Here is a 72089-nt window from a genome sequence, read left to right on the forward strand (position 1 = left end):
GCTAATGTGTCTTAAATTTGTGTTTATAATTAAGGCAGCAACCATTTGATTTTCGGCTAACATTAAAAGAAAACAAATTGTTTTCAACTTGTCGCAAAAAATATATACTGTTCTTCGCCCCGCAAGTGGAAATGGATTTCCTCAAAATCATATTATGCACTATTATTATAGTATAGTGCAGTTGGTACCGTTTAAAAGTACATATAGATAAGTATATTAATTGTCAATCTGCTCTTTGTTCCTATATAACTTCACAGGAAAATAAATGCCGCTGTGCTGGCATGAATAATCATTGATATAGTCACATGTATATATTAAATGTTTACCAAACTTTTAAATTTTCGAAATACTAAGGCTTCCTCAGAAATAGCTTTATTTGGCAAAACTCACTGATTTGTCTTTTATAGACGCGTGGTCGGGCGTAAGTACAAACTTTAATACTGCTTTCTATGCTGATGAAGTCATATGGGATAAACCTGTCTTCTATCTGATGAGTTAAGCCTTTCTCAACTGATTTGTATAGTTTGTTCTTATGTTTTACTGTTATACCACTGTCCCAGGTTAGGGGGAGGGTTGGGATCCCGCTAACATGTTTAACCCCGCCACTTTATTTATGTATGTGCCTGTCCCAAGTCAGGAGTCTGTAATACAGTGGTTGTCGTTTGTTTATGTGTTACATATTTGTTTTTCGTTCATTGTTTTTTTCATAAATAAGGCCGTTAGTTTTCTGGTTTGAATTGTTTTACATTGTCTGATCGGGGCCTTTTATGGCTGACTATATGCGGTATGGGCTTTGTTCATTGTTGAAGGCCGTACGGTGACCCATAATTGTTATTGTTTGTGTCATTTTGGTCTTTTGTGGATATATAGTGGTCTCATTGGCAATCATACCACATCTTCTTATTTATATATTCTATTTGTCTGTCCCAAGTCAAGAACCTGTAACTCCGTGTCGTTTGTCGTCGTATCATTGCTCAGCTCTTCATTAGGATTTGTTGTTACCAATCATTTTATATTAATAAATGTATCTCCATCATGCATAGCTCTATTTCGTTGTCCAGCTTTGACTTAAATTCGTTCTTTCCTTTGTAGTTTGATCAGCACTTTTATAAAGAGAGAGAGAGACAAACGATACCAAAGGGTCATTCAAACTCACAAGGAAAAAATCCTCAACAGTAACTGACAACGTCATGTCAAAAAACGAATAAAGACTAAAAAGAGAAACAAGATAAAATTGAGAAAGGAAATGGTGAATGTGTCAAAGCGGCAACAACCCGACCATAGAGCAGACAACAGCCGAAGGCCACCAATGGGTCTTCAATGTAGCGAAAATTCCCGCACCCGTAGGTGTCCTTCAGCTGGCCCCTAAAAAATATGTATACTAGTACATTGATAATGGACGTCATTATAACTAAACTCCGAACTATACACAAGAAACTAAAATTAAAATTAAAAAGAGTATACACAACACATCATAAAAAAATAAAGACGGAGCCAAGCGAACCCAATAACAACATTGAATGTGATCGCAGGTGCTCCGGAAGGGTCAGATAATTCTGCAACACCAGTATTACCTATCGTGTTGCTCATGTTGGCTCATTTTTATTAGGTTAACTTATGGAAGCATCATTGAATATGAATCAATTATATAAGTGCACATTCATCTGATGCAGTTAAATAAATACTGTAAATGGAATTACACATTACGATATCGTGTTCTGTATCAGACTGATATTTAAATCAGATCTTTCCATTGATTGATTCACACAAAACACATCATGTCGAAATGCGTTGATCTTTCCAGTTAAGCACATATATATGCAATGAAGGGGTCACGAGCTTTCATCCTGTTTCGTAGTTTAATTGTTTTATTCAAGAGTTGTCTCTGATTTATAAAAGAAGTTGACATATATACAGTTCAAACGCACACCACGAAGAGAACTCGGAAATGTCCAAAATGTACAATCTGCTCAACACAGAAGTAGAGTAACGAGAAACTAACTTATACCAGGCTGCGAAAGTAAAATCAATCAATCAAGAAAAAACAAATATGTCACATGTAAAAAATAACACGACGGACACCACAACAGAAATATATTCTACTTAGTTTTTATGTCAATGGCCGAACAGTATGACACTGCTTAGTAACTGTTCGACGAAACCTATTAACTCTTTGAGTTGTTCGTTATAAGTTATTTCTGCAGATTTTAGTCTTTGCTGTATGTCTGGGTTTTTTTTGCTTTGTTTTTTTTTAAGTTGAGAGTGTATGCTTGTTTTACCTCCGACATCGTTTTTATATATAACTCTCCCTTTTCCATTTTAAAGATATTTTTAGTTTAAAGGGATACTACATGTGAAGTTTTACTTTAAATTATATATATTTTGTTGAAGGAAAAAAACGAAAATCTGATTAAAGGAGAAGCAGATAATGTGGCGCATTATATATAACAATTAGAATGTAAACAAAATTAATATTGATAACAATCTACATCATTCTGAAGGTCAGCAATTATAGTCTTCAATACATGTAACAGATTGATGTGCATAAAAAATGAATTGACAAGATTTAAACTTTGTGAATCAATCCAATAGATTATCAAAAGAAATGCCATCAAAACCAATGTTCGTTAAGGGCTTAAGATACAGTTTTGATTTCACGGAGATTTGTTAAGAAAATGAGCATATATTCAAGTTTTTTTCATCTTCAAATTGTCATTGTTAATACAAACATAAACAAGTTCGACTCTTGATTCGAGAGAACGGTATAATTTATAATTCCTGTATTTTGAACGTATATTTCATACGGGATATCACATTATAATTCTTACTGGTGTTGTAAACAAAGCACGGTAATTTAGATACGATCCGTGTAAACTTTACCGATCCTTCAAATAAACATATTCTGAAAGGTTACCACTTCAACACGTTAATTTGATATAAAAATAGTGTTTTATTGGTATTGGTATTGATTGGTATAGATTTTGTATCAGTTAATTAAAATCAAACTACATTTCTATTTTTTTTATATATGTGAAGTATTATGCACATTCATAACTCTACAATCTGTTGACACCTGTATCTTGGCAGTGCACAAGGTAACTTTCATCTGTTTTTTTCTCTTTGAATATATACATGTACAAACAACGTCTTAACACTAAATCGATTGGATGTTGGATGTGATGTGATTGATAGTTTGTCTTAGATGCACGATTTTTTATTAGTTGTTATTGGATATACACTTGCTATTAGAAGCTGCGAGTACGCTCAGATCTGTTCTGAGTGTCTTTTTGTTATTGGATATGAACTTGCTATTAGAAACTGCGAGTACGCTCAGATCTGTACTGTAGAAACTGCGAGTACGTTCAGATCTGTACTGTAGAAACTGCGAGTAGGCTCAGATCTGTACTGAGTGTCTTTTTGTTATTGGAATGTATTCGTACCCTGCAATGTCCAAGTTTTTGTTCAATTGATTTGTATCTGTATCAATCTGATGAGTTAAGTCTTTATCAACTATTTGTTTATAGTCTTATGTTGTAATGTTACACCACAAAATTCCACGATAGGGGATGGTAAGTACCTTTAAAACGATTGAATATCGCCACATTACAACTGTGCTTGTCTCAAGCCTGGGGCCTGTGCTTGTCTCAAGTCCGGGGCCTGTGCTTGAGTGCATGGTGCATGGTTGTTATTTGTTGCTGTTCATCATACATATGTATTTATTTTCCGTTTATTGTTTTTCTATAGTATGGTCCGTAGGTTACTAGGTCGGGTTGCGCTATCAAATTATTTTAACCCCGTGACATTCTGTATATGTCCATGTCCATGTATTTTAGAGGTTGTCGTTTATTACTGTGTATCATATTTGTTTTTTATTTATTATTTTGTACATAAATTATGCCGTTTGATAGTTTCTCGTTTCAATTTTTTTTTGTCATTTCGGGACTTTTATAGCTGATTATGGTATAGATTTTGCTCATTGTTGAAGGCTGTACAGTGATATGTAATTGTGAATGTCAATGTCATATGGTTTTTCGTAGAGAGTTGTCTCGTTTCCTCATCTTCTTATTTTTATATTTACTGCACAGTGCAATTTCGGGTCCACATGACAGTGCTTGGTGGCTTTTATCGAAAATTAAGAATAAAAAAACCAATACAAACTTGTCTGGGATAATACTTGTAATAGTTTATTTAGGTTTGAGTTTTAATTACATGTTTTTCCTTTGGTTTGCAAAAAGGGGAAAAGTGGGGTTTAATGCAGTTTAACCAATTTGTTGGATTAGGACACTTTTCAAGTTAAAATGTATTAACCTTAAAACAAGCGAATATTCGACACATGCAAACGATCATTTCCCGATATAGTAATCTATCATGCATGTCTAACGAAATTTCCCCATGATACGATTCCTATAAATATATTTTTTAACACATGACATGGGTAACATCTCTTTGTTCTTACTGTGGTATAATCTGAATAATGCACGGCTAAGGTGTGCATTAACTACCTCATGCAGATATACTGCACAGTTCAAATCTATTTTTACCTTTACGGGCGTTTTCTGGATTCTGAAAGGGGTGTGACATGTATTCTATAAAATTAAAAAATTTCAACGATTGTAGCGAGACTAAAAACGTTTCGTTCTCCAATTCAAGAATAAACAGCCTATTCGACCCCCCCCCCCCCCCCCGCCAAGAAAAAAAACCCAAACAAACAAACCAACGAATCCTCCATCTGACTTGAAGTTACAAAAAAAATGATAAATAAAACACTTTGTACAAGCATCGTAGTTTCAAAAAAAAAAAAAAAATGATGGATTGATTGTTGATGTTTTAACATAACTTTTTAGCGCCACATTTCGGCTATTTCGTGCCGCCCAGTTTTTATTGGTAGAGGGAGAAAACCACACACATTTGATAGAAACACTGATAGTCCTAATCAATTAATATTGGAGTAAAAAAGGAGATTGCCCTCAAACCCTAAGTATAAAAAAGAAGATGTGGTATGATTGCCAATGAGACAACTATTCACAAAAGACCAAAATGACACAAACATTAACAATTATAGGTCACCGTACGGCCTTCAACAATGAGCAAAGCCCATACCGCATATGGTCAGCTATAAAAGGCCCCGATAAGACAATGTAAAACAATTCAAGCGAGAAAACTAACGGCCTTATTTATGTAAAAAAATGAACGAAAAACAAATAAGTAACACATAAACAAACGACAACCACTGAATTACAGGCTTCTGACTTGGGACAGACACATACATAATGGGAAAAAATCTTTTGGCTTTGTAAACGTTTCCATCTAACAGGAGGGAAATCACCCCTGCGTACAATTTTTTTTTTTCTTTAAATTTGCGAAATGTTATTACATGCTATAGTTATATAAAAAGACAAATGAGGTGCAAGTTTATTATTATACTGAACGACTTTAGAAACGCAACACTCATTTTGTTGATTTTTTTAACGAAGTTTGTGATATTTGGTCTTTTTTTTCTAACACTATATGCAATATGTAATCTTTGTTTGGTGTATGGAAATATTTACTGATGTGCATGTCAGTCTGGCCGGTTTTATTTGGCCTTGACCTCATTTCACTGTTCATTACTCAGTTTTCAGTTTTTTAGTTTTGGTCTGATTTTCCTAAACTATAATCAATAATTGCTGTATTAATTTTTTTTTAAATAGACAATACATCAAAGTAACAGTAGTATACCGCTGTTCAAAACTCATAAATTCATGGACAAAAAACAAAATCGGGGTAACAACCAAAAAAAGAGGGAAACGCATTAGATATAAGAGGAGAACAACGACACAACACTGAAATGTAACACACACAGAAACGGACCAAGCATCAAACAAAATCCCACGAGAAAAACAAATATAACATAAAAAACAAATACATGAATTTGGGATAGACAAGTACCGTAACACGTCTTATCGCAATGTGAATTTACACTAAAAAATAAGAGAAAACAAATGACGCAACGTTAGAATGTAACACACACAGAAACGAACAATAATATAACAATGGCAATTTTTTTGACTTGGTACAGGACATTTTTAAAATTGAGAATGGAAATGGGGAATGTATCAAAGACACAATAACCCGACCATATATGTAGAACAGACAACAGCAGAAGGTCACCCATATGTCTTTAATGCAGCGAGAAACTGCCGCACCCAGAGGCGTCCCTCAGCATGCCCCTAAACATATATATATATATATATATATACATGTACTAGTTCTGTGATAATGGACGTCATACAAAACAAATAAAAACTAAAAACTTAAATTCAAAAAATAATACAAAACTAACAAAGGCCAGAGACTCCTAACTTGGAACAGGCGCAAACAGAGTGGGAGTAAAACATGTTTATGAGATCTCAACCCTCCCCTTATACCTCTGACCAATGTAGAAAAGTAAACGCATAACCATACACACAGTAAAATTCAGTTCAAAAGAAGTCCGAGTCCGATATCAGAAGAGGTATTAAAATATAATAAACAAAATGACAATAATACATAAATAACAACAGACTACTAGAAGTTACTGACATGTCAGCTCCAGACCTCAATTAAACTGATTTTAAGATTACGTCTTCATCATAGAAATATCAGACAACTCCCGTTAGGGATTCAGTATTATACAACCAAAAAATATTTAAGATAAGACTATAACCCGTGTCATGCCAGCAACTGGTTTTTAAATAAATGTATTTAATTCCGATGTAAAGATGTGAAAACAATATTGAAGCCAAAATATGCAAACTTTAATGACCCGGCAACAGAATCGTACTATATCCCTACTTCATAAGTTTGTTAAAAGGTGTTTTTTTTATCTTCTAATGTTCCTTGTTGTCGTTTGTTGATGTGATTCATATGTGTTTCTCGTTCTTTATATATATTACAACGTTGTTTTTCTTGTTTAAATAGTTGAACACTAGTCATTTTGGGAACACTTTATAGCTTATTGTTTGATGTGAACCATAACTCTGTTGAAAACCGTTCTTTGACCTATAACGGTTTTTATTCTAAAAAATGCGACTTAGAAGGCAAATTTTCTCATTGGCACTCATACCATATCTTCTAATACCCAGAGAAACGTAAAATAGCTTCACATTTGAAGTTCATTTTAAGCTAAAATGCTAACATTCATTCTAAATAAAAGAAAATCTGTCTCAAAATGAACAAACTTTAAGTAATCAGCAATATCAGTCTTGACAACATCAAACATATTTTGACATTTACACAAAATGTACCATATAAACCATACCATAGAAATAAAAGACCACGGGAACAATTTTACACCTACATTTTCAAAATTTGTCTCCTAAAGACGGTCGTATCTAAGTCCACCAAGCACTGACTCAAATGTCTGCTTCATTCCTGATTTGTTTTCCTAAAATAATGTATTTCAGTTAAAAACAGAAAAATCGCTGTAAAATTCAACATCAACCTCGCGGGACCAACATTTACCATCAGTAATTCTGATTGAGATTCGGAGATGTAAACCACAGCTTGTTTTAGTTGTAAACAGAGACGATAAATGCCAAATGTTAAAGCACTATTGGTATTTAAATAGCTAAGTTATACAAACAAACAAACAGACCCAGTGAACAAATTGTTTAATTCATTTTATCTAGTTAAGAAATGGAGTATTCAATGACTTTCAAAATGAGCTGTATTTAGAAGGAAAATGGCATATTCATCAACCTTATACAAAGAGACTGGGAAAAGAACATCTTTCCTAGGTGTTGTTTTCATCTTTACATCTTTTGTCAACGAGGGTATAACCAAATCCGTACCCAGTGCATGAAAGTACGAAATCTTATTTGTGTTTGCATTTTCTATGTATTCAGGATTAGCTCTCAGCTTTGGTGATATAATTCTGTCGTTGAGGGCTTTAAAGGGTATATTGTAATTGCTTTCAGCTGTGCATAAACCTTTAAAGGCAACAACCGAACCGTGTTTTTTTTATCTTTATTCTGCCGAACCGTGTTGTTAAGAGCAGTGTTTCTTGTTGTTAAGAGCAGGGTTTCTTGTGCAATGCATAATCGTATTGCTCAGATGTTATATTAAATGTACATTAACCTTTTAAAGATGTTTACACATGTTTTGCAACGTTGAAAATACTAAACTTTGGAGTAAAAAAAATATCTCTATCAATGAATTAAACAAACCAATATTCATTTCATTTAACAGATATATAGAGAGAACATGTACTTAACGTGAATTTAAATAACACAATAGGGAAATATAAAGTTAAGAGTTTTAAGCGAGGGAAATAATATTAATTTTTTCATAACAAATTTTGCTGGTGCGTTGTTGTTTTCATATCTTTTTGGGGTAAGGTAATAAATGTGTATACATGTGTTCACACATACACTCATGTGTATTATATTTTAAGCATAAAAACAAAACGTTAATTAAAAAAATTGAAAAATCCTCAACACAGAAACTTTTTCATTTTTGAGAAAAAAAATTAAAGAAGAAAATTCAACATCTTTCATTTTTCAAAATTTAAATGCAAATTAAAAAATGCTCCACATTGGAACATTTTTCATTTTTCAATTTTTAAAGGCGAATTGAAAAATGCTGCACGTTGGAGCATTTTTCATTTTTCAAACTTTAAATCAAATTGAAAAATGCTCCACGTTTTAGCATTTTTCATTTTTCAATATTGTATGGCAAATTAAAAATGCTTAAGAATAGCAATTTCAATATTTTGTCCTAAAGACGGAGATTGTAATTTATTTCTTTTCTAAAACAATCAAATTCAAATGTTTTAATTTATTCAAACTGTTGATAAGATGAAATCTTTTCTTTTAATATTATCCTCGTGAAATCAAATAATGTATAAATGTCATGAAAATTACAAATTTCAATTCTGTTTACGAAAATGATTTTTCAGAAGTGACTTCAACAGATGTTTGTTGCATTTATCAAACCAACTGATTTTAAAATTTGAAGAGTATTTTGAAAAATCTCTTTGTTCAGCTTAAAATGAAAAATGTTTAGCGTAAATATGCACGGTCTTTAGTGGATGGGTCTTTTCTTTATTTTGATAATGGACGTCATACTAAACTCCAAATTGTACACAAGAAACTAAAATTAAATATTATACAAGACGAACAAAGTCCAGAAGCTCCAGACTTGGGACAGCCGCAAAAAATGCGGCGGGGTAAAACATGTTTTTGAGATCTCAAACCTCCCCATATACCTCTAGCTAATACAGAAAAGTAACGCATAACTATACGCACATTCAAATTCAGTTCAAGAAAGTCCGAGTCTGGTGTCAGAAGATGTAACCAAAGAAAATAAACAAAGTACCGATTTACGCCATTTTAAAATTAGTTGATCGATAATACAGCTAATGTTTATTGGAATGTCAATTGTTTGTTAAAGAACATGCCCTCACAACAAATATATTATGCAGTCAATAACAAAATCAAACATATTGATGAAGTTAGTATGTACGAATTCAATGATTAAATGAGTTTGACGCATCACTTCCTATTTCGACGTTGAATGTACGCTTCAATATGTCAAACCCTTGAAATTGTTTCATCGTGTAGATAACGTCTTTCAGTTCGAAATTGATTTTCCATTTGAACACTCTTCATTTTCAGCCAATGAGTTTGAATTCCCTTTGATATATTTCGCTTCTCTTTAAATTTGAGTGTCACTGATAATCATTTTGTAGTCGAATGTCTTACGTACACAATGATAAGACTAGTATCTTTGGAACTATTTTAATACCCCCATATATTACATGATACATAACTAAAACGTTACATGAACTAGAAACTAGTAGATATTAATTGACCAAACAAGCCAAAAAAAAATTAAATTAAAAAAATACCACAATGTATTATATATAATGGTTGCATTACTTTGCATACAATAGGGGCAGAAAACAAGAAATAAAAACATAACAAATCAGCAGAACTAAATTAAAAGCAACAGTACTAGTATAACATACATTTCTATATCCCTTTTATTTTAAACCAATCGAATACATATCAATAAATCTATCAAACTTTATATCGTTGACATACAAAATTAGAACTTAACATACAGATGTTATAGATTCAATTTGATTTAATTTCTTGCATAATATTGTGCTACTTTTATTGATAGATATACATATTAATATAAAGTAAACCTCCATGACAACATATAATAAAAGTATTAACTTACATTACAAAATTAAGCACTCATTCAAGATGATAATTACGTATGAAATCCACACAAAAACAAAGAGAATGCGTTCACAACATGACTATCTAAAATAGTTAAATTTAGTTTAAATCTATGATTACCATTATGGTTTGGCCGAACAATAATCTCAATGCTGATCTTTAATTTCGGAAGGCTACAAATGACTATGAAAAACTTCGAAAAAGTGGAATAGACTTAAATATCACTTTTTTTTAGGAATCCACAAGATGGATTTTTTTCAAAAATTCAATATTAGGTAAAGGTCAGTTTGTTGGAACAGGATGTATTTGTCGTGAAGTTCGAATACATGACGATAAACAGAAACAAAATCTGGAGTTTTTTTTAATTTTTATCCCTCAGGGCAAAGATTAATCACTGAAAACTTTGATTGGAAATCTTGGGTAAAATACATACCTTTATTTTCAATCTACCCTTTTAAATAAAGCTTCGAAGTAGGAATCTACTCTACGATTATACAAGAGCATGTGATATATATTAGGTTGAATGAGAAAATGGAGAGTTCCACTTTGTACTTAGATGCAAAAAAAATGATATTCAAATGTTTATAAATAACACAAAACTATAATCAAAAGATATAACCAACGATCAAATGTAAAATTCGTAATTATGATATATGTTTTCAATAAATTACAAGTTATAAATTAACGATCAATTTGAGCAAAGGTTAGCATAGTTTACCAAGAAATATCAATAAATACAGATAATATGCAACGCCAAAACATTTTACGGAGATAATGGTAATGACATTGATGCCTTATGGACGGAATACTTATTCCAACTGATGTCCCCCATATCGTAGTGGCATAGCTGGAAAATTTTCTCCTATCAAATCAGTCAGATGGTTGTATCCTTGATTTTTTCTTCCTATTCAATCTGCAATTAAATAGATAAAAACTATAAAACGAAGTGAATATCAAGACAGCGGGTTGGCTTTTCAACATTTTGGTATTTGTGAATATGTTTAATTTTTAATACCAATTGATAATTTTTAAAAACTTGAAAATAAACAAAATTTCATATAAAGACCTAATTATAATTTCATTTATAAATACGAAAACAAGGATTCAATGAAAGTATTCTCTTTCAATTAGACCTAAGTGGCCGCAAGAGAATAAGTTTGTTGTATCCATAATAATCTATGGATAAACATAGTGTTTACCCGTATCAACATTAAAGGTACTATTTTGTTAGTGAACAATCTTATCTAATGGCAAAATAAAAAACGAAAGAAAACAACTGTCGTAAACCAGACTTGGTACACTCATTACCTTATGTAAAACATATTTAAATAAACCTGGTTTAGTAACTAGCCAAACCTCACTCTTGTATGACAATCGCATTCAATTAATTCCAATAAAGAGGACATAAATACTATTTACGAAGGAATTAAGATTGGGACGTCGTTAATAAAAATGTTTAGGCACCAATAAATACCAATCCTACATCAATCTTCAAAGATGCTAATGTTGCAAAATATCTCTCCTTCCTCCATGACAAACATGTTGTTGTTCCCGACCAAAAGCATCCTTAACAATAATATTATATTGTGGGGTCTCATCGAAATCTCTTTCCAAACACTTCCATCAATTGAATCAGTAATCAAAGCGGCCAATATTGTTAAACTGCCTTTTCTAGAGGTGACGTGAATCAGATTTTGATAATAAAAAAAATCGAAGATTGGTAAGAGTTCATACAATATAAGTTCCTTTCATCTGACAAAGTTTTCTTAAGGATATAAGAAAATGTAGCATAAGTGCCAATGAAACAACGCTCCATTAACGTCACTTTAAAAAAAAAAACATTATTGGTCAAAGTATGGTCTTCAACACGGAGCCTTTGCTCACATCAAACAGCACCCTATAAGGCCCGTTTAACTAGATTAAGTGTAAAACCATTCAAACATAAGAACAAATGGTAAAAATATATATAAAAAACGAGACAAAGTTCTAATACAAACATATGATGAAGTTGTTTATATGTACCTGTTCAAGATCACACAAGTAATTATAACTGCTCCAACGAGAATCATAACTGCAATAAAAGCTCCAACAGTTCCAACTATGATAACTGTAAAATAAAATATGATCACTATTGAAAATTGCCTCTTAAATATCAATAATATCACGGGGTAATTCAGTTATAGATAATGCATATTTTAAGGTTTTTCTTGTCGTAGAACACACCTCGGGGTGCCAGGATTGCTAAAAGAAAGACCTCCCTCCGGTCAGTCTTTCATTTGATCAATCCTGACACCCCTCGGTGTGTTCTACGACAAGAAAAACCTTAAAATATGCATTATCTGACTTATATACCGTCAAAAAAAGTATTAATTTTATAAAGAGTTGTAAAACTTTGTATTCTATTTTACCGACAACACTAAAGTGGGTTATTCTTTTCTAATGTGTTCAGGTTTTAATACGCCCTGCGGCTCACTTAGAATGTGAAATAAAACTCAATAAATACTTTAGATATAAACCTTTTAAAAATTATTATCCATACACAATAAAAAATATTACTGTAACTGCATGCAGTAAGACACAAATGTAATGTTATTATCCGATAACGATGTATGACAAATACAAGACACATTGTAAGTTATTTATTGTACCACTTAGCTTATGGAAAAGGGGGAGGGGTATGTTTTTTTTCCTATTTGCTATGTTATTTCTATCGCGGAAAAGTGGTTGTTTTTTTAACAATTTTACTTGAATCGAATGAAAAATTTAGAAAGATTGTCTTTTGCATAGCAATACATTTATTAAAAGATAATCAGGATATGATTATATACCCTCCGCACCCGACCTTTTTTTTAGTTACATTAATGTTATTTAATAGAATATAATATTATCTTATTAGTTAATCATTTGATAAAGTAAAAGGTATAGATGAATTTTACACAAAGACGAATATAAATACATGTAGGTCACGGTATGATTTCCTATTCAGTGTGTGTATTGTTCAGAACATGCATGAAATATTTGTCACTGGACGTTAAGCAAGCAACCAAAAATCAATCAACCTATTCAGTTTGACTCAGTAATATTTTCTAAATCTTACACAGGAATATGTCAAATCTGGATTTATTTTATGAAAGTCTTCATTAAAATTCATCTGACATATACAATATGCATGATAATGTTTCTTTATTGTAACGATAAATTAACAAAACTTCACGTTATTTGTTTCTAAAATATAAATGTGGGACTACAATGACGGTTTATTTTACACCTATCATCGATTGAACTTTAGAAAATAAATTTCCAAATCGGCAACAAAAAACTATTAGACGAATAAAGTTTTGAAGTAGGTTATAGATTGCATGTTTATCAAGGAAAATAAAGACCTCACACAGGTCATTATTTTATGCCTCGGAGCATATATCATTGAAACACAGTATCGTCCGGGGTGATTCTGAAAAAGAATGACCTGTCGTTCTGAAAGAAAATAACTCCATATAGGTATATAATAGTAAATAGTGATGTATTTTTACTTAATGTCTTATGATCGAAATTAGAATTGAAACAAACTAAGTTTTGAAATTGAGAATGCAAATAGAGAATGTGTAAAAGCGACAACCACCCGACCATAGAGTAGACAACGTTTTGCTAAATAATTAGTTTAAATAAAATTTGAAATCTCCTGTCTACTGGACCTAGTTTTTCTAACACTTGGCATGTTACTGCAGGATAGCTATAAGTATCTGAATACATTACCAAATCTATGTCTCATGCAAATTGTTGCAAAAAATACTTGTTCAAAACATATCATGATGTTAAAGCACCGACAAAAATATTCATGAAACAAAACAGATAATTAAATAATAATGATAATATTTATATGCTCACGAGTAGATTTTGTTGATGCCACTGTTTTGAATTTTGCTGTGTTGATCTCAGTTGTTTCATCTGTTGTTAAGTCTCCTATAAGCATAAAACTATTGATAAGATTTATTTGCATCAAGTGTGAAAATTGTTTTGTGAATCAACTTTCTTTACATTAAAATGTATTTTCAATATTGGCCCCTTAAAACAGTATCTCATCTTGAACAATAGACAAAAAGTTAGTACAGCTGAAGTACAGCAACATGTTTTGCTTTATGAAGAGATTTAAAAAAAATAGTATGCAGATCATGATGTTAATGTCCGCAAGGGCTACTCCCAATATTTTGAGTGTTTCAAAATGGCCAAAAACGATGAAAGAGTTATCGGTCATGGTGATTGTGCTGTTTTAGCTTTGGATTAAAATCAAATGTGTTTTCAGATATTTTCGATTTCAATATGGATCACAAAGAGGATACATATGCACATACGTTGAACTATGTCAAGTGCACTGCCGTTGATTTTATTTGAAATATATAATACATATTAACAAATGAACAAATGAAGAGATATCAACGTGTCTTTATTTTAAATTATGTTGTTCTTCATAATTTTCAAGAGACTGTTGTCTTTCTCAACGGCACCACATAAATACCCGACACATTATTTTTCTCTAGATTTCGTTTTGCAAAATAAGTCCTATTTTCGTTTATAACATACGAACGAAGTGAAAATCAAGATGAATTTTTTTAACAGATAATTTGCGGTAGCTGCGGGTGGCAAATATTTCATAAATGTTCAGTATGAAAAACTATTTTACAACACTATTGTAGTCCCGTAGTTCATTTAGTAAATTTTAGATCTGCACCTTGTAACATGATGCAGATTATGCTGCGTATATAGATATAGGAAGATGAGACAACACTCCATCCAAATAACAATCTATAAAAGAAAACCATTATAGGTCAATGTACGGCCTTCAACATTGAGCCTCGGCTCACACCGAACAACAAGCTATAAAAGGCTTTAAAATTACTAGTGTAAAACCATTCAAACGGGAAAACCAACGGTCTAATTTATATAAAAAAAAACGAGAAACGAGAAACAAGTATAAATTACATAAACAAACGACAACTAATATACATCAGATTTCAGACTTAGAACAGGTGCAAACATTTGCAGCGGGATTAAACGTTTAAAGGGTACAAAACCTTCCCACTGTTTCTGAAACAATAGCCTAACATCACAACATAGAAAAACACACACAAAATATCAACTGGCAGGTATATGCCTGTATTACTTTATTATTATTTTTTCATTTCAATTGTAGCTGATAAATATGTTAGGAATAAGAGCAACACCAGTGTCATTTCGTTCACCAAAGACGGATGCGGATAAATACAAATAAGCAAAAAAAAAAACAGACTTTGAACGTGCTCGATCAACTTATTATATTAGTGCTTAAGGTAGATGGGGTGTCTAAATCATAATCAATAGAATTTCTGAATAATTTGGCAAACTGTAGTTTTTATCCTGCTTGTCTAAGAACTTTAATAAAAATAATGGGTCACCGGACTAATTTTCACACTACAGGCTGTGCAAAATTGTAAAATGTTGTATAAATTATGCATGGAAAACCCAAGTTTCGGTCCTAAAACGAAAACCGCACCATAGAATTTTGAGATAAAATATGAGAAGATAGCTTCAATATTATTCTCTCAGATAAGAAGAAGAAAAAAGGGGGTCACCGAACTCGTTTTCCTGCTACATAATAAAATGGGTAAGTTCCTAACACATTCTATTGTAAAAGTTACATTATCTGCCCTTGCATTTGAGTTGTCTCCCCTTCTTTGGCAAAGTTGGAAAAAAAATAATCAAACAAAAGTATTTGTTTTTTTGGTAAAATACAACCATAAATATGATAAAACATGGCATATTATATATCAGAATGAAAAATATTACTCATGAATCACCTACTTATTTCAAAATTTGCACATTTTATCAAATATCTAGACCTTGTTTTCTGGTATTTCAAAATCCAAAATGCAGGAAGACACCCTATCTACCTGAAGGAAATAACACAAAACATGAGAAAAATGGCTGTGCTAAAGGTATTGGGAATGTTAAAATAATTTTTTTCTTCAAGAAACCGTTTTGATAAGTAATGAATAACGTCATTACAATGTTTAAACATAAATAGCCTGTGCCAATTTTGGTATGTTATTGGATCATTGACGCATCGAAAAGTTTCGTCTGTATGTGTTCAATCCATCAGAATATTTTTGAAACTTTAGGGTGTACAAACTTTTTTTTAGGACTCTATTGTTGCACAATTAGATACAAAAACTCTTCAAAAAGATAAGAGATCCGTCCCAGTTTAAGGTTGAGTTCAATTCATTATTTATTACTGTATGCTCATGTTTATAATTAAGTACACAGTCGATTTTTTTGGCCCATGGATTTACGAGTTAGCGGTATACTACTGTTTACTTTATTTATAATGCAAATATGGAATGTGTCAAAGAGACAACATAGAGCAGAAAAAAAAGAAAGGTGCAGGCATTAGAAATAAAATCATTGTGAGGGGACTTTTTTGTTGTTTTCTCATTGTTTATAATATTAGGATAATATTACCTGAACAGTCGGTGAAGTTAAAATCTAATACCAGGGTTGATGTGCCATTACATGTCGCAGATGCATCCGATAAGTGTGTATTGTTTAGTAAATACAACTTGAGGTTCCCCAACTCGCAGGCATCGCAATCCAAGGGGTTGTTCCCTAATTTCCTGTTGAGGCAAACATTTAAAATAATTTTACTTTATTCTTCGAAGCATGCAAATCTGATACATGTTGCAAATACACTTCATTCTTTTTTTTTAAATTTAATTATAAGAATATTTTCAATTTACTTACAAATGTTTAATTATCTTTTGGATGGAAGCAAACAAGTCAATGAAAAATCCTTTTCCAAATTATTATTATTTATTTTATCTTCAATTAATACTGAACTTTAATTAAGCCGTAATTTTGTTTTATTGAGGGGTTTTCTGATTTTTTTTTAGTCAAGTTGTGAATCTTTTTTCTTAAGAGGCATTTATAATCAGGTTTGATAATTAAAGATTATGACACCGTTGTCAATTGCATGTCAATTTCATTAGAAACGCCAAGTCCCCCTCTTATGTCTAAGATAATTTTTCATACATGTATTACTCGACTACGCTAAGAAAAGAAATTATCAATCAATAAGATATCTGAGATATTTTCTAAAATGTAAAATCAACAAAATATTGAACTCCGAGGAAAATTCAAAATGGAAAGTCTCTAATCAAACAGCATAAATAAAAGTTCAAACAATGTTGCAACTTTTTATTAACATGATCAAAACTATATAAACATCGGAATATCTTTTCTCATCTGTAAAAGAGAGAAAAGTTTATATAAATACAAAACAGACATAAGGACTCATGTGAATCAATTATCAAATATAAATATTTTGTTAACATAATACGCATGAGATGTGATGCCAATAAAAACTGACGTGTTCCTTCATTCAATATTGCAATAATTATACATACAGAGTGTTAAGTGCTGGTAGGTCTTGAAATGTTCCTTTCTGTATTGTAGTTATTTGATTGTTGTTCAATTCTCTGAAACAAAAACATAAATAGTCCTGTTAATTGTATTCTTCAGTGTAGAAATGATGCATTTTAATGCATTCATTTTGTATAAAAAGAGGGACGAAAGATACAAAAGGGACAGTCAAACTCATAAATCTAAAACAAACTGACAACGCCAAGGCTAAAAATGAAAAAGAAAAACAGAAAAACAATAGTACACACGACACAACATAGACAACTAAAGAATAAACAACACGAATGGTATAAATGGTTCTGATCGGATGACAACAAGCATACCCTTCTCTGTATACCTTTATTTATTCTGCAATGTGTTGACATGTTATTCATTTCATATTAATTACAAATACACATTGTGTATCATTAGATATCCTTTCAATCTCATTTTATTACATTTAAAGGAGAACAAGAAGTATTAGAACACTGGTGTTAATAGCCGATGCTCGAAGCTTTCATGTGACGTCATTTTGTGAAGTTCACAAACACGATACATGTTTGTTTTTATAATGATTTCTGCAGTGTGAACATTCGGTTTATCAATTACTTAAAGAAGTTTGATTGTTTTAGATCTTTTAACCGACTTTCGGAATCCTCTGGTTTTATCCATTAGAATGCCTTGAACAAAAATTGCCCAGTGACCTCTATTTGTCTTTTTATGGAACCGTTAATCTTGTTATTACATTTGAAGAAGAACAAGAAGTATTAGAACACTGTGTGTCATTATGTAAAGTTCACAAAATCATTTACATATATAATGATAAACAATCTGATAAAGTCTTATACAATTTTAATTACTTTTTAACAGTTTTTGAGAACTTCAACTTGTCAATGATAAAGCTATGAAAAGTCAAGAGAGAATACTTTCACCGCTAAAATTTCAATGACTTATATCTCGAAATCAAGCAGTGTGACCTATATTTTTCGTTTTGCTCTTTGAATTCCTTTATTAATCCCCTATCTATATAAACTAGTGTTTTGAAAAATTAGTAACTTTGAAACTGAGAAACAAACTCCCTTACAAAAAATTGTTTCTTAGAGTCATTGTTAAATAAAAGTATATCCAATCCATTCGAACTGAACAGGTATGTGAATGGACAAACTATTCGACGACGGAAAATTATATAACATTTTGTTCTCGGCAGCATTTATTTTACAAAATATTGTCACTATGTATACATACAGGCGATCTAGTGCGAGTAGGTCTTTAAATGCTCCTTTCTGTATTGTAGTTATTTGATTGTTGTATAGATATCTGAAACAAAACAATGAAATATTTTTAGATAATATACAAGATAAGATTATCCTTCCAGATCACCTGAAATTTCACAGAGTTTGGGAGGTTTATTCTCTTTTATGTAACGTTTTATGTGCTGTATTTATCTGGTTTTTTTCTAAACCATAGGGTTGTGAAATTATTTTTGTCTAAGTCGACTAACATCTTTCCGGATAGGCAACAGTTATTTTTTTCAGATTTGTTTACCAATTGACATTGACAGATTGTTTTCTTATAATTCACAGGATTGTTTTAATTTTTGCAATCAAAATTTGTATATAACAGCAAGAAATATAATAAACAATACTAGTATATAGACAACACTAGTGTATTGACTTGAAATATCAACGGTACAAAGAAGAGGCTTAGAAACGGGGATATACAAGGCTATGTCGAGCTTTTTCTCCGTTCGGGCCTAATTCCTATATCGTCAGTATCATGAGTATGTCAAGTCAAAAACACTAAAGTGGTCCTTAAACTTGAATCATTTAGAAAATCATTTTAACTGGTTTTTTTATTGTGTTATTGTTATTCTTTTATTTGAATATTAGGACCAATCCCCCTTTAAAACGGCCGTATATCTTGAACGGCAAAATATACTGCAAAATGAAATGTACATCACCTGTCAGTGCTGAAATACTTCGTTTGAATATGGACAATAAGCATACAACTTAATGATTTACAGGTTTTAAACAAAAATATTAACAAGTTAATTATTTTTTCCAACAGTTGTAAAAGAAATAGGTTTGAGTTGTTCCACGCTTCGGTGTATACATTGTAAACCAGGACAGGTTATGGCAATAGTAATGAATCCGTTAATATAGTTCTGGCTCTACTAATTAAATATTCATGAGAAAAGTGATATCGATTCGGTGACTGTTTATGATATAGAAATATACACTCAACACATTTGTGACTGCTCTAATAATACGAGTGCAGTATGCATGTATATATAAGACTTTCTAGTTGTTATCATTGACAAGTACACATACAGTTCGTATAGAGCTGGTAGGTCTTGAAATGCTCCTTGTTGTATTGTTGTTATTTGATTGCTGTATAAATATCTGAAACAGAACAATGATAATGTGTAAGATAATTATCAGAATATTCTTATACTTCCGAAAGCACCGCATATTACCCCGAGTTTAGGTCGGTTACGTGTTGCTTATTCTTTATTTTTATGTTATGTTTTGACTTTGTCTTCTTTTTTTTTTTTTTATTATATCTTAAATTTTAAAACAAAAATATCAAAAGTAAGTAAATAGCTGTAAAAAGACAAAGAAAATCAGTGAATACCAGTAATCACTGAAATAACTAGTAAATACATGTAATTACTAAATTGGCTAATAATTACATGTATTTACTGAAATGTTTAGTAATTACGTGTAATTACTAATTTCACCTATTTACTGTAACATATATATAAGACTTTTTAATTGTTATCATTGAGAACACATACAGTTTGTATAAAGCTGGTAGGTCTTGAAATGCTCCTTGTTGTATTGTTGTTATTTGATTCTGGGATAAAGTTCTGAAACAAACCAATAATAATTGCGTAAGCTTATTAACAGAATATTCTTATACTTCCGAAAGATCCTTTTATAACCCCGAGTTCAGGTTGTTAACGTGTTGTTTATTCTTTATTTTTTATGTCATGTTATGATATGACTTTGTCTTTTTTTAACCTTTGTGTTGTCAATTTATATATTTTTTTTAAAAACTCTCCAATAGAACGAGTGCTGATTAAATCTATATGGAAGCTGTTTTAGTTGTTACCATTGCAAAGTACACATAGAAATCGTATACAGATGGTAGGTCTTGGAAAGCTTGATGTACTTAACAGGATATGTTTCTACTCTCAGATCACCTGGTATTACCCCAAGTTTAAATGAGGGTACTGTTGCTTAGTCTTTGTTTTAATGTCATGTGCTGTGCATTGTATTTTTCAGTTTGACCTTTCATTTTAAAACTTTGCGATGTCAATTTATTTTCAACTTAAACGCTTGAAATACCCTTTGGTATCCTCACCTCTCTTAGAAAATTTACTGTTTGCAAAAGATAAGAGTATTGTAAATACTAAGGATAATCTTGTCCAAGGCGGATAACCCTGGTCGTACTGGTCACAACTTTTTGGAACATTTGGTCCTCAGTATCCTTAATTTTTGTGCTTTTGTTTGCTTTTAAACTTTTTTCATCTGAGCGTCACTGGTTAGTCTTGTGTGTACGTAAAACACGCCTGGCTTACATTTTTTTTTATAAACCTAGTACCTTTTGTTGGCTATTTTTGTATGTTTCTCTGTCCTACATTCTTTTTCCCATTTATTTGTATTGAAGTCCTGTCATGTAATATTGTCTTTTTAATGTAAAAATTAACATTGCCATTAAAGCGACAGGTTTGGCATGTCAGGAAAATAGCCATTGGTATATTATAGTCCGCTTCTGTGTGTGTTACATTGTGATGTTGTGATTCTGTTGCTCGTAGATCTCCTATATTTGATGTGTTACTCAGTTTAATTTTGTAAACCGGATTTGTTTTTATTCTATCGATTTCTGAATTTGAACAGCGGTTTACTACTGTTGCCTTTATTTACATAAAACAGTTGGATTCATCTAAATATATAGAGAGGTATATTCATCTAATTATGAATGATATCAAAAAATGGATTTAGACGCACGTAAACTAGCATCTCTTCGTGAAGGCAACAGTTGTTTACCCCAATAGGCAACTGCAAAACTTTGCCACATTTTAACTATAGAATTTTTAATCATTTGCCTCTTGATCACATATTATAACAATATACACATACAGATCGTGTAGATCTCCTATATTTACTGTAACATATATATAAGACTTTTTAATTGTTATCTTTGAGAACACATACAGTAGGTATAGAGCTGGTAGGTTTTGAAATGTTCCTTGCTGTATTGTAGTTATGTGATTGCTATATACACCCCTAAAACACAAAAAAAATGTAATGTTCAATACATATTACATTAAAGATATTGTTTCCTATCATTGCTAGATGGGTATTTATGTATAAATGGTGAAGCCTTGGCCCCAGTCAACAAACAAGAATATATAGATATATAACAATACTAGTGAATTGACTTGATAGGATTTGTCTTTATACTGCAATCTACAAAAAAAGTCAATGTTGTTTATCGCGTTATTGTTATCTAATATATATAAATATTTGAATACAAACAAAAATCCCATGAAACTGACATGAACAAAATGCATCATTTCTTTTATTTATATGCTTAATTTCTTGATTGACAACATATTTGTTACGATTGGAGGACGTGTTTTTCAACAAATTGTAGACATTCCAATGGGAACCAATTGTGCCCTCTCCATGTCGACCTTTTTTTTATCATTTTTATGAAGCTGACTTCATAAGGGAACTTAAGAAGGATAAGAAGTGGGCAATATCCTGTAACTTTAATTGACGCTATAAAGATGATGTTATCTCGCTAACTTCTTATTTAGTGACTATATTGAATACATCTATTCCATCGAACAAGAGAAAAAGGCTACAACAGATACAGTTAATGCTGCCTTATAACTTGACTTACATCTAAAAATTGGCAATGTGGGTCGATTGAAAACGAAACTTAAAGAGAAAGAGATGATTTCAGCTTCCCAATTGTGACTTTTCCATTCCTATGTAACAACAGCGTCTGCATACGACGTAAATATCTTCCAATTGATACGATATTCTAGGGCTTGTGTTATTTTCTATCACGATTTTTAGAGGGTTGCTGCTCTCAAGGGAGCTATTAAACCAAAACTTTCAAAAGGTAAAGCTGAAAGCATACCTTCGTAAATTATACGGTCGCCCTCAGGAGTTGGTTGAAAATTATGGATTAACCGTTTCACAAATTATATAGGATATGTTTTACGTCAAAACAACAATCCCCGTCCCTTTTCATGAATGTGACCTACAGATATAAACTTATAAAAGAAGGACGTATACCAAAGGGACAGTCAAACTCAAAAATATAAAACTAACTTATAACGTAGACGAAACGCGCGTCCGTCGTACTAAATTATAATCCTGGTACCTTTGTTAACTCATTACTTGGTTTCTTATATCATGAGCAACACGAAGGATGACACATGTGAATCAGGATCTGCTTACTCTTCCAGAGCACATGAGATCACCCTAATTATTTTGAGGGTTTGTATTGCTTAGTCTTTAGTTTGTTTCTGGTGTGTCTAGCGTGATTGTCTATTTATTTTTTTACTCATGGCGTTGTAAGGTAATTTTCGATTTATAAGTTTGACTGTACCTCGGGTATGTTTTCTCTTCTGTTAAAAAGCCACACATCCCAGGCGGAGAAATGCAGAACACAATGAAAGGCACATTACCGCTAAGAACTGAAATAATTCGTTTGAGTATGGACTGGACTAAAACAACAAGCATACATCATAATGATTTACAGGTTTTATACATAATAAATTAACAAATTAATTACTTTTTTCCACTTATTGTCAACTAAATCGGTTTTAGTCGTTCAACGCTTCTTTGTATTCATTATAATACGGACATGATGTAGCAGACGTCATGAGGAATAAAATATAATTCCTGTTCTAGTATTAAAATATTTATAAGAAAAGTAATGTCTTTTGGAAAAATTGTTGTTTGTGCTGTTTTTAGTCCCTTCTACAACGAAATTTGTTTTACATGCACACGTATAAAAATTGCGGTTTTTATCCAACGCAATCATAGGTTTTAACGTAGTTTTCAATTTAGACTCGTTTTTATATATATAGAAAGTGCCTAGAAAATCAACCTAACGATGTTAGAGTAGATTTGATTCGTAACTTCCTCCCCGGCGCCGGGGCTGGAACCTGTACTTTATTTTCTAACTTCTACGACAACACCGCCTAGCATTGTGCAGAGACCTTATCCCCTCCTCTAACTCTAGCTTATAAAAAATAAGCTTACGTTTCGGGAGGTGTTACCTGCTTATAGGAATTAAACAAGGATCTCTGATACAATACACGAAGTATCTATTTTTAGTGTACAGAAATTCCCATACGTTTTGACCATAACGGCCTTCTTCGACACCAATAGGCAACTGCAGAACTTTGACACAGATTAACTATAGGTTTTGTAATCATTTGCGTCTTGATTAGATATTATAACAATGTATACATACAATGTATAGAGAGCTGGTAGGTCTTTAAATGTTCCTTGTGGTATTGAGGCAATTTGATTGCTTCCCAAAATCCTGAAACAAAACAATAGTAATGATAGATATATGTTCTGATAAAGACATTGTGTACAATACTTACAAGGTAGAGATTTATATGTATTACTATAACTCTCTATGGGTAAAAAAACAAGAATATATCATTATAAGACGTGTCACGGTACTTTTCTATCCCATATTCGTCTACTTGTTTTATATATTATATTTGTTATTCTCATCGGATTTTGTCTAATGTTTAGTCTGTTTCTGTGTGTGTTACATTTTCATGTTGTGTCGTTGTTCATTGATGTCGTTTGTTTATGTGTTACATATTTGTTTTTCGTTCATTTTGTTTACATAAATAAGGCCGTTAGTTTTCTCGTTTGAATTGTTTTACATTGTCTTATCGGGGCCTTTATAACTGACTATGTAGTATGGGCTTTCCTCATTGTTGAAGGCCGTACGGTGACCTATAGTTGTTAATGTTTGTGTCATTTTAGTCTTTTTGTGATAGTTGTTGCATTGGCAATCATACCACATCTTCATTTTTATATCATCTTAAATTTAATGCGCTTCCCTCAGTTTTAGTTAAATACCCCGATTTGGTTTTATTCCATGGTTTTACGAGTTTTGATCAGCGATATACTACTGTTGCCCTTATAGACAAACAAATTGTATTGACTTGACATGTCAACGGTTGAAAGACACACGGGTTAATGGGATGTCACGCATTTTTATTAGTTTCAGACCGAATCATCATATCATTAGACTTTATTTGGCTCTTTTTCTTTTTTTTTTAACATGGCGTTGTCAATTTATTTTTACCTATGAGTTTGAAAGATCCTTCGGTATACTTCGCCTCTCTATTAAATTTAACAATTTGTTTAATCACCATATATACATGTCGATTCATTAAATTTTGAAAATATTTTAAAAGTCTTTTAAAACAAATAGACTAACATCTTTATGTATAGGCAACAGTAGTTTATATTTTTTTAACCAATTGACATCGATCTATTGTATTTTTATAATTTACTTACTCATTGTAATGTGTGAAAACAAGTTTTGCATATGACTATAAACTATGATAAAACATACAAAGAATTAACATAGCTGAGTAAAAATTGTTCGAGTGGAGATTAAAAAAGTCTAGGTTAATCAATAACTGTCACTAATGAGCACTATCAGACTTAAAATGTCGTACACTATTATAACGGATAACATGCTCTGCTAGAAATTAACCGCAACCTCTCATTTGTATAATAATCTCATAAAATGTCATTATATTGACAACGATGTGTGAACAAAAAAAAAGTCACAATAGTTAAAATGTCACAAAAAGGCGTCAACAGCGTAACGAACCCCACCAAAACTGGGGTGATCTCAGATGTACGAGAGGCTAGAACAGATGTGACGTCTGGCGTACTAAATCATAATCCTGGTACTTTTTACGCCACTGGGTCATGCCTCTATTGGTGGACGTTTCGTCCCCGAGGGTATCACCAGCACAGTCACCAGCACAGTAGTCAGCTCCTCGGTGTTGACATGAATACCAATTATGTGGTCATTTGTTTTATAAATTTCCTGTTTACAAAACTTTGATTTTTTGGAAAAACTAAGAATTTTCTTCTCCATAGCATAAATTACCTGCCGTATTTGACACAACTTTTTGGAATTTTGGATCCTCAATGCTCTCCAACTTTGTATTTGGTTGGTTTATAACTATTTTGATATGAGCGTCACTGATGAGTCTTATATTGAAGAAACACGCGTCTGGCGTACTTAATTATAATCCTGGTGTTGACATGAATATCAATAATGTGGTCATTTTTTATAAATTTCCTGTTTACAAAACTTTGAATTTTTCGAAAACTAAGGATTTTCTTATTCCAGGCATAGATTACCTTAGCCGTATTTGGCACAACTTTTTGGAATTTTGGATCCTCAATGCTCTTCAACTTTGTACTTATTTGGCTTTATAAATATTTTGATATGAGCGTAACTGATGAGTCTTATGTAGACGAAACGCGCGTCTGGCGTACTAAATTATAATCCTGGTACCTTTGATAACTACTGGTACCTTTGATAACTGTTTACATGTGGAACCTGTCGTGCCGCTCATTTGATAACAACGGCGGTAAATAGTTTTTGTTAAAATTAGCTACATAATAAAAATATTTTAACAGTTCATCTGACAAGATGTGTTATGACGGTCAATGACACAATTCTCAAAAATACCAGTCACAGTTTGTAAAAGAAAAAAACCCATTATTGATCAAAGTACAAGTCTTCAATACGGAGCCTTAATTGATACCAAACAGAAAGCATTGTAGGGCCCAAAAATTAACTAGATAAGTGTAAAACCATTCGATCGTAAAAATCTACGGTCTTCTAATGTATACATACAGAGTAGTCAGCGTTTGTAGGTCTCGAAATACTCCTGGCTGTAATGTAGTTATTTGATTAACATTCAAATACCTAAAAGAAAAGTATGGTAATGCATAATATAGTTAACACTTAAAAATATTGTTTATTATCATTGATATATAACTGTTAACATTTGGATACAGATAAAATATATCAGAATATTGAGGCCAGTCAATAAATTAGATTAAATGCAGGAACTAGTAGTGTATATAACACATATACGATAGCTAAGCGTTGACCTGTTAACAAGACATCACAAACCCAGAAATTTCTGTCTTATTGAATGTTCGGTAAATATTTCTTTCATGATTGCTTTTCAAGAATTGAAATTCATCGTTTACATTTAAGTCTTGGCAATCACTGCTATAACAGTCTTTATATGTCGCTTGAGAAATTGATATTTTAGGAAAAGTTTAATGAGAAAAATATACTAAAGTATACGAAACATGATAGAGGTGCTATATATGAATGTTATAACTACACATCAAAATGATCTTCAACAATGAGCAAATCCCATACCTCAAAGTCAGCTATCAAAGGTCACAAAATTACAAATGTAAAACAATTCAAACAAAATACTTGTGTATCTATCCATCAAAAGACACTAAGTATAGATCGAAGAGTTCTCGCAACTACTGGGAGCTATTTGTCGCTGAAACGTAAATACATACTATCGATACAAAAAATCAAAGATGCAATCATCTTAAAAGAATCTAGTAAAAAAGGAGGGACTAAGGATATCGAGGGGACAGTCAAACTTATCAATCTAAAATAAACTGACAACGCCATGGCTAAAAATGAAAAAGACAAACAGACAAACTATAGTACACATGACACAATATAGAAAACTAAAGAATAAACAACACGAACCCCACCAAAATCTAGGAATGATCTCGGGTGCTCCGGAAGGGTAAGTAGATCTTGTCCCACATGTGGTACCCGTCGTGATTCTTATGTGATACAAAAATCCGGGAAAAAGTCGGTAGGTCAGATTCATGAAAGGGAAGGGGATTTCAGTTACAACGTAGGGAACATATCCGATATCATTTGTGAAACAGTAATTCCAAAACGTTTATTCCATAACGGTCAACCAATTCGTGATGGCGTGCGTAAACTTTACGAAGGGAGGATTTCAACTTTACCATTTGGAATTCTTGGTTTAATAGCTTCCTTGTGAGCAGCAACTCTCTATCTAGAAAATCTTGATTTGAAATGGAAGCACGGGGATATCGTATCAATTAGGAGATATACCCCGTATGCAGGTACTGCTGGAATGTTGTTACTTAGAAATGGAAAGTTCACAATTGGGAAGCTGACATCATCCTCTCTTTTATCGTAAAGTTCTGTTTTAAACCGACCCTCCTTGTCAATTTCTAGATGTAAGTCAAGATATGATGCCGAATTAACTGTATCTGTAGTATCCTTTATCTCTATTCCGATGGGATAGATGCGTTCTACGTAGTCATCAAATTTAAAATTATTTAATGCAAGAACATAATCTATATAGCGGAAAGTAGAGTTAAAGGATATTGCTAACTTCTTATCTTTCTTCCTAAGTAGTGCCTGCATAAAGACAGCCTAATAAACAAGAAACAAGTCGGCAAGTAGAGTTATCAGAATCGAAAGAATAATTAAAAGGACGTAATTAATCAACAAAATCCAAAGATTTTTATTTTGAAATGCAGAAAAAACATACAAGAAAGTTTTCATTTCGTATTTCAAACAGTAATTTAGAGAGGTCATTATCAACAATACTTGAAAGTTAATAATAGCAATAATAAAGGCAACTTACCTAGAAATAAAATAAAAGTATCTAAGACCTTATTTCAAATATGAGAATCGGTGAACATGATTTTGAAGTCAATACCCTTTATGTATTTTATTTTAGAACGTTAATTGTCTATAATTTGCATTGTTTGTTTATAAGGTTGACTGCTTTAATCGCCTCATAATAGTGATTGCTCCTTAGTATAGTTTCCTAATATGAAACTTAAACGTTTAGTTTTGATATAATCCATATAGTATTTTTTTCACCGAATCACAAACTATAATTTATGTGCAATTAATCATTATTTCTATTATATCAATACTACTAATGACATAAATAAACAAAAACTAAAATGTTACTTTAACTCACAGAATGGTTGTCGAATTAGGAATTTCAGACGGCACTGTTGCTATATTTATATTCCTGCAATTAACCGTCGTGCCATCGCAGCTACATTGAAGGGGACAACCATTGACTGTACTTGTCAAAACTGTGCATATGACAAACACAAGTGTACGGAGCATTGTCTTCTACAATATACCTCATTTTATTTAGTTTTAATTTGCTCATTATATATGATATCAAATAAGAACTCAATCAATGTTAATCATCATTTCTGATGAAAAACGCGTAAAAGAAGAATTAAGATGTGTTTAAGAAAATCACACAGACACGTGCACACTATCGTTAGATAAAAATGTTAATATTAAAAATGTATTCCGAAAGTTTATGGAAAAAATACACATAATTCTACCAAAATAAGAAAGTTTACTAAAATGTATCTAATAATTAAAGAACAATTGATCAGGGAAAAATTAAAGGTCTTTCCATCAGTACCAGAATGAAAACATTGAATTTCAGTGTACATGTCAATTCCGTTTGCTTAATGTTGTGAACATATGAATTTTAAGCAAAGGTCGAAATCAAGAACGTCCAATGTGGCCATGACATTGACCTTCAATTGCAAGAATATAAACTTAGGATCTCAAATCAAAATACCCTAGGTCTGTTATAAGTATGGTTAATGAGTTATATAACTTTACGCATAATTCTTTATATAAGAATGAAGAAAACTCCTACTTACGGTATTTGTTTACTTGCAATCAAAATATAAGTGTTACGACATGTCGCAACTAACAATTTAGAAAACATAATTTGTTAATATCTTTTACGGTTTTTGAAAATAAATGAAAGTAAGCCAAAATCAAAAACCTTGACCTTTGACCCTGACCTAAAAGAGTTGTTGTAATCTTTTACGGTTGCGAAGGGGAAGTGGCCACAATAAAAAACAGTGTTTGGGGAGAAAATATTTCAACGTAAAGTATATGGTTGAGCGGTTGTTAATTTTAAAAGCATATAAACTATACAATATCATATTCCAAATATGTAAGCAAAATCTTATGAAAAACAAAACTAGCAAGAAAAAAATTAAGCGGACGAAAAAAATCAATAATGATAATCAGAACAAAGGCTTTTTCACGGAAAGGTGGAAATACATAACTAAATTAATAAAGAGACGTGCATATTCAATTGGGAAACAAACGGTCTAATCTATATAAATACTATAAACGAGACCATGTTCAAACTACATCAACAAACGATAGATATTTTGTCATTTATTTAAGAACTAAACGCAAAAACGGGTTAAATGACGCTTCTTGAATCCAAATTAGATCTGAGTTTGGTTTTGAAAGAAATAATATTCGATATGTTTTGTCAGCTCTGATAGTGGAATCTCAAACCACCTGAGACGAAAACCGATTTTTATTTATTGACATTTCTCATGCGTTCGCATTTTTTAATTTGTAAAACAGGTTTACGATTATAACGTAAGGGTACCCAAATTGCTTCGAGTACCCAAATTGCACCTATCTAGAAAAAAATAGCAAAACAAATCTTACAAGATTTTCTAGAGACTAAAAAAATTGTATTTTTATGATTTGATACTATGCACATCTTTCAACATAGGTAAATACATTTAGATATACACAAAACGTTCACATTATTTAGTGTTCAAAATATTTGAAGGAATTAAACAAAAGTTCGGTTTTATAAGACTTTTGACGTTGTGAATTTAAGCATGGATGCAATTTGGATACTCATCATTACAGAATCATGGACAGTTTGGAGGTTGATTCAAACCCATTTTTATATGACTCAAAATGGGATAAAAATTAAATTGGTGTACCTATACAATAAAGAAGGATAGGGCTACAAACTAGACACATTAATGACATTTATTTCTTGATCATTAAAAATCGTAGCATTTTGTTACAGCAAATTTTAATAACACAAACAAATTTATTTTCATGCCAGTACCAAAGTACTGGCTACTGGGCTGGTGATTCTCTCCGGGAGTTACAGTCCGACAGCAGAGGCATCGACCCAGAGGTAGTAATAAAATTAATGGTAATAACTTTCCTGCACCAGAAACTCCCATAAACAGATTTCACGTGAATTTCATATATAAGCTCGTTTGAGGTTAAATTCACGTGAAATTGATGAGAATAAAATTTGCCTGTGTAGATCATTGCATAAGATATACATTTCGACGAGGTAAGAGACTGGAAACCCATTTTTCAATAGCTCTAGACTTTTGTATTTTCTTTAAAGAAATGAAGGATATTCTGCGAAAAGGAATGTTTGTAAAGTCGTTCATCAAAAACGTAAACCGTACAAGTGTATCACAACAACTTGCTTTGAGTCTAAAAAGACAAGTTTTTGTGCTTGACATGTAAAATCGAGCAAACATTTCTCTCGACTAGTCTTGACATTGTCTCGACTTTACTTATTTGGACTTAAGTGTACTCGACTCGGTCTCGACTTTACTAGTTTAGTCTGATTCAGTACTTGATAATCTTGGTGTAGTCTGAAATGGTATTGACCAAGGCTCGACCTTTTTGTACCTGTCTCGAATAGTCTCGACCTTCAAATTTAGTCTTGACTGGTGTAAATCAGCCAATCTAACTTAATTAAATATTGATCTTTCAGCTTGTTTGGTAGTTAAGTTTATTGATGTGAAATTTAAAAATAAAAAAGCTAGGATTTACAATTCGGAAAAAATAGAGATAGATCACTCTAATTTTGTTAATATTTTTTTCATATCAAATTGAATATTCACAATTTAAACAGCTACCTTGGTGGTATGTGAATCTTACTGAATCCCAGGTTGTGATGACGTTTGGTGTATTGCTATCAAATTTTAAAATAAAATTAATCTAGGTAAAAAGAACTAGAATTTGCAGTTCGGACTATATTCATAAAGTACACTATGATTTTTTCAATAATTTTTTTAATCAAATTGGATTTTCCTCAAACTATAGAGTTACCTAGGTGATATATCAATCTTACTGAAATCCAGGTTGTTATGAAGTTTGATGAATTGCTGTAAAATTTAAGAATTACACAATCTAGGTTAAAAAGGCTAGGATTTGAAGTTCATACAAAAATGAGATAGTACTCTTTATTTTTTTTCGTAACTATACAGCTATCTTAGTAATATATTGATCTTACTGAATCCCATGTTGATTTTGAGTTTGAGGTGTAATACCACCAAATCATGGTACAACACATCCGGTTGCATACGAAAGTAGGTCTAAAAAAATATTCCCTTGAATTTGACCGTTGTAGGTAATTTATCCTACATTTTATTGCAGTAAAACTATTTCTGTATCATAAACATATGTCTTGGATATTTCAAAAGACCATTATTTTTTATTTGTGATTTCTACAGAAAATTTTGTAATCTTGAGGTTACATGGTGACTAAACCTTGTACACAGATAGAATAAGGGGAGAAATTTGATTGGTTAACTTCCAATGATGGTTATTTTCTTATATGCAATGCAATGTTATGTGAAACTTTTTCTATAGAACTGTACCGGATAAAAGTTTACTCATGCCCAGTATTTCTTTATTTGAAACAAAGATAGATTCTGCACAATTTTTTGAAAAGTGCAAATTTAACAAAGACTAATAGGGGGAAATCAATGGTGGTATTACACCTTAATGTATTGTGTCAAATTTAAGGATTTCATTAAGCTAGGTAAGAAAAAGCTGATTTTGCAGTTCAGACTATACAAAGGCTAATTATTTTCAAATACCCTCTTAAATGCTATTAAATAAATGCATTACCCCAAAAGACAATTAAGCCTCAGGCAGTGATAGTGAAAGAAATGATATGTAAAATAAAAAAAAAGTGGACACACAAAAATGTCTTGCCAGCATAATAAATCTTCATGACTGAAAATCATAAAAATCTATAGGATAAAAGTAAAATTAGCACGATTCAAATTTAAAAGAAATATAGATTCTACCACTGCATTGAGGGTGATATTATATTTCTCAACACAAAACCATTCAATTTTCAAATGTATGATGAATTGAAATGTCTATAATATTACGTAGTGGTGATTTTTAAATATATTATATGTATGCTCACTTTATCTTCAATTGCCAATGATCTGCAAAAAGACATATTTATTCTATAAAATTGACCTCATCAGGTATGGTGTCTTTTTTCAGGATATCACAATGGTAAATTATGAAGAAAGCTAGAAAATTTGAAGTCATAATTGAATTTTGACCAATAACTGAGATCAAGCAAGCCACATTTAATACTAAATCATCCTGTTGTAGTATCATCCCTTACTTTTAAATACCAAATTAATAATCTGAACAAAATTCAAATATCTTCATCATGAAAAATAGGGCCAACATCAGCTAGAACAAGCAATATTACAGACACATACAACTTACAAAATGATTCTAAAAAGAAAGTACAGACTAAGCATATAAAGCCCAATATAGATTGGTTCATTCATTGATTGTGTATCCAGTAGCAAATATTTTTTGCATATTTAGGATGATAGCAAATAACAACTAATACAAAAGACCAGTCCACAAGGATTGGAGGGTAGAAAATTTTGAGCGTCATGACCATTACTGAAATATATTAGATGGAGACCATCATGACCATAGGACAAATGCAATCAAAATTCAATGTAATATGGACTTATTAATTACCTGTATGATGATTTAATACAAAAAGTAGGAGATGTGGTATGCATGCCTATGGTTTAATTCCAAATTGTTTTTTTTTCAAATATATATTTTTTTTTAAATTATACAGCTACCTTGGTAATATATTGATCCAAGTAAAACATAGGTCAATATGAAGATTGATGTATTGCTGTCAAATTAAAAAAAAAATAGGTAAATAACGCTAAGTTTTGCAGTTCGGACATAATTCAAATAGTACACATCAAATTATTTTATCACTCTTTCCAACCAACTTACATTTTCATCAAACTATAAAGCAACCTCAGTAATACATTGATCTTACTGAATAACACATCGTTACGTCAAACTATAAAGCAACCTTAGTAATACATTGATCTTACTGAATAACACATCGTTACGTCATTTGTAGTATTGTTGACCAATTGATGTACACGTAGGTCATAAAAGCTAGAATTACACGTAGGTCATAAAAGCTAGAATTTGCAGTTCTTACAAAATTCAGATAGTACAGTTTATATTATTTCAAAGCAACTCGGATTTTCATCCACAACTACAACTATCTATATTATTTAGTAGTCTAACAAAAAAACAGGTTATTTGATTATTTAGGATATTGCATATGACGTAGGTAATTAAATTTGACAGCAAAACACCAATTTTCAAAACAACTTTTGTTTTTGTATGTAAAAAAAATATAATAAATATAGTTGAAAAATTTCCGTGTGGTCAAAGCTGATTTAAAAGGTTATTAAATTTATAAAAAATCTTTTTTTTTGTTAAAACAAGAATTTAATATCATGAACTTTCACAGCAAACATTGGTAACCTTTTCAAAAAAAAGAAATGTGTTCCAAAGTTACAGTAAACGTTTATTACTCAAATCTAAAAATGTTTGTTGTCAAATTTAATGACATGGCACTTTAACATGGTTTAATTACATCAGTACAAGTGGGTTTTACAGGTAAAAAGAAATCCCTACTTTTCTTAAACTCGTGTATTACTCACCTAGTAAATTCAAACAGCTTTGCGATTTAGATTTAACAGAATGATGCAACTTTGAATGAATGTTATTTAGAATTTAAATTTCTCTGGTAGATGCAATCTTTTTAACAAGTTTGCCCCAAGCAGGATGTATTGCTTTATCATTTTTATTAATCACCAAAAAATGAGAAGAACTATTCAAATAATTGCTTAATATAATATAATATCAAAGAGAAATGAAACATTAAAGGAATGAAATAACTTTTTTTATATATACTTCTTTTCCAAATTATAAGGAAAGAGATATTTCTAATATCGTAGCTTTTTTAACTTAATTAATTAAATTTCTAAATTTGACAGCAATACACCAAACTACACAATGACCTGGGATTCAGTTAGATCAGTATATAACTAAGATAGCTGTATAGTTTGATGGAAATCCAAGTTAATGTAAAAAACATATTAAAAACAAATAAAGTGTACAATCTCTATTTTGTCCGAAATAGCAAATCCTAGCCTTATTTACTGTAACTAGATTATTAAAGTCTTAAATTTGACAGCAGTACACCACACTATATCATGACCACGGATTCAGTAAGCTAAATATATATCATTAAGATAGCTGCATAGTGGGATGAAAATCCAAGTTGATTTCAAGAATATATATAAAAAAAATTATGATGCCTATCTGAATTTAATGATATTTATTTTAACCTATTGTAAAATTAGATTCTTTCATTTCACAGCATTAAAACAAACTACCTAATAAGCTTGCATTCTGTAAGTTCATTTTGTTATGTAGTTTGATTGGCTGATTTACACCAGTCAAGACTAAATTTGTGAAGGGCAAGACTAGTTGAGACAGGTCGAGACTGGGTAAGACTGAGTCAATACTCGTCGACATAAGTCGAGAGAGGTTGAGCCTTGGTCGATACAGGTCGAGCCTTGGTCGATACCATTTCAGACTATACCAAAAATGATCAAGTACTAAATTAGACTAATTAAGTAAAGTCAAGACCTAGTTGAGTACACTTAAGTACAGTTAAATACAGTCGAGACACTGTCGAGACTAGTCGAGTAAAATGTGTGCTTGATTTTACTGATCGAGCACAAAAACTGGTCTTTTCCGACTCGGAGCAGTTTGCACTGTATAAAATACAAATATTTGTTTAGTGAATCGAAAAGACCGTTTGACTTCTGTGGTTTTATTTTTGGTTCTTAGTGCTCTTCAACTTTGTACTTTAAAAGTCCTTAACCATGTTTTGATCGCGGGTCACATGCTTCTTATGTGGACGAAACGCCCGTCTGCGGGTGCAGGTAATCGAAAATGTCAATTATGGTATCTGTAATTAGATTAATAAAACCCACACAGTTATCAAGTTTTGGAACTCGTCCACAATTTTTATGTTTTTTTGGTTTAGTACACATGATTATCAAAGATATGTGGGTTCTCTCAGGTCAGTGTGTTATTGAGCTGCATGGAAATGACAGGGTTTAGTAGCTGGGGTTCTCTTTGTATAATTTTGGTTTTTGCGACAGGATGATTAGGATTTACCGTATAGAGAAACGTCTTTTTTTTTGTTAATTTGAGTGTTAAGCCGAGGTCACAACTTCACGGATAGCTCGAATGGGTTTCGAACGGAAAACTTTTTTTCAATTTGTTCATTTCCGTAATACGTCCATTCTAATCCATTAGACATCCGTCCACATTCATTCCAGGTCCGTTTAATGTACGTTGTATCCGTATATGTCCGCTCTGTCCGTTTGGGATCATTATTACCTACAGGAGATCCCATTGATGTTCCATTGCAGAATTTACCCGGGTGTTGCTTATGTGACAACAAATCCGGTAAATAGTCTTATTCGGTATGTCTCATTCATGAAAGGGAAGGGGATTGTAGTTACGACGTAAGGAACATATCCGATTTCATTTGTAAAACGGTTATCCCTAACGATCAACCAACTCGTGATAGCGTCCATAAAATTTACGAAAGAATGATTTTAATTTCATCATTTAGAACTCTCGGTTTAATATCTTTCTTGTGAGCACCAACACTCTAGCAAGAAAATCATGATAGGTAATGCAAGCACGGGAATATCGTATCAATTAGTATATATATACCCGGTATGCAGGTGCTGCTGGAATGATGCTACTTTGAACATCATCATACAGTGATGGTTTTTAACTGTTCAACTTTGTACTTTCTTAGTCCTTAATAACCATGTTTGATCGAGGGTCACATGACTCTTATGTGGAAGAAACGCCCGTCTGCGGGTGCAGGTAATCGAAAATGTCAATTATGGTATCTGTAATTAGATTATTCAAACCCCCACAGTTATCAAGTTTTGGAACTCGTCCACTTTTTTTTATATTTTTTCCATCTTTTGTTGAAATTCCAAAGGAACATAGAACATATCTATGATTATCCAGGATTTATCCTTTGGAACGTGTCGTGAAGGTATATGTTAAGTTTTCAAGTGAATTGTCAATACCTAATTCGATTATCAACACTTTTTTTTAACTGTTTTGATCTGAGCGTCACTGATGAGTCTTATGTAGACGAAACGCGCGTCTGGCGTATTAAATTTTAATCCTGGTACCTTTAATAACTATATAGTGAAAAGTAGTTTTAAAGGCTATCGCTAACATCTTATCTGTCTTCCCAAAAAGTTCCTGCATGAAGTCAGCCTCATAATAAAAAAAAAAAAACAAGTCGGCAAGTATAGGGGCACAATTTGTCTCCATTGCATTGCCGATAATCTGTTGAAAAACACGTCCTTCGAACGTAAACAAATATGTTGTCAATCCAGAAATCAAGCATCTTGAAAATGTCAGTTTCAGAGAATTTTTTGTTTTATACAGAGTGATATTTTACAAAGTAGGATTTATCCCTCCCGAAGACAAGATACTTGTATCTACGTTGGCCATTCTTTTTAATGTAGCAATCAATTCCAATTCTATCAATTTGTCTTTTAGTTTGGAATGTGGAATACTTGTGTAAAGAGAAGAAAAGTCAAATGTTTTAATAATATAAGAAGATGAAAGAAAGTTAGATTGTATGTGCTCTAAAAGATATTTTGAATTTTTAAGAATCCACATCTGATTCACACCACCTCTAGAATATACAGTTTCACAATAACTTTGAACCCCTCTCTGATTGCTGATAAAATTTAGAAAGAGATTTCGTGGAGCACTTGTAAGACCCAGCAATATACCGTTGTTTGTAAAGACGCGTATGTAGTTTAGGTATCAAATACAGTGATGGAAGATCAAGTTCCTCATCTTTGGTTGCAATTCCAAAGGAACATAGAACTATGATTATCCAGGATTTATTCTTTGGAACGTGTCGTGAGGGTATATGTTGAGTTTTCAAATGAATTGTCAATACCTAATTCTATTATCAACACTTTTTTTATTGAGGTAGGATAAGTGTTTTTCAACATTTCGGTCTTTAAAGATTGACGAAGCATGGGCATTGAAAGACCCATTCAGTTTTCTAATTCTGATTTGTATCAACGAACTCGCTGCCTTAATCCATTCTAAAAAAAAGTGTCTTCGTATTCCTTCTTGCGCTTAGCCTATTACCTGGAATAATATTTACAGTCAAACTTTTTTTTAATTCCACAGGATCTCTGAGAGATCTCAATGAACCGGAGCATCCTATCTATATTGAAGTTTCACATCATTGTCAGGAGCTGTATAAAGTTTAGATAAAAAAAAACATAGGCAGTTGTACTTTCATTAGTTTTACCATTAGTGTCCAGGATCCTAACTTAAAAGCTCAAACAAAATTTCCTCCCACGATGATCATTTCAACAAAACTACGTTGACTAGATGTATAAGGTATGGTTGACATCTCACAAATCATGTTTCAACCTAACCGTATATTTGCGCCTGTCTCTGGCCTTTGTTAGTTTTGTATGTGTTTTTTTAAATTTCAGTTAATTTATGTGTTAGTGTCTAGTATGACGTCCATTTTCACTGAACTAGTGCATAATTTTGTTTTTGAGCCAGCTTAAGCACCACTCCGAATATTGGATTTCTTCATTTTTCCATATTTTCCATTTCAATTCTTAATTTTATTTATAAATAGTTTTTGCTGATTTTATTTTCTGACAGCGGTCAAGGTTTCTGCATAATGATAAGAGCAGAATATATCAGGAAGTCACAATAAGGCTTTCAATTTTTAATTGACCATTTGATTATTTTTTGAATTGTTATTTTGTGATAATTTAAAAGAATTACAGCCGATTGCATTGAGTGTGTAGGTAAAAGTCGAATCTTTGGTCAGTTGCTTGTAATCTAGACAATACAGTAATGAGTATGTAAGGTATGCTTTCCTCCTTTCAAAATAGCCTAGTCCTACAGACAGATATATTAGTTATCTGTTGGACTAGTCTGTAGACGAAACGCGCGTCTGGCGTACTAAATTATAATCCTGGAACCTTTGATAACTACCATGGAGTTTACCTGACCTTTTAGTGACCTCAAAGCTAAGCTAGCAAGCAACAAGCTAACCAGATATTTGAACAAACACACATTTTAAAGGACATTTTTAAATATTGTAGCGCTAACGGACTTACTGTATGTTTTTGAAAGAAAAACTAAAAGACAGTTTCTATGGGTATTCCATTTTTTGTACATTGTTTTTCAATCTGACAAAAAACTTGTGCATACAGCGATCAACCTTTTCTTCTAGCTTCTTATATATGTCAATGCTTTCTGCACAAGTGTGTGGTAAAAATGCGGATGACAATTTATGTAAAAAAGGAGAAGTCAGGAGCGAATAGAGAGAAAAATAAAAAGGCGAAGATTGCATTCAACAAATGCAGGACAACATTTTACATAATAATCGATGAGATAACATATAAGATTAAAAAAAAAAAAAAAGACAGATAAAGAAACGATACAACAACATCACACTTATGTATTGGTTCAGAGCATTTAAATTATGCAATCATATCTGAATGAGTTAAGTAAAAGTTGTCGATGCACTCGAATACTCTTGTGTGTGATGTACATTTCATCATGCGTTCAACAATATTTAACAACTATATGAAATGGTAACATACGTAAATAAAGGCAACAGTAGTATACCGCTGTTCAAAACTCATAAATCCATGGACAAAAAACAAAATCGGGGTAACAAACCAAAACCGAGCGAAACGCATTAAATATAACAGGAGAACAACGACACAACACCGAAACGCAACACACACAGCAACTGACCAATCATCAGACAAAACACCACGAGAATAACAAATATAACATGAAAACCAAATACATGAATTTGGGATAGACAAGTACCGGTCCACGTCTTATCTCAATATCTCAAAAATAAGAGAAAACACAAACGACTCAACGTTAAAATGCAACACACAGAGAAACGAACAATAATATAATAATGACCATCTTCCTGACTTGGTATAGGACACTTTTAAAGGGGAATAAAAGTGGTGGGTTGAACCTGGTTTTATGGCATGCCAAACCTCGCACTTTAATGGCAAAGTTAAATATAACATTGAAATGACAACATAATATTACAGGACTACAATACAAATAAATAGGAGAACATATTAGACAAAGAAAAACATGATTAATATATAACAAAAAGCATCAGGTTTAAAATTTAATACGCCAAAAACGCGCCTTGTCCACACAAGACTCACCAGTGACGCCCAGATATAAAAGATCGAAAGTGAAAAAAGTACAAAGTTGTACAGCACTGAAGATCAAAAGTTGAAAAGGTTTCGCCAAATACGGCATTGTTTTTTATGCCAGGGATAAGAACATTCTTATTATATAGAACAATTCATGCTATTGCAAACGGTAAGTTATATCAAATGAATATGAAAGAGATATACATAAAGAAACTGAAGTATTAAACATTACAGAAAACTAAACCTGAATACATAATGCCTAGATATAAAAGATCGAACGTGAAAAAGGTACAAAGTTGTACAGCACTGAAGATCAAAAGTTGAAAAGGTTTTGACAAACACGGCATTGTTTTTATGCACGGGACAAGAACATCCTTATAATATAGAACACTTAATGCTATTGCAACCAGTACATTTCAACAAATGAATTTGAAAGCGATATACATAATGAAACTGAAATATTAACTAATAACACTGTTATACGTCTTTTATCGATAAATCATGAAAACCATTTAAAATTGCTATAGTTAATGCATTTTTCTCTATTTTTGTGATTGCATTTGAAAACATTCCAAACATATTAACCATTTCATAAAGAAAGAACAAATATTTGCGTTTTTCGCCTTTTCGATTTCGCTTTTATGCGTTTTTGTGATTTGACTTCGAAATTTCGCGTTTTCGCCCTATTGAATAACGAGAAAACACAAAACAGCCTTATAGTGGCCTTATAGTGGCCGACACTATAATTTTATTACTTTTCAGTTCGACTTGGAAGCGAAAAAAAATAGCCTTTCAACATGTTTAAGACGTTATAATTATTTGAAAAACATTAAAAAGACAAAGCAAATTAACGGGCGTTTACTTTAACGTTTATTTCCACGTTAACATGAAAGCAGCGCGTCCTCTGCTTGATTTGTTGTTGTTAAAAGTAGACGCACGTTTACTTCTGCATGTTGGGTTACAATAATGACTGGATCAAATTGAAATGCTAATAATTATTTGTTTATCATAGAACTTCATATCTAAATCTAAAAAATGACCAACATATTTCCAAAAATTGACAAAACTAAACAAATGACCACACCACTATCAATTATCGACCATGGTAGCACCATATAAAATTAATACATAAATTCCCTTTTATTTCTAACAGGATTCATTTCAGATTTGTAATATGATAAGACTGATAAGTTTCTAAAGAAGACATCAGAATGAACAAAATTTAGTTTAAAATTGCAAAATTTGTTGTTTCATAAAAAGAACGGAGCCAATATTTTCCAATCTGTTATACTATGACATTAAGATTCTGTTTAGTTTGTCTCTAAGGAATAATGCTTTTACACACTAACAGCTCTATAAGTATACGATTACTAATATGTATGTCTATGACAATGAAATGTGACAATTGTTTTTTTTTTCTATTTTAATACTCCTGTTGTTTTAAAATAATTAAGAACTTTATCAAAAATATTTATACCTCGGGATTGAATTTTTTAGACATAAGGTTGGAGAAATTTAAGTTTGAAATTGCAAAATATGGGGTTAAAATTAAGAATGGAAATGGGGAATGTGTCAAAGAGACAACAACCTGACCATAGAACAGACAACAGCAGAAGGTCACAAATTGGTCTTCAATGCAGCGAGAAATTCCCAAACCCGGCGGCGTCCTTCAACTGGCCCCTTAACAAATATATATACTAGTTCAGTGATAATAAACGTCATACTTAACTCCGAAATATACAAAAGAAACTAAAATCAAAAATCAAGCAGGACTAACAAAGGCCAGAGGCTCCGGACTTGGGGCAGGCACAAAATGTGGCGGCGTTAAACATGTTTTTTAGATGCCATGCATAAAAATGTGCCTATATTTATTTTCAATTTTGTCAAAAAAATTATACACCGAAATGAATTAATTGCTTTTTCTTGTACCATAGGTTGAATAGTTTAACAGTAATTGAGAACTCGATAAGTCTACAGCTACTTTATTTGTCTATAATGTAACAATTTTTTAAATAATATTCTTGTGCGGACCTGTAAATCAAATACCTTTTCTACCTTTAAATGCATTGATGTATATAAAAGTAAAAACATTAAAGTTTTAAATTGCAACATTTGTTGTCGCATCACTTTAAGTGAAAGTATTTTAACTTTTGTTAAACTATTATGTAACAGCATTAAATCCTGGTATGTGGGTACATAATGACAAACATTTTAAACAACTTGAGGACTCTTTAAATGAACAGTTAATTATATATAAAACGATAAAAATAAAAAAAATAAAAAATCTTTTAGTATTATTTAGTTTGTACTTGCACAATGAGTTCAGTTTTTATAACTTCGGATGGATTTTTGGACATGAAGGGAGGGAAACACATATACAATTGTATTCTTGGTAAAAAAATAAGTCCTTTTGTCAGCAGGGATGAACAGATTTAATAAAACTGACATATTATATCGTATACATAATTGCGATTCTAAATCTCAGTAAACCATGAACTATTTTTACTTTTTTGCAGTATTAAGTTATCCGAATAATTTCTGACAACATTTGCTAATGACTATTTATCATTTTCATTGTTAAACATACAATAAGCAAAACATTTATCACGAGAGATTACAAAGTTTGATAATGTTACTTCTATTTTCCATGGAAAAAATGCATGGCAATAAATGTTTAAGATTAACGATTTCCTTATTTGGTCAGATCAATTGAACAGTTAAGATAATAAAAAATGCCCTTACCAAGTCATAATTGACAGTTGTTTTCAATTTTGTGTTTAAACTTTCGATTTTTCTATTTTATAAAGGATTTATCGTTTTGAATTGTACTTGGGATTCTGTCAATAGGCTGAAATTAAATTTAGATTTGTTGTTACCTGACTTTTGCTTGTTTTAGAAGAAATTATTTTTAAACTAGGGATTTTAAAACGGCGTTTACATGATACAACAAGTTCCTCAGTTTGTTTCTCAATATAATGGAAAATGATGGAAAATATGTCATTCAGTCGGTTGCCAAATGGTTAGCAGAATCTGCTTACTTTTCATGACCACCTGAGATTATCCACAGTTTTGATGGGGTTCGTGTTGCTTAGTATTATTTTTCTTTTTTTTTTAATATTCAGCTATGGCGTTGTCAGTTTATTTTAAATCTATGAGTTTGACTGGCCCTTTGTATTCTTTCGTCCCTTTTTTAACGTTTTAAAAATGTAATAAAAAACTCAAGTATTCCTATGTTGCAAAGGAGAATAAAATTGAGATTGGAAATGGTGAATGTGTCAAAGCGACAACAACCCGACCATAGAGCATACAACAGCTGAAGACCACAAAGAAGTCTTCAATGTAGCGAGAAACTCCCGCACCCAGATGTGTCCTACAATTGGCCAATCAACAAATATGTTTACATGTTCAGTGATAATAGACATCATACTAAACTCCGAATTAGACACAAAGGATTACATATTTATCATTTGCTGACAACTGCACATTCCAAACATACTAGAAGCCTGTACTTCAGTGGTTGTTATTTGTCTATATGTTACATATTTGGTCTTCGTTTATTTTTTTATTAAAAAAAAAGTCATTAGATTGATGGACTAGTGAAGTAAATTGTTAACAGCAAGCAATATATTGTTGAATTAAAGATAAAAAAAAATGAAGCCGTTAGTTTTCTCGTTTGAATTATTTTACAATGTCATATCGTGACCTTTTATAGCTGACTTTGCGGTATGGGGTTTGTTCATTGGTGAAGGCCGTACGGTGACCTATAATTGTTAATGTCTATGTAATTTTGCTCTCTTGTGGGCAGTTGTCTCATTAGCAATCATAACACATCTTCTTTTTTTATATTTATATATATATAAATATATATTGTCAAAACATTTAAAGTTAATACACATTCCTATCAGAAGGTCAAACATGCGTTAACAATAGTTTTCTTACAATGGATACTACATGAATGTCACATACTATTCTTAGTATAAATTTATCTAATCGATCAAGTTGAGTGCACAAATAACTATTTTATTTATGGTACACTTAAAATGCAATATCAATCTAGTCTATGTGGTAATACAACTTTAATTACATGATAAAGTAATAAAATTGGTTTTATGATAGTTACAAAACACTCTTCTTATGATATAACTGCAGATGTGTATGGACCGTAATCATGTTGAAAAATTAACATCTACACATGGAGCCTCGAAAAATCCATGAGTTTAAAGGGCGAATTTCATTTGTATATATTTCCCATGCGTTCGAATTTTTTACACAGTTACACGATGATGGGATTTTACTTTAAATGTTATAGTCCAGTCATTCTATGGTTATACCTCAAACTAATTGCAACAGAAATTTTTTTTTGCTGAATTCGTATGAATCATAACGTTTAAGAAACATATCAAAAATCGAGGAAAATCGAAATAGGGGAAAGTCGTCAATTTTGCCCCCCAAAAAATCTAGATTTTACCTCAAATATTGTGGAAAATTATGGCGCCCGTATATTGAGAATGACGATATGGGAGACAACTTGTAATGTCAACTGCAGACGACGCATCTAGGTTCCATCCTTTTCATTCTGGTAAGATGATATCCAACTTATATATTAAAGTTTTATACGTATTTAACATTCTTCAGAGTTAAAGCTACCATGCAAGGTATTTTGGATGTTTTTAAAGGTGTAGACACACGAGAAACGTCAAATTGTAGTATACGACAAAAATGAGTTCATTTCGGTTTGCCGAGGTCTCTAAACCAGAAATTACATTTAAAACAGCTCTGTTTTTATATATATATATATATTGAACTTCAGTATATACATTACACAAATTAAGTAGCCCCGTAAAAAGGAAATTTTAATCTTATTGCTGACGATAAAAAAGTATGGAACGCCGTTAGTACCAAAATGGGTTACAATCTAGCTAAATTAATTCATGGAAAAATGAAATTGTACCGATAAATAAATACAAAATCGTTGCAGACAAATTGTCGTTATTGTGTAAGGGAGCTCCTTTTTAATTGTTCATGTTTGTATGGAGGCTGGGATAAAATAAAAAGAAATAGGGAGGACAAAATGAGAGAATTTCCATAAAAATCAAATAATACAAAATAGAATATTTAATTATCAACCAAAAGGGGGGAATTAAAATTCAACAAAAATACCATTATACAATCCAACTGAGAATAGACACTACATCGGAATAATCTATTGTTTATAAATCAGCATACATCTTTTGTAATATTGTATTCAAAACAAATCTTATATATATATGATAAAAATAATATGAAAGCAAAATCAAAATAATATGAAAGCAAAATCAAAATAATTGAATCTCAACTTAACAGTTTTATCATTTTTTAGTTAATGATGGATGCTTGTGTTTTTTGTCGGGTGTCTCTAAAAGATGGTAAAGAAATAATACAACTAAGAGAAAAAGGATGTAACACTGTTTATTGGGCCAGCAAAACCAGAAATGGTACAATCGATTCAAAAGCTGTGTATCCGTCTTTTGTTGATATAAACTCGGAGCAAAACATTGCTTTTGTCTCAGATTCGTTACAAACATTACTACGTGCATTATTTAGTCACAACGACTCTACTGTTAAAGTTGCATCTGTTGGCCAGGCTATTATTCAGGCTTCCCGACCTAGAGCACTTATTGCACCACTTCAAATTACCCTCAGTGCACAAATGCAACATCACTTTGGATCAAGATTTTTATTGGACACTTTGAACACTCTTGGTTTGGCTTCTTCCTAGTAGTACACAGAGGTTCAACGATTTGAACTTAATGCTGCTGCTGCTACTAATGACAGAACCGACACACAGTTTGGGAATGGCACTTTCGTCCAATACATAGCTGATAATGTAGACCATAATCTGTGAACTTAAGATTGTGGTCATGGAACATTTCATGGTATGGGTATGATTGCAGCTGTCACTCTTGGATTCAGACTAGGCTGTCTCGCACACTAAAGGAAGTCTCTGACCTTGCAACAATTAACATAGAATGTCATAATATGCAATCTAAACAATCGTTACAGGCAGAGTTTGCAACCATGAATTATGAGCAAAATATGATAGATACAACGTGGAAGTAAGACCTTTTGTCAAAAGTATGCTGGCCTTTGACATGCAACCGACCCAGTTGGTCAGCAATTATGCACATAGTGATGGTCGGTGACAACCCAGGAAAATCATCTGTTGTTTTTTTGCCAATGATATATATGAATCCTAGTGATCTCACATGTATAAATTCAACACTTAACTTCATAGGCAAGCACGCAAAGGCTCAACAGTGTGTACCTATTTTGACATTTGAACAACCCCTCTATTGGAAGACAATGACCATTATTAAAGATGAACCATTGAACAGTCCTTTAAAGTTATTTATCTTGAGACTTAGAGGCTTTCATTTAGAAATGAGTTTTGTAGGCGGCATTGGTCACTTGATGGAAGGATCAGGAATTACTGAGCTACTTGAAACAGTGTATGCACCAAATGCAGTAACTCATATGACTAGCGGAAAGGCTATTGCACGAGCAATAGGGCAAATTTTCTGATAAAATACAGCTCTTACGTCAAGATTGATTGATTGATTGCTGGTTGCTTAACGTCCAGTGGCAAATATTTCATGCATATTCAGGCCGAGAACAAGTTTACAATAAATTAGGTAGGTCTTGTCATAATAGAGGTAATAAGTGATGATAGTCGGGGAAATTCCGACTACCATTGGAAAATAAGGGTATATTGGGTAGGGACAGCAATTTTGCATTACAGCAGACCACCTACGGGCCCTCAAAGAGTTGTTGTAAGGGTTCTTTACGTGCAAAGAGAGTCGGACTCTCTTTACACGAGACATCAGATTTAACGTCCCCATTCTGACCAGACCTGACTGCGAACCTAATACATCCCGCACAGCCAAACGGACGGCCCACTTCGGCAAGCGTTTTGTAGCCGGTCGGGATAAGACCAAGTGACCATATTTCTATTCCCCAGTCACCTTTTTTGGGCACCAATGAGACTGTCAAGATTTGGAAACATTTTTATAGTTTCTTATTAGCAGAAATCTTTTTGAACAGGAAACGAGTGTGCGAAACAAAGAAACGGGTGTTGGCGGACAAAATTTGTCAATGTTTTGTAATTCAAAAATTAGGTATTCAAATATTGAAGTCCATGGACGGAAAAAAAAATAGATGAATTAATTTTCATTTAAAAGGAAAGAACTGGCCATTATCTTGAGTGTACAATCAAAGTTGATGATGCTGTCATTATTGTTGATTCACAGCTTCTCTTCCAGCGCGTTCTTGCTGCATCGAATGGTATATATGAACAGAAGTCCGAAATATTTACCTATGAACTCTGGAGTCATCCAAGCTCAATGTTTGATCCAAATGGTCTAATACGAACAGCACAAAAGTCTAGTAGTGCAGATGCTATTTGGGGAAAGGGCGATTGTTGCACATTTGAAATTTAAAAACGACGAAACTCAGTATGTTATTGATATCGGCTCTCTTCTCCATCGTATACACTGGCAAAGCAGACTTTCTTTCGGTAACATTTATCAAAAAAGGTCGTTGACAGCATTGAACGGAAATACAGTAATACTATAGTTGTATTTGATGGATATGCTTCGGGTCCAAATAATAAAAATGCCACTCACCAGCGGCGCACCAAAGGAATCGAGTTTCATTCACAGATAGAACTCCTTTCAAATGTAAATGATGTACTTGTAGAAAAAAAGGACTTGAATGTTCAGTAGCTTGTGGCGAATGTAAAGGAACTGGTTGTACAAATTCGAGCAAAACAGTTGACATGGACGATTGAGTGACAATCAACTTCAAAAGCCGGAATTATGTACAATACGCAAAAAACATTATAAGCACAATTAAGGGGTTTTGGTCAAACTATTGCATTTTTTGATCTATTGAAATAACAAATTGATCATTGTTTGATCCATCTAAACACTAAAACATATATATACAATTAATTTGAAGACTCATAATATACTAGTAATTTGATATTTATTACCAAAACATAAATTCCCAGTTTTTAATGATTTTTCGCTAAAATATTAACATTTTTACCCAACATTTTTACTTCCTACACTTTAAAATTTATTATAGCTTAAAAAAGTAATTACTGTTATAAGATCTATTGATTTGATCAAAAATTATGTACGTTGTCATTTTCGTATTTTAGTCACAACAAATTTCCAGTTTTCAGCGATTTTTTCATCAAAATCCAAGGTTTTCACCCAAAATTTTCGTTTTCCAGAACTTTTCAGTTCATCAAAGTTTAAAAAAAAGAGTACTGTTATAAGATCTATTGACTTGCTTAACCCTATCCTGTTACTCTGGTACTGATGGGCTATATTTGATGGCAACTAGCTTGAGTAAAGTATTGAATCTTTGACATTTGTTGACGTACAGATGTGGTTGATGGCTCAAATCAATCCCCTATATCACAGCTTGGTGATTCGTGGTGCCTAACACCTCTTCCGAGTACGGTTTGGTATCAAATCGCCCCTAACGGACAACTTTTTCTCCTGTGAAAACCGTGGTTTTTTATTATTTTGAACACAATATTTCCGTAGAGTTTGGGAAAATATACTGTTGATTTTGGGGGCAAAATAACTTTTTTTCATTAACTTCGCCGTGTATTTTTGAAGGAAACTATTCATAGTATGATTAAAACTTGTACCCAAGTGAAATAAGTGATTGCATGTGTATTAATGCAATCATTTACTTGAAATGCACTCTCAATTTGTGGTCAGTACTTTCCAAATTATTTGCAAAAGAGACAAATAAAGACAAAAAGTCATGATTTTTTTTTTTTCGAAGTAGAAATAGATGTAACAGAACATTGTTTCTGAAGTGCCTGGTTATGGTAATGCCGAAAACACTTTTGTTGAAATAAAGAAACCGGCAAAAGTTCAGAAAAAAATGGCACACTAAAGTATGATAACATCCTATACTTGCTCAAAATGATGGGATTTACAACAATTATATGTTATACATGTTATATCAAGACTAAATTTCTAAACGAAAACAGACTGATTTTTTGTTAACTCTCACTTCGTGAATGGAACAGTTAACTACTAAAATTTCAATATTTTAAACTGGAACTTCAGTGGTTCAGTGGGAAGCTGCACTAGCCCACAGCAGGAAGATTGCATGTTCGAACCTCAAAGCCGGAGGTGAAAAAATAATTTCCTTTATTAAATGTAACTTAACTTAACTTTACTTTCAATTTCAAAAAGAGGGTCATGAATACATACAAAACTCAAATTAAAAACAATGTTTGTATATTTTTAAATAATGTGTGTCCTAATTGCAACCCCCTTTAAACTAAAATATCATAGGCTCAAAACACCAAAGTAATTATTAGTAATTAATTGAATCTTTACTTTTAAAGTCAAAATTCTATGTGCTGCTTGAATAAACATAATTTAACCTGAAATTTGTGTCAAGGATAAGATTTTTGACGAAAAAACGGCTGAAATCCGTTATTTTGCATATTGCAGGCATCAACGTTTGGAAGGCATACATCACGTATTTCCCCCAACTATACCATACTGGTAACTTTCCTGTTTCTATCCGACTTAGGACATTGCTTTGACACCAAAACTATATCCTATTAGCCATTATAAAAGTCTCCATACGACCTTTTTCGCAAGATTTTTGTATTTTTTTACTTTTTTTCCGCAAGTCACGTGACTTTTAGACAGATAACACTTAAGACTTTAAAAGACAAAATTTCTGATATATTTAATTCTTTGACATATTTAATCAATTATCTCTCAAATGGACCCAAAAACGACCTTTGTGTCAGCTTCAGTGCGAATGGTATATGAGATTGAAATTTGATAGTGTCTTTCCATAAGTTTACGTCCAATTTGGCGGAACGTTAAAGGGTTAAAAATTGTGAACATTGCTGTCTTAATTTTTCCAGTTTTCGGCGATTTTCCATCAAAATCCAAGGTTTTCACCCAAAATTTTTCACTTCCTGTTCTTTCATGTTCATCATAGTTTTAAAAAATCATTACTGTTATAAGATCTATTGACTTGATTAAAAATTATGCAAGTTGCTATTTTTGTTTTTGAGTCACGGCAAATTACCAGTTTTGAGAGATTTTTCATCAAAAATCGAGGTTCACCCAAAATTAACAATTTCCCTTCATCCAACCATTTTCGATTTTTTTTATGTTCAACAGTAGACATAAAGCAGCTAGAAAAAATAGAAGAACATTCTGTTGCAATTAGTTTGAGGTTTGGTCATATTTTGGCTAGAATGACTGGACTATTATCATGCTGTTTTCCTTTAAACGTGTGCAGTGTGGATTTTCTAACAAGAATATCATTGTTAAATCATTGTATTAGGAAAACATATCGACGAGTTTAAGAACTGAACGACAAATTATCAATAGCTGTAGACTACTGTATTTAAAAAAAGAAGTATATTTTGCGAAAATAAGTGTATGTAAACGTCGTTCCTCTTGAACTTTTGCCATACGAGTGTGAACAATACATTCATTTGTTTATTCAATAAAAAAATCGTTTGACTTTTGTGGTCTAATATTTGGTCCTGAGTGCTCTATAACTTCATACTTAATTTAGCCCTTTTTACTTCTGTTGATCGATCATCACTGATGATTGTTATGTGGACGAACACTCGTCTGGCGCAGATATAAAATGTCCATCCAGGTATCTATGATTGATTATTTAAAATCATTAATTTAATCAAGTTTTTGAACGCGTCAACTATTACTTCAGTTTTTGTTGTTTAGTACATAAAATTATTCAAGATAAGTGGTATTTTCAGAACATTGTGTTTTACATTAAGACACATGAAAATGACAGGGCTTTCAAGTAGCTGTCAACCTGCTTGATTAATTTTTTGTTCTCACGACCTAAAGGGATCATCGGGATTGATCGTATCGAGATACATCTTCTCGTTGATTTAAGACACTAACAATAAAATCTTAGGAGTAAAGAAAGACTCAAGAAACCAAAGGACAAATTTGCATCAACAGTTATAAATAATAAATAAGAAACAACAAGAACACCACTAAAAGCCGGGAGTAAAATCAGATGATTCGAAAGGGTATGCATGTCTTGCACTGTATACGGCACCTGTCGTGTTAATTCTTTGTTCAGTTCGATAATGATAGAAGGTTATTATGACCGAGGAAGAATATCAGCTATGATTTCTGACACACTTTTGTCATAATGGCCAACGAGTTCATAATGGCTACTGCAAAATTTCTTGAGTTGATTAATGCATAGCCCAGTCTTAAATGTCACAATACCAAACGTAAAAATGAGTGATGTCAGATACTTGTAATTAAAACATGGACACATGATCTGAAGTCAAATCGGATCGTAATAATGGAATAACTAGTTGGTATAGAGTCAGCTATAAAAGGGCCCCAAAATTAAAAATGTAAAACAATATAAACAATTTATAAAATATTCGAAGAATTCTCATAAAATTTACATTGAAAAGCCTGACTAGTCGGATCTTGAAATCGGAACAAAAATAAATTGTGAATTCGTAGAAAAGGATATAGTTCCTCATATTTTCTATTTTAATTTTATTAGAAACATTTCCCAATGTATAAAGAAAGAATGACTTATCAAAGAATTTAAATAGCGAAAAAATATTATACTCGAGGCCGAAAAACAGACAATTTTTAACTCATGCTCTACGCGCATTCGTGAATTAATGTGCTGTTCTGTCACTCGTTGAATATTTGTCTCTTATAGAATTCTTCGATTTGTTATTCCTAAATAAAAAGGAACACATATTTTTCCTATGATTTTTAACTACATAATTTTAAAAATTACCTTCATCTTAAAGTTGTTGATAATTCTTTGGTACCTATCATGTCTATATGATAATCTTTCCTGTTCGTTATGAAAAATTTCAAAAGTCTTTTTCTTTGTATTCAGAAAATTAGATTAACTCGAATTTATCGGTTATGTCAATTGTATACCACAAATTATTTAATACATCTTATTTACCTGTTAATCTAACTGCTACCCGCAACCGCCAATTCTAACTGAGTGAAGTCTAAATATGAGAATAAACGTCGTAGAAGGTGAAACTAAATATAAATGTGACATATTAAAGAAATGCATAAAATTGTAAAAAAATATTAATATATGATAGACATCAATATCCTGCTTGCTCACCCGTAATGCATTTAACATACAATTATTTTACGTTTCTTTCCGTAGACATGTTTCCACTTTTACACAAAATGAAAAAAGAAAAACAAACCTTATAATTTATGTAATTGCAATAAAATTACAAAACATAGACATATTTGGTAGAGTCAAGATCCAACTTGCTGACACGCAATGCATTTAATATGTGCATATATTTACCCTGCAATCACTAACCTTTTCTTTTTAATAGATATATTATTTTTATTTTCTACGCAAAATAGAAAACAAATCTTTCATTAAATATTTATTTTATTATTATAGTAGAAAGTGGGTTGCATCTCAATTTGTTCTCCCATGTTTATATGTGATTGAGCTATACCTAATGGTCCTTTCTTCATTTTCTGAGGCAGCTGAATACTATATCAAAATTGCATATACATTTTTCTTAATTTTGTTTTATCTAATTAATATCTTTCTAAGGTAAATACAATTTGTTGAGAATAATAGATTATCGTTGGTCATCACAACGAAATTTGTTTTCGCGTGTACGGTTATTGTAATTCTAGATTATACAAAAAAAAAAGAAACATATAAATATTGAAAAAAATCAAAACGAAATATCCCTCATCAAAGGACGAAATCCAAACATTGCAAAAGCTCAAACATACAAAAGGATAATTTCAACTTCCCAACTTACACGTCATTGTTTAAATTTGATTTTTATTCTTTTGGTTTTAACGCCACTTGAAGCACCGCATTTTTGCTATTTTGCGGTGGCCGGTTTTTGTTTGGGCGGAGAAAACTACCTACTTTTGACAGGAAACCGACGATCCTTGTCAAAAAAGATTGTATTCGAGTCCTCCTGCACGAGCGGGCTTCGAACTCACAATCTCATTGTTGATTGACTAGTGATTACAGTAGTAACTATTTAGACAACTCGGCCACCAAGATTCCTGTGATTGTTCAAAAACGTCATTGTAAGTGTAAAATAAAGGCAACAGTAGTATAACGCTGTTCAAAACTTATACATCCATTGACAAAAAACACAATCGGGATAACAACCAAAAACTGAGGGAAACGCAATAAATATAAGATGAGAACAACGACACAACATTAAAATGTAACACACAGAAACGGACTAGCCATTAAACAAAATCCTATGAGAATAACAAATATAACATCAAAACCAAATACATGAATTTAAGATAGATAAGTACCGTGACACGTCTTATAGTAATGTGAATTCACACTCAAAATAGAGAAAACAAACGACACAACGGAATCACAATGTTAAAATGCACAATTGGCAAAAAACACACGAATAATAGCCAACAAAAGGCAACAAGTTTAAAATTATATTACGCCAGAAGTGCATTTTGTCCACACAAGACTCTATTAAAGAAATCAGAATAGGAAAAAGTACCAAATTGACACTATATACAAGCTTTGATGGAATATTGCTACAATAATTGGAAAGTTCACAATTTGAGAGCTGAGATCATCTTTGTTGTCGTAATAGTTTGTCCTCTGTCGACCGTCCATGTAAAATGACTAGATAATTTTTCAAGATATAAGGCATTTTTATCTTTTTAATTGTATATTAAGTTATATGGGATATATACTTTCTGCATAGTCAGTAAACTTGGTATACAATAAGAGAACATCCCATTGATGCAGAAAGTTATGTTTAAGGATTTAGCTTCCGTGATTTATTCTTTATACAAAACTACTGAATAAACGCAGTTTTAAAAATTATTTCAACAACAAATGAAGGATGCATCAAAACTGAACAAAAAACATTTTTTATATAAACAATGGTATGTTTCAAGACGTGCGATTCGTCTACATAAAACGCATCAGTGACGCCCAGATCAAATATGTAGAAAGCAAACAAGTACAAAATTGAAGAGCATTTAGGACTTAAAATTCTAAAATGTTGTTCCAAATATGACTAACATAAACTCGCACAATTGCAAGTTTTGGAAGTAGAAAATTTATAGAAACTACCATATAATTGATATTCATGCTGACTACTGGGCATGGGCTGATGATACCCTCGGGGACAAAACATCACCATATAGCGTTACCCGAAGTGGTATTAAAAAAATAAAAAAATAAACAAAGTTACAAGACTTATACATATTTAGCACTTTTACCAAGAAATTAAAGAGGAAACTTAAATAAATAAACTCATCCTCGATACCAGGACTAAATTTAGTATATACGCCAGACGCGCGTTTCGTCTACAAAAGACTCATCAGTGACGCTCCAATCCAAAAATGTTAAAAGGCAACATAAAGTTCGCAGTTGAAGAGCATTGAGGACCAAAACTCCTAACACGTTTTGCCAAAAAACACCATGTTTGCATCTGATTTATCTAAATACAATTAAAAAAAGATAGAAAAAACTTCTACTTAAAGAAAACGTACTGTAAAAAAACAGATTAATTTGTTAATTGTTTTTACATGAAACGTTTGAAAAAACATGTCGCTTTGACGGGTTTTAATGTGGAGCAGGATCAGCTTCTCCATCCGGATCAACTGAGTTAACCCTCAGTTTATTTTGGGGTTCGTGTTGCTTAATCTTGAATTTTAATGTCTTCTAAACTATTATTTGTCTATTATAAATATTAAAACAAACAACATTTTCCAAAAGACCAAAAAGTGAAAAAGTATATTAAACAAAACGCATTTGACTTACAGGTCGAACAACTGATGTTCTTTAACCCTGTTGACTGTCATTTGCGATTGTCAAAATAAAATTGATCACAAGATGTAACAAAAAGGATCTTAACAAAAAGTTAATAATAAACAGAAAACAATCAACTTGTGGCCACACTGTTATGGCACGAACATAAGGTGTCAATATATTTTTTTGGTACACAACATGGGACAATATGCGCAAATGTTTCTCCATAGGCGGTTATGGTAACGTTTTCTTCTGTTGCTCAGCCCATATCGTAAAATTGTATATGTATGTTGGCTTGTTTCAAAGCTGAGAAATGTTTACATATGTGGTTAAATTTTTGGGTATACGAAGTGTGATTCATTTTTTCTGTACATTAGCAAACCCCGAATATCCTTTTGCAATGTGGCTCCTCATGGCAAAGAATCTTATTTTTAACACAATAAGTTCTTTGAAAGGAACAGGTTCACTATGACCCCTTTTGGCCCCAAAATATAGAAGTTTAAGAAAATTGTGAATATGCAATATTTAAGCTATATTTTGAAAGGTAAAACGCTTCTTCTACATATATGTGACCCGCCATGACATTTGCAGGCTTATGGAGGTAGAACGTCATTGTTAAAAAAATTATAAACATGATACATATCGAGATTCAATGAAATACGTATGTGAAGAAAAGATAAACACTTTCGTTGGCTTCTTTTTTGCGGACGCCGAACTATACATCATATATAAGTTTTGAAGAAGTTTTACTTTATCGTGTGAAGTGAAAAATATTTGAATCTACATTTTAAATTGATACAAAAAAAATCAAATTTCTGCTTTATAGATTTCCTTTCATAAATGAAGTCTGAAATATATCCAAAATAAATGCACCGTATCAAATTAATATATGAGAACACCTACTTATAAACTGTTACGCGTCGCTTACTATGTATAATAAATCTAAATTAAAAAAAGGAATTCTTAAAGCTTACTTTGATAAATTTTAAACTAACTTCATTTCAACAAGTTTAAATTAAATGTTCTAAAATAGAGCTACAAACAAACAAATACTGCTCTGCTCTAAAGTGTTTCTTTCATAAATGAAGTCTGAAATATATCCATAATAAATGCACCGTATCAAATTAATATATGAGAACACCTACTTATAAACTGTTACGCGTCGCTAACTATGTATAGAGACATGCATAATAAATCTAAATTAAAAAAAAAGGAATTCTTAAAGCTTACTTTGACAAATTTCAAACTAACTTCATTTCAACAAGTTTAAATTACATGTTCTAAAATAGAGCTAAGAATTGTTTGCATTGCAGTAAATTTAAGTCTTTGAAATTTTATTCAAATACGCTATTCAACATCACTAAAAGCCGATAAATACAATAATTTTGTGTTTTATGAATTAGTGGCTTCAATAAATAAAAGTCGTCATAGAACAGTCTCATTTTCATACCGGTATTCGAAATGACTCGTTTCATTGCTATTACAACAAATATGTCATAATAACATGACAGAGAGTTTTGTTTCGGAATATTTTAGATAAATATACAAAAATCAAATTTTAGATAATGTACCCAACTAAGCCTAGAAATGGCTAGTCACATATAATTAACGGCGATTTTCTCACAATGACGTTTTACCTCCATAAGCCTGGATATGTCGTGGCTGGTCACATATATGAGCTGTTTTTGACGATACAAAGCACACATATTAGGTTCTTGCATCATGAAGTCAACTGAATTACTGACATCTTCAAAATTTTAGCATGTTGGTCAATTTTTAGACGGTTTCTGTCTAAAACGAAAGTGACTGCATTCGTGTTAATTCGTGTTATTAAAATGTAAGTTGTATTTGATAATTATACAAAATATATATAAAGTTTGAGGATGAACACGGATGCGGCCACATTCAATTTTGACAAAAACTATCTGAAAAGTGACGTTTTTTGGCATATTTGATAGATTTTTCATACTTTAGCTTGAATCAGAGCGTTTTTAATGACTGAATCAGTAAAATTTTTCACATAAACTAATCGAATCAATTGATATAGACACTTAAGTGTTTAAAAAGTGTCCAAAAACTTTCATTACATGGACCTGAAATTTGAGGCAAAAATCGGCCCTTACTGGACCTACTTCTTTTAATACTTTGAACAGATTTAATAGCTCCATAGTGTTTACACATTTATTTGGTGTTCCCTTACTTTCTAAATTAACACAACAGGTTCAGCTCAGTCATTTGTTTACCATAGATATGTGTCAAATATCACTTCACAGAGATTTTGTGTTTACACGCGATTTTGAGTTTCTCATTTCAAGGCGCATTAGGAATATTGTCCCAGATCCGGATTTTAACAATAAATGTTTCTTTAGTGACGTTAGGGATCGAAACGGTATTTGAAAGGCCATATAGAATATAACCCATTTTTAGATAGACTCTTGAATTTTAAGAGTCAAGATAGGATGAGCGGATCAAATAAACCGGAGGGAAAATATGATACAAGCCAAAACGAAAAAAATATAAACGAATCTAAATTGAAAACTACTTTCAAACCTATGATTGCGTTGGATAAAAACTGCAATGTTTATACGCATGCATGTTAAACAAATTTCGTTGTAAAAGGGTCTAAATACAGCACACATTTTTTTTTCTCCAAAGGACCAAAACGCATTTGACTAACAGGTCGAACAACTGATGTTCTTTAACGCTGCTGACTGCCATTAGCAATTGTCAAATAAAATTCATCAAAAGATGTAACAAAATGGATCTAAATATAATTAGATACTGTGTATATATATATATATATTAGCCATTGCCTTTACAGCTTGTTTTTAATTTACACGTTTGTCGGTTCCTCTTTTAGACAATTGGAAAATGTCATAAACAACTAAAGCATTCCTATTTTACATATGAGGTGTATATATTCATCTTATACTAACGACTATGAATTCAAAACATATAAGACCGTTGGTTTTCCCGTTTGAATAGTTCAACAGTAGTAATTTTGGGGCCCTTTATAGCTTGTTCTCCGGTGTTCGCCAAGGCTTCGTGTTTAAAACCGTACATTGACATATAATGTTTTCTTTAATTGTTATTTGGATGGAGAGTTGTTCCATTGGCACTCATACCATATCTTCCTATATCTATAGATTGTCAAAACCTGGAATTTAATACATATTTCTATAAGTAGGTCAAACATACATTAAAACTGCTTTGCATGCAATGTGCTCAACAGGAACGTCACATACTATGATATGCATAATTTTGTTTAAACGATAAAGTTGAGTCCACAAATAACTGTGCTACACCTAAGATGCAAATAATCTACAACTTTAATAACATGAAGAAGTTATTAAATTGGTTTTATGAAGTAATACAACATTATTATTATGACATAGTTGCAAATTTTTATAGACCGTAAGCATGAGAGACAGAAAACAACATCTGATCACGGATCATCGAAAAAAACCTGAGATTAAAAGGCAATTTTCATTTGTCATGCGCATTGTAAAAACAGTTATAAGATGGTTTGATTTATCTTTAAATTTTATCAAAATATTTCCCTTTGGAAGTGTGCAGTACCTATTTTTTTAACGAGAATGTCATTGCTAAATATGTAGTGCACTAGGAAAACATTTCGAAGAGTTTAAGAACTAAAAGATACCTTATTAATAGCTGTAGATTTCTGTATTTAAAAAAAATGTGTCTTAATTTTGAGGTTAATTTTTTGTGTTCAATGTTCTTCAGCCTAATTCGTACTTTTATTTCTTTTTTAACCATGTTTCAATCGAAAGTCACTGACGTTTTTTATGAGGACGAAATGCCCGTCTGAAGTCAATAACAAAATGAAAATCTTGGTATCAATGATTACATAAGTTAAAACTATCAAATTAATCAAGTTTTAGAACTTGTCCACTATTACTACAGCTTTATGTTTTATTACATATAAATATCTAAGATAAGTGGGTACTTTCAGATCATTGTGTTTTACATTAAGATACATGTAAATGACAGGGCTTAAAAGTAGCTGTCAATCCCTTAGTTTTATTTTCTGTTCTTACGACCTACCGGGACGATCGGGATTTATCGTATCGAGAAACTTATTCTGGTTGATTTAAATGTTACCAGACCAAAACGTAAGACTGGGTGTTGTCAGATTCTTGTGAACGAAACATGGACACCTGATCCGTGATCAAATTGGATGAGATAGCTGTGTTGTATTGTAAGCTTGACCTCCTTTAGGCTGTTCGCTTTTCATGTTTTGGAATTTTTATCACTTTTTGGGAAATAGTCTGCTTTTATAAAATTTAATTTGGATGCCTTATACATTTTGCCCATTGACCACAATTTATATGGATAATTATAAGCGAGTTGTTCAAGTCTTATCATGTTTCAATTATTTTTTAACAGTTTATGAGAACTTAAACTTGTCAATGATAAAGATATGAAACGTCAAGAGAGAACATTTTCCCGCCAAAATTTCAATGGCTAATATATCGAAAACAAGCACATTGACCTACATAATTTTTATGCGCTTCTAATTTTTTAATTATCAACTATCAATTTATACTACTGTTTTGAAAAGCTTATTAGTTTGAAACTGAGCATTGAACTCCCTTGAAAAAAGACAACAGTTATATACCGCCGTTCAAAACTCATAAATCGATAGAAAAAAAACATATCCGGGTTACAAACTGAAAAAAAACGTATTAAATATTTAAGAGAACAACGACACAACATTTAAATGTCACACACACAAAACGAACTAAGCATTAGACGAAATCCGACGAGAATAACAATTATAACAAATATAACATCAAAACTAAATACATGAATTTGCGATAGAAAAGTACCGTGACACGTCTTATAGTAATGTAAGTTCACACTCAAATATAAGAGGAAATAAACGACACAAAATAAAGAAAACGTTAAGATGTAACACAAAAAGAAACGAACTATAAATTAACAATAGCCATATTCCTGACCTGGTACCGGACATATTTCAAAGAAAAATTGTTGGTTTAACTTAGTGTTGTGGCATGCTAAACCTACCGCTTTAATGGCAATGTTAAACATTTAAATGACAACACAACATTAAAGGACTACAATACAAATAAATAGGAGAACATATTGGACATATAAACACACGAAAAATAACTAACAAAAGGCACCAGGGTTAAGATTTAATTCGCCAGAAGTGCGTTTCGTCCACATAAGACCTACTAGTAACGCCTAGATACAAACGTTCGAAAGCCAAAACAAGTACAAAGTTAAGAAGCACTGAGGAATAGTTGAAAAAAGTTGTGCCAAATACGGTAAGGGTTTTCTGCTTGGGATAAGAAAATCCTTATTATTTAGAATACTTTATATTTTGTCAAACAGTAAGTTTTATAAAATGACTATATAAAAGATATACATGATAAAACTAAAATTTTAAACTAATTACAGAAAAAAAACCTGCTACATAACTATTCATCAAAAATAAGATTGAAAAGGATTGATTTAAGATTATATTTGTACTAAATACGAATTATTCATTTAATGACAATTGCAATACTTATCAATATCAAACAGAGGTAGGTTTAGACTATTAACTATACTCTTTATTCGGTGTATTCTGAATCAAATTGCAGAGGTAACTAATTGTACAAATAGTGTTGAACCAAATCAAATCTAATAAATGAAGGCGGTGATAAATTTTCTTTCCCATAACACATGAATATAACCGAAAATACATCAAGACATTAGACAAAATCCGATGAGAATTACAAATATAACATCAAAACAAAATACTAAAACTAAGTTGAAGTTCATTAAGAACCAAAATTCCTGAATAAATTGCCAAAAAACAGCTTGGGCAAGCAATGCCTGAGGTAGAAAAGCTTTAGTATTTAAAAATTCAAAACTTTGTAAACAGTTAATTTATAGATTTAAAATATTACAATCGAATAGTTGCATCTATAAAAGACTAATCAGTGGCGGTCCGGTCAAAATAGCTAAATGCCAGGCAAGTATTTAGTTAATGAGCTTTGAGGTTACACAATTCTTAAACGTTATGACAATTACGGCTAAAGTAATCTATGCTTTGGGTAAGAAAATCCGTAGTATTTTAAGTAATTCAAACTTTTGCAAACAAGTAATTAACAGTTATGACCATACAGGTAATGTTCATGTCAAGACCGAAGTACTGGACATTCAATAAGAGGACCTCCTATTTAAGCGGATAGGTATATTTACGCATATAGCTACCTCTTTTACATTCTCTTTACGATTCTTTTAAATAAACGCAACTTCAAATAAAGGAACAAAAATGTGTTGTTTTGAATCAGACTGATTTTAGACAATGCACAATTTCTCTTTCGATTATTCTTAGAATTTTCTTGTTCTGTTTATGTGTTATTCAAAAGATAAAGGAAATAATAATAAACAATCCGTCCTTCGGACCGATTCAAAATGTTTATTAACTTTTTCTTAAATGGACCTTTTTTTCAAAATGTGTGTTTTGATATAACTAACATTTGCTTGCTTTATCAAAAGAGGCAAAATGTAAAATTCCAATAATACTGAAGTACGAGGAAATCCAATCAGAAAAAAAACTAATCACATGGCACAATCAAATGACAAAAATCACAAAACACATCAAAAACGAATAGACAACTGTCATATTAATGACCTTGGACAGGCATTGTCAAATGTAGAACATGATGAATTGAACCTGGTTTTATAGCGCAAAATCTCATTTGTACGACAGACTCATGCAAGTAAGTTATAATACAACGATGCGTCAACAAAACAGACATGATAATAAATAAAATAGTTAAAATATGGATTCAACAGTCATCACTGTGTTACAGTTTAAAAGAAACAATTTTACAAAAAAGCACAAAAAGCATCTATCAAATTAAAACTCTTTCATTGCTTAGCGTGTCTGAAGTCAGAAAATGTATTCGTCACATAGAAAGAAATGTTGTCGTTCAATGTTTATGCAAAACAATTTTATGATTTCACTTGGAGAATGTTGGCATACACGATAAAAAAAAATCAAACTTATGTAAGAATAAATTTCAGAATTAGACCAAGATTTAAAATTGTCCAAAAGTTCTTTTTTAGAATTACTAAGAATCAAGAAATAGTTACATAATAACATATTATAGGACAATCAAAAATGACAGAATATTCTAATGTACAGAATCACCTTTTAAATACTAAAGAAACACAAAAAATCTCATATACCAAATACATCAGCAAAAATTAAAGATAAGACAAATACATTGACGGGATGTATAAGGGTAAACGGACAGACAGTCACAGGACAATAAAAGTCATAGGACAAAATGTCACAGGACGTAAAGTTACAAATTTGATGGGACAAAAAGTCACAATTATTTCTTGACAATTGTTCAAATATATATAAGAGAAAGATGTTGACATATTTCTTTTTATAACATCTATTTATTTCTAAGTGTAGGACATTGCTCATAAGCTTTGTTAAATGAAAATGAGTTTAATTGTAATCATGAAAAGGAGATATTATTGGCACCATGAAGCCATTGAAGTACAAAGTCACTTTGACATCATGTTTTCATTATGAAATGTCCCTTAGGAAATGACAAAATCAAAACCTCACAAAAGCTCAAACATATCAAACAAAGGGATAATTTCCACTTCCCAACTAACACGTCATTTTTTAAATTTTGTTTTGATTTTTTTTTGGTTTTAACGCCACGTTAAGCACCGTATTTAGTCTATTAAATGGCGGCCAGTTTTTTTGGGGGGTAAAACATCTATTAAACATGTTCAAACCTCCCTCCTCCATTCTGTATGTGTGTGCCTGTCCCAAGTTAGAAGCCTCAAATACAGTGTTTGTCGGTGTTTGTTGTTGTGTTACATATTTGTTTGTATGTGCATTTTGTTGTACATAAATTAGACCGTTGATTGTCTCAATTGAATTGTTTTACCATTTGTCATTTCATGGCGTTTTATAGCTGACTATGCGGTTACATTAGTAAAATTGTGTTTTCATTGTTTTCATATAGATGATTGGTCTCATATCGAAAATAGGTAGTATTAAACTGACGAATGATATCTTAGAGATAAGCATTTACTCTTTAGCATTCAATAAGCATTAAAAGTATTTAAGAGTATGAAAATGTTACTTATTTTTTAAAATTGTATGGTTATACATGTAAATGCTTTAGGTTGACGGTGTCCTAGTTTAGTGAGAATTACTTGGTGTGTTCCACCCTTTAGTGTGGTTTAGCTTTTGGTTTTGCTATTTCTTAAAGGATTTTTTGTTTTTCATTCGTTTGGATTTTTTTTCCATTTTCCTTTTTTCATACATCTATTTGGTAAAATTAAATGTTTAGTTATTTTGTAAACTGAATATTGCTTATTTAAAAAATTTAAATTTCAAACGTCGAATTTTAATTTGTATACATGATATTCATTTTGTTGCTACAAATATTTTAAAATAATGGAAAACATTCAGTTTAGACGTTTGAAAATGTCAATAAAACTTTGAAAAACTTGTTTTAAGAGAGGTTTACATACTCTCCATATGCTGACAACTGCGCATTCCAAAAATACTATATTGTGACAACCTGTAAAGTTATTATATATTTATATCACTCGATCTAACATACATGAGCAATTATTTGCTGGCAATGTGTTTTACATTAAAATCCACCCTGATACATTAACAGTAGTCTTTTAATTATGAGAGTAATTTAACACTTCGACACCTTTCTTCTTAATTAAAGAAGCATGCCGTATGTATTTGTTTTTGCCTTTTCAAACTAATCAAACGAAGCATGACTACAATATATCAGAGTAGTATGATTTTTTTATCTTCAATAGGTAAATTGTAAATTAATAGAATTTAATTTATTCAAAGATTAATTCATGTTATACGACATTATCATTTTTATACATGTACACACACACAACATGTTTTATGTCTTCGAATTTTAAATTTGATACTTATCCGTAACGTATAATGTACAAAGGTTTCATTTAGTAAATAAGTTTTTGAAAACATTACTGCTTATCCATTTTAGGGTAATAGAGCACATGTTTGTAGACCATAATTATGGAGATTATTTGGCCCTGCAACTTCATTCATATTTCATTGACTTTTAATGCTTTTTGCGGTGTTTTACGATTCGCTCGTGTATGTAACAACGTTTTCAATTTTAGCGAGAATTAAAAAAATATTACACAAGGGTTGACAATATTTCATATAAAGGACGAAAAATACGACAGGGACAATCAAAATCATAAATTGGAAATAATCTGACAACGCAATGGCTAAAAATGTAAAAGACCAACAGACAAAACATTTGCTAAATTTCATCATCAGTACAAGGACTTTATTCGTTAATAAAACTCAACATGCAGACATCTTATATCTTATACAGGTATTTCACATCCAATCTTTAATATAAAACTCAACATGCAGACATCTTATACTTATACAGGTATTTCACATCCAATCTTTTATATAAAACTCAACATGTAGACATCTTATACTTATACAGGTATTTCAAAATCAATCTTTTATATAAAACTCAACATGCAGACATCTTATACTTATACAGGTATTTCACATCCAATCTTTTATAGTTATATTCTATACAGGTTTTGTGCTTGATATGCATATGATGAAGACATACTCTTTCAATCAGTTTAATTGAGGTCTGGTGCTGGCATGTCAGTAATTGCTAGAAGTCCTTCATTAATGTATGTATTATTGTTATTTTGTTTAGTTTCTTTTGTGACATATTCTGACATAGGACTCGGACCTTTCTTAAACCGAGTTTTACTGTGCGTATTGTTGTGTGATGTTTTACTTACAGTGACTAGAGGTATAGGGGAAGGGGTGGAGATTAAAAAAAAACATGTTTAACCCAATGGCATTTTTGCGATTGTCCCAAGTCAGGAGCCTTTGTTAGTCTTGTATGGTTTTTAATTTAAGTTTCTTGTGTATAATCCGGAGTTTAATATGACTTTCATTATCACTGAACTAGTATGCATATTTGTTTCGGGTCCAGCGGAAGGACTGCATTAAAGACCAATTGGTGTCCTTCGGATAATGCCTGCTATATGGTCGGGTTGTTGTCTCTTTAACACATTCTCCATTTCAATTCTCAAATTATGATAAGGTTTTTTCCTTTTGATTTCAACATATGCATTTAACTGCTACAATATCATATAGATATGACATATGTTACATATGTCTGTGTCATTACTTTATTAATCTAGGCTGCCGCTAGCTAAACTGTGAAATGTCGCTTTAAAAACACAGAGCAGGTCGCCACGCAAGGGAATTTGTCTACTTCTTTATTAGCAAATAATTGGTTTTTAAAATGAATGTAAATTATCTATACGAAATTCCAGTGATATTTTGTCTGTACCAACAAACCTGTCATGACTAATTATCGATGTTTATACTTTGTTTTAAACTTTAAATGTATCGAGCTGTATTATTATTATTTTTTCATACGAAAATTTTTCATATTTCTTTTAAAAGTATCTCAGTTGAAAAGATGTTCATGGTGAAAGCATATTGCTTTTTATGTCGGTTTCGTCGGAAAAAAAGCACTATTACATTATCGCTATTTTATGAAAATGTTATGTTTTAAAAAGAATAAGCAAATATTTTACTTATGAATGTTGTTTTATTCAAACATTTCAACATTTGAATGATAATTCCCTACAATGCATCTCATTTACAAAGAACAAAAATCGCTACACTACATAAGACACGGAATTTTCGAAGTGCACTTTCCATTGACTGTATCTAGGATTTGAAGAGTTTGAAAATAAACTGATGTACTGTTATTAATTCAAATCATACGAACGGAGTGTATTTATCAGCAATAGTTGCATTAAATGTATGTTTCATTATAATACGTTATTCTGATTGGCTACACTGCAATCTCACATTATCCCTTAATCAACTTCATTACACAGTAAAATTTATCATTCAAGATGACACGAGGTCCCGCAAGAAAGTGTACAGGTATATTAAATAAAATCTTGATAAAAATCTTCTTTTCATGATCCTAGCTAAAAAAAACGTAATTATAAGTATTAAATTCTTTTTGTTACTTCATGCGGTTTTGAAGGCGTTGACCGTGTGCATATTTTTAGAATGAAGCGCTTCCGCCCTTAATACAAACAAAATGTACTTTGGTCAACGCCTTTACAACAAAATTAAATTACAAAAAGAAGCATTCAATTCTTAAATAATCCGAGAGATTTGATACCAAGTTCCGATTTCTCTAATGACTTTGACGCCAATTGGTTTGTAAGCGCATATTATTCTGAAGTTGCAGGGTGTCAGGAAGAAGGACCGTGTTTGGCCGTTATACCCACGGCATTGCACGATATTTTCAAATCTAGTAAGAACGAATATATTAATATGTTCTATTGTTTGTCTGTTTGTCTTTTTGATTTCTAGTCCGGCGTTGTCAGTTTTATTTTCGATTTATGAGTTTGACTGTCCATCTGGTATCTTTCGTCCCTCATTTAGTACAAAATGTTAATAATGTGCACATAAAAAACAACAACACTTTTCATTTGTCAATCAAGACACCCCGATGAGCAGAACTGTTACAGTTTAAAATTAAAGTGCACAACTATTTGTGATGACTTTTAATTGAAAATCGTTTGATGTGTTTGAACTTTTGATTTTACCATCTGATTTGTGATTTTCCTTTTTGAATTTTCCTCGGAGTTCAGTATTTTTGTGTTGAATTTTTTTCAATAGAAATATATAGGAAAAGGGAGGCAACAAAAAGTAAAATACAAAAATACCGAATTCAAAACAGAAAGTTCCTTATCAAAACAAAAACAAAACAACAGCCTTAACACATCAAACGAATCGAAAACAACTGTCATATATATTCATGACTAGGTGCAGGCATGTCCTTATGACGCAACTGGTGGATTAAACCTGCACAGTATAATTCTATAAATAATGATCATGAATATTATCTTTTTTTTTAATTCAATTTGTTAACAATGGTAACACCTAAATACTATGAATCTCAGGACAACAATGATGGTTGTAGATGTTATATCTTGGATAAAAAAATAAATGTGTTTTTAATATTTGTAATCTGAGTCTTGCCTTTTTTTAACTCTATTTGGTCCTGCCTTTACCATGTTTACATAAAAAGTCAGCAAAACACTAAAGAATTTTTAGCGCTGACGTTGTTTAGAATAACTGCAATTAATTATTTGAATAATATAATTACCGTTTTTGACGATAATTTTTTCTCGCCATAGTGACTCAAATTAACGCTTTGCGTAAATCAACAACATAGGTATCCTTTAGTTTCTTTCTTCTGTATATTTGTTTATTTATTTAGGCTTCGTTAATACAAGGGAAAACTATGATTGTAGTTCAAAGTGTCTGCATTGCTTATTTTCATTGTTTATTTCATTGTTTATTTCATTATTTATTTTCATTGTTTATTTTTTATTTTTTATTTTCATTGTTTATTTTCATTGTTTATTTTCATTGTTTATTTTTTATTGTTTATTTTCATTGTTTATTTTCATTGTTTATTTTCATTGTTTATTTTCATTGTTTATTTTCATTTTTTTTTTATGTAAACCGTATATCATGTATAATGTTTTAAGCCATTGACCTATATTGGCGTAACGTGTTTTTCAATAAGTTTTTGGTCAACAAATAAGGTCGAAGTTCAAACTACACTTATCATGTATCGTCCCCTAGGATTTTTTAATCGCTCAGTAACCAACCCTCTTTTGCTTGCATCATCATTGATTTGTTCATTTTCCGAAAATTTATAACTCATGTAATGCCAAAGTGTCTCAAAACATGAAAGTTTTATTCTTCCATGCATGTTTAGCTCATTTTGTAGCTTTGGTAATTTTTTGAATAGCTAGCTGCTGATCTTTATGTTTTCAATAGCTTTTATAGGCTTACAAATTTCGACAGAAAGGACGAATCATATGTTTTCTGGTTGTTGATTTGTTTCCCTTTTTCGGACGTTAATTTCTATTCACCAATATTTTGTGAGTCCAATACCTTACTTACAAATGGTGTCCATGTATGTATTGAACTGTTGGTTTTTAAGCGTACCGGATAAAACGGATGAAAAAGATATATGGAAAATCAAAGGCGACAATATTAATACATGTAAATCGAATAAATATTCAAAATGTTTCTGTGTATCTGGTTTTGGTTTAGTCTTCATAATTCCATCAAAGGGCAGTGTCTGGTCTGATTAAGAGCTGATTGATTGTGAAGACATGCCTATACTCTAAGATCGATTATGAATAACAAGAAATTATAAACGCGAAATTTTCAATTGGCATTTATCCGTTTCAGATCCGTTCATCATTCTTTTTATCCATTATACGTCATGTAGAAGTCCGTTTCTCATCCGTTCAACATCTGTTTAATCCGTTAAACGTCCGGTAGAAGTCCGTTGGTGAATTAATCTTCCAGACCTCAAACGGATGTATAACGGACACGTAACGGATACAAAACGGAAACGAAACAGACGAATACCGTACAAAACAGACGCCTAACGGACGTTCATGGACGTCCGTTCAAAGTTTTGAACATGCTCAAAATTTTCCACCGGACAGAACGGACGTCGACGGATACAACGTACGGACATGCAACGGATATGGACGGACGTCTAACGGACATGAACTGATCGGAAAAAAAAGTGATCCGTCAGGCGTCCGTTCGTGCTATCTGGAAAGGTGTGACCGAGGCTTTACATAATAAAACCGAGTGGTATATAAAAAATGCTAAACAACTTTTTTTACAAGAGTGGATTAACATAAATATAACAAGCAGGAAATAATTCATTCAAATTGTTTTATGTGGCTTATTCTTAATTATGTGTATGTAAAATTTCAGAATATAATGAGAGAGTAGAGAAATGTTGTATTATATTTGGTATTTTAAACATTTTTGTATACGAGCGTCAGTGATGAGTCTTTGTAGATAAAACGTGCGTCTGACGTTAATTGATAACTAATCCTTGTATCTATGATGAGTTTAATGTGTTAAACTTGTTTTCAATTGTATTTTAGCCGGACAGTTTCGAAACGATTTGCAGAGATTCGAAATAAAGTCAGCGCAATACTTCCAGTTGACCTGACAAAATGTTCTTCAATAAATATTGGGAATGATTGGCCTGATATAATTGTATCTAGCCTTTTTTGAGATAGTATGCATAGATGTCCAAGAATAAAACAAAGTAGTTCAGTATGTTGGAAGTTTTATGGCCCAAGGCTCTCATCTTGTTGTAGTCGGAGTATTAGAAGAAACATTTTACAGAGTTGGTAGTTTCAGTTTCAGATGTTTGAAAATAACAAAGTCTGAAGTAAAAACAGCATATACAAATGATGGATTGAAATAAGGACTTGGAAGGAATACATTCCTCCGCCACGAAATGCTGAGGAAGCTGAATTTTCGGATTTCGAGAAAGCTTTTGTAATGCATGCTGTTAAAATCTAAACATTCGATGGATGGCAGACCTAAAGTATCGTCAATATGTTGATTGTTTGTATTAATAATATAGAAAAGCATAAAAATAGTGATTTTTATCTTCACAAGTATTGGAAGCCTGGAATATAAATCAAAAAGTTATACAAAAAGTGGAATATTTCTGGGCAACGCTCCAGACGACCCCGTCAGGTACAATATGGTCGTCGTGAGTATGGTGCTGCTGGGCAGTAACGATGTGATGAAATGTCAGCTTCTAGCAAAGAGATATACTAACATTTTAGGCTTTACCATAATAAATTTCACAGCTTAATACTCTGTTTGCCAATAGGCTGTCTGCAACGTCAAATGTATAACAAAATAGACTTTATAACAGGAAAAGAATGTTAATAAACATGGTGATGAATATCTTTTAGAACTCTGTCCATACTCGCTGAAAGAAAAAATACACATATATCACTTCTCGGTAAAGAGATCTAAATGTTAACGATACATATATTAAACAACATAATAAAACAATAAGCATGTTAATGTACAAAAACATTGATGATGGATTATCAAGTATAGATGTACTGAAAAGTGAAGATATTCTCATTGTATGAAAAAACTAAAATGACGTAAGGCTTACTTATATTTTAAATGGAAAGCAAGTAAATATATAAATTGACGAATGGATAAAAACTGTCATATTCTGACTTGGTACAGGAGTTCTGTACTAAGTCTGAAATAGGACAATTTTATCCTTTCATTTAATGTGTTTGAACTTTTGATCTTACCATTTGACGAGCAACTTGGAGTTCTGAATATTCCTTGGAGCTGGGTATTATTGCTATTTTGCTTTTTATATATAATAATACGATTAGTTTTAAAGACCTTTCTGAACCTTATAATACATTAGTTAACTTACCTTTCAACCACTTTAATCGAAGACTGGACCTGGCCTAAAATTCATGTCTATGTTTGTCAAGTTTCTTGTGTAATATATTCTATCATTGTTAGTTTCTCTTGTTATCTATTCTAATATAAGACTCGGACTTCTTTTAAAATGAGCGTTTGTTGTGTTCTTGTTTATTCTACATTATATATAGATCAAGATGGTGGGTTGATATATCACAAAACATTTTTACATCGTTGTGTGTTTGCACATGTCCCAGAAGACTCACTGTTGGCCTTGAGCTATGTTCTTCTCTTTGTTTGAGTTTTTGTCTAATTGACAAATTTCTCGTTTCCATTCTCTAATCCATGTAATTCATTGTTTTACACTTGTCCTTTATGTGGCCCTTTATAGCTTTTTGTTCGGTGCAAGCACCGTAAAGGTTCCGTACTTTGAAGATCGTCTTTTGACGTATTTTTTACATTGGTTTACTTTTTCATATTATTTTGTTGAGTACATATTTAGTTTTAGAATAATAAAGAATACTCTGTTCTTCATAATTTTTTTTAACCAATAGAAAATCTGTGTATTACTTGTATTGATAATCCCTGAAATCATTTCATCGAATTTGTTGAATAATTCTTAAAATTTAGATTAATAAATACGTAAAATCACTGCTCATTAACAGGGATTATATTTAATTTCTTATAATTTAAATTATTATGCGGTATCCCGTCTTAAACTTGAAAAGAGGTGAGAGTTTTGTGTAATGTGTTAACCTCACTGTGGCTCCGAGATGAAGAGCAGAAATTAAATTGCTGTGTATTTGCTGTTTGTGTTTGTTGGTTTTTGGTTGTTTTATTTTGTTTGGCTTTGTATGTCGATATACTATTTTGATTCATAGATGGATACCACATATCTTTTGATCTTCTATTATTTGCATGTCAGATATATTGTTCGAACACATGCAATTTATTCAAATGCATCAAAAATGTTGGGTTTGGTTTATTTTTTTTTGAGGGGGTGTTGGGTTTTCGCTGCTTATTTCATATTTATTCCAACGAATCATAACAAACGAAACACTATTTCATAAAGTTAAAAGCGCATAAACGGGGTATTTTCCAATAGAAAAATATTGAACTCCGAGAAAAATATAAAAACGTGAGGTCAAATGCCGAAACAAAAACTCAAACACTCAAACGAACGCGAATTGATAACAACTGTCAAGCTCCTGATTTGTAACTTCTTAGGAAGAAAGATAAGAAGTAAGCAATATCCTTTAACTCCACTTTCCGCTATATAGACGACGTTCTTTCACTAAACAATTCAGAATTTGGTGACTATGTGGATCGCATCGATCCCATCGAATTGGAGATGAAGGATACTACAGATACAGTTAAGTCGGCTTCATATCTTGACTTACATCTAGAAATTGACAATGAGGGTCGGTTGAAGACAAAACTTTATGACAAAAGAGATAATTTCAGTTTATCAATTGTGAACTTTCCATTTCTAAGTAGCAACATTCCAGCAGCACCTGCATACGGGGTATATATCTCCCAATTGATACGATATTCCCGTGCCTGCATTTCCTATCATGATTTTTCTTGATAGAGGGTTACTGCTCACAAGGAAGCTATTAAACCAAGAGTTCCAAATGGTGAAGTTGAAATCATGCCTTCGTAAATTTTACGGACGCCATCACGAGTTGGTTGACCGTTATTGAATAACCGTTTCACAAATGATATCGGATATGTTCCTTACGTCGTAACTACAATCCCCTTCCCTTTCATGAATTTGACCTACCGAATTAGACTATTTACCGGATTTGT

General features: G+C 31.8%; 1 protein-coding gene and 1 long non-coding RNA gene across 2 annotated transcripts; both read right to left on the reverse strand.

Annotated features, from left to right (window-relative positions):
* Positions 1 to 9702: 9702 nt before the first annotated feature.
* On the reverse strand, positions 9703 to 24713 carry LOC134709941 (peroxidasin homolog). Its single transcript, XM_063570063.1, has 11 exons — positions 24709 to 24713; positions 24141 to 24212; positions 21857 to 21928; positions 20434 to 20505; positions 19967 to 20038; positions 18882 to 18953; positions 17642 to 17713; positions 16701 to 16852; positions 14094 to 14168; positions 12231 to 12315; positions 9703 to 11121 (listed from the first exon to the last, which is right to left on the reverse strand). The coding sequence occupies exons 1-11, from the start codon at positions 24711 to 24713 to the stop codon at positions 11079 to 11081; spliced, it is 792 nt and encodes a 263-aa protein (XP_063426133.1). The 3' UTR covers positions 9703 to 11078.
* A 1865-nt stretch (positions 24714 to 26578) lies between these two features.
* On the reverse strand, positions 26579 to 52011 carry LOC134709208 (uncharacterized). Its single transcript, XR_010105921.1, has 3 exons — positions 51878 to 52011; positions 28738 to 28898; positions 26579 to 26651 (listed from the first exon to the last, which is right to left on the reverse strand). It is a non-coding gene; the product is annotated as an uncharacterized LOC134709208 (long non-coding RNA).
* Positions 52012 to 72089: the final 20078 nt, after the last annotated feature.

Source organism: Mytilus trossulus, chromosome 3 (assembly GCF_036588685.1).
Source record: "Mytilus trossulus isolate FHL-02 chromosome 3, PNRI_Mtr1.1.1.hap1, whole genome shotgun sequence".
Classification (NCBI taxonomy): Eukaryota; Metazoa; Mollusca; class Bivalvia; order Mytilida; family Mytilidae; genus Mytilus; species Mytilus trossulus.

Excerpts from the sequence above, each read along its gene's own strand:
- LOC134709941 (XM_063570063.1), bottom strand. Across the intron at positions 18,954-19,966 it reads CTACCAGCTCTATACGAACT|ATATCTATACAACAATCAAA; the intron begins GTATGTGTACTT and ends GTTTTGTTTCAG. Across the intron at positions 16,853-17,641 it reads CTACCAGCACTTAACACTCT|GAAATTAGGGAACAACCCCT; the intron begins GTATGTATAATT and ends TTGCCTCAACAG.